We start from the raw sequence: 60,948 nt of genomic DNA on the forward strand, positions 1-60,948 counted from the left end.
CTTAAATGTACTTTAATTTGCAATGCAGAATACAGATTTTCATGTTTTGGAGCATCTTTGCAAAGAGAGTCCTGTCAGAGCTTCAATGCATAAAATCACTACTTTAGAGGCTCTAATGCTGTTTTTAGTGCAACTAAGCATATAAAGAGGCCACAGATGCTAAAAAGCTTCTTTCTCAGTGAGAGAAAGTTGTTTTATGCAATTTTAAAATTAAGGCTTAAATGCATTAAAGATGTCTCTTTCTCCTTAAATGTACTTTTATTTGCAATGCAGAATACAGATTTTCATGTTTTGGAGCATCTTTGCAAAGAGAGTCCTGTCAGAGCTTCAATGCATAAAATCACTACTTTAGAGGCTCTAATGCTGTTTTTAGTGCAACTAAGCATATAAAGAGGCCACAGATGCTGAAAAGCTTCTTTCTCAGTGAGAGAAAGTTGTTTTATGCAATTTTAAAATTAAGGCTTAAATGCATTAAAGATGTCTCTTTCTCCTTAAATTTACTTTTATTTGCAATGCAGAAGACAGATTTTCATGTTTTGGAGCATCTTTGCAAAGAGAGTCCTGTCAGAGCTTCAATGCATAAAATAACTACTTTAGAGGCTCTAGTGCTGTTTTTAGTGCAACTAAGCATATAAAGAGGCCACAGATGCTGAAAAGCTTCTTTCTCAGTGAGAGAAAGTTGTTTTATGCAATTTTAAAATTAAGGCTTAAATGCATTAAAGATGTCTCTTTCTCATGAAATGTAATGTTATTTGCAATGCAGAATACAGATTTTCATGTTTTGGAGCATCTTTGCAATGAGAGTCCTGTCAGAGCTTCAATGCATAAAATCACTACTTTAGAGGCTCTAATGCTGTTTTTAGTGCAACTAAGCATATAAAGAGATAGAACTTTCTCAGTGAGAGAAAGTTGTTTTATGCAATTTTAAAATTAAGGCTTAAATGCATTAAAGATGTCTCTTTCTCATGAAATGTAATGTTATTTGCAATGCAGAATACAGATTTTCATGTTTTGGAGCATCTTTGCAAAGAGAGTCATGTCAGAGCTTCAATGCATAAAATCACTACTTTAGAGGCTCTAATGCTGTTTTTAGTGCAACTAAGCATATAAAGAGGCCACAGATGCTAAAAAGCTTCTTTCTCAGTGAGAGAAAGTTGTTTTATGCAATTTTAAAATTAAGGCTTAAATGCATTAAAGATGTCTCTTTCTCCTTAAATGTACTTTTATTTGCAATGCAGAATACAGATTTTCATGTTTTGGAGCATCTTTGCAATGAGAGTCCTGTCAGAGCTTCAATGCAAAAAATCACTACTTTGGAGGTTCTAAGAACACTAATGCTGTGTTTACTGCAACTAAGCATATAAAGAGGCCACAGATGCTAAAAAGCTTCTTTCTCAGTGAGAGGAAGTTGTTTTATGCAATTTTAAAATTAAGGCTTAAATGCATTAAAGATGTCTCTTTCTCATGAAATGTAATGTTATTTGCAATGCAGAATACAGATTTTCATGTTTTGGAGCATCTTTGCAAAGAGAGTCATGTCAGAGCTGCAATGCACAAAATCACTACTTTAGAGGTTCTAAGAACACTAATGCTGTGTTTAGTGCAACTAAGCATATAAAGAGGCCACAGATGCTAAAAAGCTTCTTTCTCAGTGAGAGAAAGTTGTTTCATGCAATTTTAAAATTAAGGCTTAAATGCATTAAAGATGTCTCTTTCTCCTTAAATGTACTTTTATTTGCAATGCAGAATACAGATTTTCATGTTTTGGAGCATCTTTGCAAAGAGAGTCCTGTCAGAGCTTCAATGCATAAAATCACTACTTTAGAGGCTCTAATGCTGTTTTTAGTGCAACTAAGCATATAAAGAGGCCACAGATGCTGAAAAGCTTCTTTCTCAGTGAGAGAAAGTTGTTTTATGCAATTTTAAAATTAAGGCTTAAATGCATTAAAGATGTCTCTTTCTCCTTAAATTTACTTTTATTTGCAATGCAGAAGACAGATTTTCATGTTTTGGAGCATCTTTGCAAAGAGAGTCCTGTCAGAGCTTCAATGCATAAAATCACTACTTTAGAGGCTCTAGTGCTGTTTTTAGTGCAACTAAGCATATAAAGAGGCCACAGATGCTGAAAAGCTTCTTTCTCAGTGAGAGAAAGTTGTTTTATGCAATTTTAAAATTAAGGCTTAAATGCATTAAAGATGTCTCTTTCTCCTTAAATGTACTTTTATTTGCAATGCAGAAGACAGATTTTCATATTTTGGAGCATCTTTGCAAAGCGAGTCATATTAAGGCTTCAATGCACCAAATCACTACTTTAGAGGTTCTAAGAACACTAATGCTGTGTTTAGTGCAACTAAGCATATAAAGAGGCCACAGATGCTAAAAAGCTTCTTTCTCAGTGAGAGAAAGTTGTTTTATGCAATTTTAAAATTAAGGCTTAAATGCATTAAAGATGTCTCTTTCTCCTTAAATGTACTTTTATTTGCAATGCAGAATACAGATTTTCATGTTTTGGAGCATCTTTGCAAAGAGAGTCCTGTCAGAGCTTCAATACATAAAATCACTACTTTAGAGGCTCTAATGCTGTTTTTAGTGCAACTAAGCATATAAAGAGGCCACAGATGCTGAAAAGCTTCTTTCTCAGTGAGAGAAAGTTGTTTTATGCAATTTTAAAATTAAGGCTTAAATGCATTAAAGATGTCTCTTTCTCATGAAATGTAATGTTATTTGCAATGCAGAATACAGATTTTCATGTTTTGGAGCATCTTTGCAATGAGAGTCCTGTCAGAGCTTCAATGCATAAAATCACTACTTTAGAGGCTCTAATGCTATTTTTAGTGCAACTAAGCATATAAAGAGGCCACAGATGCTGAAAAGCTTCTTTCTCAGTGAGAGAAAGTTGTTTTATGCAATTTTAAAATTAAGGCTTAAATGCATTAAAGATGTCTCTTTCTCATGAAATGTAATGTTATTTGCAATGCAGAATACAGATTTTCATGTTTTGGAGCATCTTTGCAATGAGAGTCCTGTCAGAGCTTCAATGCAAAAAATCACTACTTTGGAGGTTCTAAGAACACTAATGCTGTGTTTACTGCAAGTAAGCATATAAAGAGGCCACAGATGCTAAAAAGCTTCTTTCTCAGTGAGAGGAAGTTGTTTTATGCAATTTTAAAATTAAGGCTTAAATGCATTAAAGATGTCTCTTTCTCATGAAATGTAATGTTATTTGCAATGCAGAATACAGATTTTCCTGTTTTGGAGCATCTTTGCAAAGAGAGTCATGTCAGAGCTGCAATGCACAAAATCACTACTTTAGAGGTTCTAAGAACACTAATGCTGTGTTTAGTGCAACTAAGCATATAAAAAGGCCACAGATGCTGAAAAGCTTCTTTCTCAGTGAGAGAAAGTTGTTTTATCCAATATTAAGAGTAAAGCTTAAGTACATTAAAGATGCCTCTTTCTCATGAAATGTAATGTTATTTGCAATGCAGAATGCAGATTTTCATGTTTTGGCGGTTCTTTGCAAAGTGAGTCATGTTCGAGTTTCAATATATAATATCACAACTTTAGAGGTTATAAGAACACTAATGCTGTGTTTAGTCTGTGTTTAGTGCAAATAAACAAATGAAGAGTTGGCCACAGGCCACAGACCACAGATGCTAAAAAGCTTCTTTCTCAGTGAGAGAAAGTTGTTTTATCCAATATTAAGAGTAAAGCTTAAGTACAGTAAAGATGTCTTTTTCTCATGAAATGTAATGTTATTTGCAATGCAGAAGACAGATTTTCATGTTTTGGAGCATCTTTGCAAAGAGAGTCCTGTCAGAGCTTCAATGCATAAAATCACTACTTTAGAGGCTCTAATGCTGTTTTTAGTGCAACTAAGTATATAAAGAGGCCACAGATGCTGAAAAGCTTCTTTCTCAGTGAGAGAAAGTTGTTTTATGCAATTTTAAAATTAAGGCTTAAATGCATTAAAGATGTCTCTTTCTCCTTAAATGTACTTTTATTTGCAATGCAGAAGACAGATTTTCATATTTTGGAGCATCTTTGCAAAGCGAGTCATGTTCGAGTTTCAATATATAATATCACAACTTTAGAGGTTATAAGAACACTAATGCTGTGTTTAGTCTGTGTTTAGTGCAAATAAACAAATGAAGAGTTGGCCACAGGCCACAGACCACAGATGCTAAAAAGCTTCTTTCTCAGTGAGAGAAAGTTGTTTTATCCAATATTAAGAGTAAAGCTTAAGTACAGTAAAGATGTCTTTTTCTCATGAAATGTAATGTTATTTGCAATGCAGAATACAGATTTTCATGTTTTGGAGCATCTTTGCAAAGAGAGTCATGTCAGAGCTTCAATGCATAAAATCACTACTTTAGAGGCTCTAATGCTGTTTTTAGTGCAACTAAGCATATAAAGAGGCCACAGATGCTAAAAAGCTTCTTTCTCAGTGAGAGAAAGTTGTTTTATGCAATTTTAAAATTAAGGCTTAAATGCATTAAAGATGTCTCTTTCTCCTTAAATGTACTTTTATTTGCAATGCAGAAGACAGATTTTCATATTTTGGAGCATCTTTGCAAAGCGAGTCATATTAAGGCTTCAATGCACCAAATCACTACTTTAGAGGTTCTAAGAACACTAATGCTGTGTTTAGTGCAACTAAGCATATAAAGAGGCCACAGATGCTAAAAAGCTTCTTTCTCAGTGAGAGAAAGTTGTTTTATGCAATTTTAAAATTAAGGCTTAAATGCATTAAAGATGTCTCTTTCTCCTTAAATGTACTTTTATTTGCAATGCAGAATACAGATTTTCATGTTTTGGAGCATCTTTGCAAAGAGAGTCTTGTCAGAGCTTCAATGCATAAAATCACTACTTTAGAGGCTCTAATGCTGTTTTTAGTGCAACTAAGCATATAAAGAGGCCACAGATGCTGAAAAGCTTCTTTCTCAGTGAGAGAAAGTTGTTTTATGCAATTTTAAAATTAAGGCTTAAATGCATTAAAGATGTCTCTTTCTCCTTAAATTTACTTTTATTTGCAATGCAGAAGACAGATTTTCATGTTTTGGAGCATCTTTGCAAAGAGAGTCCTGTCAGAGCTTCAATGCATAAAATCACTACTTTAGAGGCTCTAGTGCTGTTTTTAGTGCAACTAAGCATATAAAGAGGCCACAGATGCTGAAAAGCTTCTTTCTCAGTGAGAGAAAGTTGTTTTATGCAATTTTAAAATTAAGGCTTAAATGCATTAAAGATGTCTCTTTCTCCTTAAATGTACTTTTATTTGCAATGCAGAAGACAGATTTTCATATTTTGGAGCATCTTTGCAAAGCGAGTCATATTAAGGCTTCAATGCACCAAATCACTACTTTAGAGGTTCTAAGAACACTAATGCTGTGTTTAGTGCAACTAAGCATATAAAGAGGCCACAGATGCTAAAAAGCTTCTTTCTCAGTGAGAGAAAGTTGTTTTATGCAATTTTAAAATTAAGGCTTAAATGCATTAAAGATGTCTCTTTCTCCTTAAATGTACTTTAATTTGCAATGCAGAATACAGATTTTCATGTTTTGGAGCATCTTTGCAAAGAGAGTCCTGTCAGAGCTTCAATGCATAAAATCACTACTTTAGAGGCTCTAATGCTGTTTTTAGTGCAACTAAGCATATAAAGAGGCCACAGATGCTAAAAAGCTTCTTTCTCAGTGAGAGAAAGTTGTTTTATGCAATTTTAAAATTAAGGCTTAAATGCATTAAAGATGTCTCTTTCTCCTTAAATGTACTTTTATTTGCAATGCAGAATACAGATTTTCATGTTTTGGAGCATCTTTGCAAAGAGAGTCCTGTCAGAGCTTCAATGCATAAAATCACTACTTTAGAGGCTCTAATGCTGTTTTTAGTGCAACTAAGCATATAAAGAGGCCACAGATGCTGAAAAGCTTCTTTCTCAGTGAGAGAAAGTTGTTTTATGCAATTTTAAAATTAAGGCTTAAATGCATTAAAGATGTCTCTTTCTCCTTAAATTTACTTTTATTTGCAATGCAGAAGACAGATTTTCATGTTTTGGAGCATCTTTGCAAAGAGAGTCCTGTCAGAGCTTCAATGCATAAAATAACTACTTTAGAGGCTCTAGTGCTGTTTTTAGTGCAACTAAGCATATAAAGAGGCCACAGATGCTGAAAAGCTTCTTTCTCAGTGAGAGAAAGTTGTTTTATGCAATTTTAAAATTAAGGCTTAAATGCATTAAAGATGTCTCTTTCTCATGAAATGTAATGTTATTTGCAATGCAGAATACAGATTTTCATGTTTTGGAGCATCTTTGCAATGAGAGTCCTGTCAGAGCTTCAATGCATAAAATCACTACTTTAGAGGCTCTAATGCTGTTTTTAGTGCAACTAAGCATATAAAGAGGCCACAGATGCTAAAAAGCTTCTTTCTCAGTGAGAGAAAGTTGTTTTATGCAATTTTAAAATTAAGGCTTAAATGCATTAAAGATGTCTCTTTCTCCTTAAATGTACTTTTATTTGCAATGCAGAATACAGATTTTCATGTTTTGGAGCATCTTTGCAATGAGAGTCCTGTCAGAGCTTCAATGCAAAAAATCACTACTTTGGAGGTTCTAAGAACACTAATGCTGTGTTTACTGCAACTAAGCATATAAAGAGGCCACAGATGCTAAAAAGCTTCTTTCTCAGTGAGAGGAAGTTGTTTTATGCAATTTTAAAATTAAGGCTTAAATGCATTAAAGATGTCTCTTTCTCATGAAATGTAATGTTATTTGCAATGCAGAATACAGATTTTCATGTTTTGGAGCATCTTTGCAAAGAGAGTCATGTCAGAGCTGCAATGCACAAAATCACTACTTTAGAGGTTCTAAGAACACTAATGCTGTGTTTAGTGCAACTAAGCATATAAAGAGGCCACAGATGCTAAAAAGCTTCTTTCTCAGTGAGAGAAAGTTGTTTCATGCAATTTTAAAATTAAGGCTTAAATGCATTAAAGATGTCTCTTTCTCCTTAAATGTACTTTTATTTGCAATGCAGAATACAGATTTTCATGTTTTGGAGCATCTTTGCAAAGAGAGTCCTGTCAGAGCTTCAATGCATAAAATCACTACTTTAGAGGCTCTAATGCTGTTTTTAGTGCAACTAAGCATATAAAGAGGCCACAGATGCTGAAAAGCTTCTTTCTCAGTGAGAGAAAGTTGTTTTATGCAATTTTAAAATTAAGGCTTAAATGCATTAAAGATGTCTCTTTCTCCTTAAATTTACTTTTATTTGCAATGCAGAAGACAGATTTTCATGTTTTGGAGCATCTTTGCAAAGAGAGTCCTGTCAGAGCTTCAATGCATAAAATCACTACTTTAGAGGCTCTAGTGCTGTTTTTAGTGCAACTAAGCATATAAAGAGGCCACAGATGCTGAAAAGCTTCTTTCTCAGTGAGAGAAAGTTGTTTTATGCAATTTTAAAATTAAGGCTTAAATGCATTAAAGATGTCTCTTTCTCCTTAAATGTACTTTTATTTGCAATGCAGAAGACAGATTTTCATATTTTGGAGCATCTTTGCAAAGCGAGTCATATTAAGGCTTCAATGCACCAAATCACTACTTTAGAGGTTCTAAGAACACTAATGCTGTGTTTAGTGCAACTAAGCATATAAAGAGGCCACAGATGCTAAAAAGCTTCTTTCTCAGTGAGAGAAAGTTGTTTTATGCAATTTTAAAATTAAGGCTTAAATGCATTAAAGATGTCTCTTTCTCCTTAAATGTACTTTTATTTGCAATGCAGAATACAGATTTTCATGTTTTGGAGCATCTTTGCAAAGAGAGTCCTGTCAGAGCTTCAATACATAAAATCACTACTTTAGAGGCTCTAATGCTGTTTTTAGTGCAACTAAGCATATAAAGAGGCCACAGATGCTGAAAAGCTTCTTTCTCAGTGAGAGAAAGTTGTTTTATGCAATTTTAAAATTAAGGCTTAAATGCATTAAAGATGTCTCTTTCTCATGAAATGTAATGTTATTTGCAATGCAGAATACAGATTTTCATGTTTTGGAGCATCTTTGCAATGAGAGTCCTGTCAGAGCTTCAATGCATAAAATCACTACTTTAGAGGCTCTAATGCTATTTTTAGTGCAACTAAGCATATAAAGAGGCCACAGATGCTGAAAAGCTTCTTTCTCAGTGAGAGAAAGTTGTTTTATGCAATTTTAAAATTAAGGCTTAAATGCATTAAAGATGTCTCTTTCTCATGAAATGTAATGTTATTTGCAATGCAGAATACAGATTTTCATGTTTTGGAGCATCTTTGCAATGAGAGTCCTGTCAGAGCTTCAATGCAAAAAATCACTACTTTGGAGGTTCTAAGAACACTAATGCTGTGTTTACTGCAAGTAAGCATATAAAGAGGCCACAGATGCTAAAAAGCTTCTTTCTCAGTGAGAGGAAGTTGTTTTATGCAATTTTAAAATTAAGGCTTAAATGCATTAAAGATGTCTCTTTCTCATGAAATGTAATGTTATTTGCAATGCAGAATACAGATTTTCCTGTTTTGGAGCATCTTTGCAAAGAGAGTCATGTCAGAGCTGCAATGCACAAAATCACTACTTTAGAGGTTCTAAGAACACTAATGCTGTGTTTAGTGCAACTAAGCATATAAAAAGGCCACAGATGCTGAAAAGCTTCTTTCTCAGTGAGAGAAAGTTGTTTTATCCAATATTAAGAGTAAAGCTTAAGTACATTAAAGATGCCTCTTTCTCATGAAATGTAATGTTATTTGCAATGCAGAATGCAGATTTTCATGTTTTGGCGGTTCTTTGCAAAGTGAGTCATGTTCGAGTTTCAATATATAATATCACAACTTTAGAGGTTATAAGAACACTAATGCTGTGTTTAGTCTGTGTTTAGTGCAAATAAACAAATGAAGAGTTGGCCACAGGCCACAGACCACAGATGCTAAAAAGCTTCTTTCTCAGTGAGAGAAAGTTGTTTTATCCAATATTAAGAGTAAAGCTTAAGTACAGTAAAGATGTCTTTTTCTCATGAAATGTAATGTTATTTGCAATGCAGAAGACAGATTTTCATGTTTTGGAGCATCTTTGCAAAGAGAGTCCTGTCAGAGCTTCAATGCATAAAATCACTACTTTAGAGGCTCTAATGCTGTTTTTAGTGCAACTAAGTATATAAAGAGGCCACAGATGCTGAAAAGCTTCTTTCTCAGTGAGAGAAAGTTGTTTTATGCAATTTTAAAATTAAGGCTTAAATGCATTAAAGATGTCTCTTTCTCCTTAAATGTACTTTTATTTGCAATGCAGAAGACAGATTTTCATATTTTGGAGCATCTTTGCAAAGCGAGTCATGTTCGAGTTTCAATATATAATATCACAACTTTAGAGGTTATAAGAACACTAATGCTGTGTTTAGTCTGTGTTTAGTGCAAATAAACAAATGAAGAGTTGGCCACAGGCCACAGACCACAGATGCTAAAAAGCTTCTTTCTCAGTGAGAGAAAGTTGTTTTATCCAATATTAAGAGCAAAGCTTAAGTACAGTAAAGATGTCTTTTTCTCATGAAATGTAATGTTATTTGCAATGCAGAATACAGATTTTCATGTTTTGGAGCATCTTTGCAAAGAGAGTCATGTCAGAGCTTCAATGCATAAAATCACTACTTTAGAGGCTCTAATGCTGTTTTTAGTGCAACTAAGCATATAAAGAGGCCACAGATGCTAAAAAGCTTCTTTCTCAGTGAGAGAAAGTTGTTTTATGCAATTTTAAAATTAAGGCTTAAATGCATTAAAGATGTCTCTTTCTCCTTAAATGTACTTTTATTTGCAATGCAGAAGACAGATTTTCATATTTTGGAGCATCTTTGCAAAGCGAGTCATATTAAGGCTTCAATGCACCAAATCACTACTTTAGAGGTTCTAAGAACACTAATGCTGTGTTTAGTGCAACTAAGCATATAAAGAGGCCACAGATGCTAAAAAGCTTCTTTCTCAGTGAGAGAAAGTTGTTTTATGCAATTTTAAAATTAAGGCTTAAATGCATTAAAGATGTCTCTTTCTCCTTAAATGTACTTTTATTTGCAATGCAGAATACAGATTTTCATGTTTTGGAGCATCTTTGCAAAGAGAGTCTTGTCAGAGCTTCAATGCATAAAATCACTACTTTAGAGGCTCTAATGCTGTTTTTAGTGCAACTAAGCATATAAAGAGGCCACAGATGCTGAAAAGCTTCTTTCTCAGTGAGAGAAAGTTGTTTTATGCAATTTTAAAATTAAGGCTTAAATGCATTAAAGATGTCTCTTTCTCCTTAAATTTAATTTTATTTGCAATGCAGAAGACAGATTTTCATGTTTTGGAGCATCTTTGCAAAGAGAGTCCTGTCAGAGCTTCAATGCATAAAATCACTACTTTAGAGGCTCTAGTGCTGTTTTTAGTGCAACTAAGCATATAAAGAGGCCACAGATGCTGAAAAGCTTCTTTCTCAGTGAGAGAAAGTTGTTTTATGCAATTTTAAAATTAAGGCTTAAATGCATTAAAGATGTCTCTTTCTCCTTAAGTGTACTTTTATTTGCAATGCAGAAGACAGATTTTCATATTTTGGAGCATCTTTGCAAAGCGAGTCATATTAAGGCTTCAATGCACCAAATCACTACTTTAGAGGTTCTAAGAACACTAATGCTGTGTTTAGTGCAACTAAGCATATAAAGAGGCCACAGATGCTAAAAAGCTTCTTTCTCAGTGAGAGAAAGTTGTTTTATGCAATTTTAAAATTAAGGCTTAAATGCATTAAAGATGTCTCTTTCTCCTTAAATGTACTTTAATTTGCAATGCAGAATACAGATTTTCATGTTTTGGAGCATCTTTGCAAAGAGAGTCCTGTCAGAGCTTCAATGCATAAAATCACTACTTTAGAGGCTCTAATGCTGTTTTTAGTGCAACTAAGCATATAAAGAGGCCACAGATGCTAAAAAGCTTCTTTCTCAGTGAGAGAAAGTTGTTTTATGCAATTTTAAAATTAAGGCTTAAATGCATTAAAGATGTCTCTTTCTCCTTAAATGTACTTTTATTTGCAATGCAGAATACAGATTTTCATGTTTTGGAGCATCTTTGCAAAGAGAGTCCTGTCAGAGCTTCAATGCATAAAATCACTACTTTAGAGGCTCTAATGCTGTTTTTAGTGCAACTAAGCATATAAAGAGGCCACAGATGCTGAAAAGCTTCTTTCTCAGTGAGAGAAAGTTGTTTTATGCAATTTTAAAATTAAGGCTTAAATGCATTAAAGATGTCTCTTTCTCCTTAAATTTACTTTTATTTGCAATGCAGAAGACAGATTTTCATGTTTTGGAGCATCTTTGCAAAGAGAGTCCTGTCAGAGCTTCAATGCATAAAATAACTACTTTAGAGGCTCTAGTGCTGTTTTTAGTGCAACTAAGCATATAAAGAGGCCACAGATGCTGAAAAGCTTCTTTCTCAGTGAGAGAAAGTTGTTTTATGCAATTTTAAAATTAAGGCTTAAATGCATTAAAGATGTCTCTTTCTCATGAAATGTAATGTTATTTGCAATGCAGAATACAGATTTTCATGTTTTGGAGCATCTTTGCAATGAGAGTCCTGTCAGAGCTTCAATGCATAAAATCACTACTTTAGAGGCTCTAATGCTGTTTTTAGTGCAACTAAGCATATAAAGAGATAGAACTTTCTCAGTGAGAGAAAGTTGTTTTATGCAATTTTAAAATTAAGGCTTAAATGCATTAAAGATGTCTCTTTCTCCTTAAATGTACTTTTATTTGCAATGCAGAAGACAGATTTTCATATTTTGGAGCATCTTTGCAAAGCGAGTCATATTAAGGCTTCAATGCACCAAATCACTACTTTAGAGGTTCTAAGAACACTAATGCTGTGTTTAGTGCAACTAAGCATATAAAGAGGCCACAGATGCTAAAAAGCTTCTTTCTCAGTGAGAGAAAGTTGTTTTATGCAATTTTAAAATTAAGGCTTAAATGCATTAAAGATGTCTCTTTCTCCTTAAATTTACTTTTATTTGCAATGCAGAAGACAGATTTTCATGTTTTGGAGCATCTTTGCAAAGAGAGTCTTGTCAGAGCTTCAATGCATAAAATCACTACTTTAGAGGCTCTAATGCTGTTTTTAGTGCAACTAAGCATATAAAGAGGCCACAGATGCTGAAAAGCTTCTTTCTCAGTGAGAGAAAGTTGTTTTATGCAATTTTAAAATTAAGGCTTAAATGCATTAAAGATGTCTCTTTCTCCTTAAATTTACTTTTATTTGCAATGCAGAAGACAGATTTTCATGTTTTGGAGCATCTTTGCAAAGAGAGTCCTGTCAGAGCTTCAATGCATAAAATCACTACTTTAGAGGCTCTAGTGCTGTTTTTAGTGCAACTAAGCATATAAAGAGGCCACAGATGCTGAAAAGCTTCTTTCTCAGTGAGAGAAAGTTGTTTTATGCAATTTTAAAATTAAGGCTTAAATGCATTAAAGATGTCTCTTTCTCCTTAAATGTACTTTTATTTGCAATGCAGAAGACAGATTTTCATATTTTGGAGCATCTTTGCAAAGCGAGTCATATTAAGGCTTCAATGCACCAAATCACTACTTTAGAGGTTCTAAGAACACTAATGCTGTGTTTAGTGCAACTAAGCATATAAAGAGGCCACAGATGCTAAAAAGCTTCTTTCTCAGTGAGAGAAAGTTGTTTTATGCAATTTTAAAATTAAGGCTTAAATGCATTAAAGATGTCTCTTTCTCCTTAAATGTACTTTAATTTGCAATGCAGAATACAGATTTTCATGTTTTGGAGCATCTTTGCAAAGAGAGTCCTGTCAGAGCTTCAATGCATAAAATCACTACTTTAGAGGCTCTAATGCTGTTTTTAGTGCAACTAAGCATATAAAGAGGCCACAGATGCTAAAAAGCTTCTTTCTCAGTGAGAGAAAGTTGTTTTATGCAATTTTAAAATTAAGGCTTAAATGCATTAAAGATGTCTCTTTCTCCTTAAATGTACTTTTATTTGCAATGCAGAATACAGATTTTCATGTTTTGGAGCATCTTTGCAAAGAGAGTCCTGTCAGAGCTTCAATGCATAAAATCACTACTTTAGAGGCTCTAATGCTGTTTTTAGTGCAACTAAGCATATAAAGAGGCCACAGATGCTGAAAAGCTTCTTTCTCAGTGAGAGAAAGTTGTTTTATGCAATTTTAAAATTAAGGCTTAAATGCATTAAAGATGTCTCTTTCTCCTTAAATTTACTTTTATTTGCAATGCAGAAGACAGATTTTCATGTTTTGGAGCATCTTTGCAAAGAGAGTCCTGTCAGAGCTTCAATGCATAAAATAACTACTTTAGAGGCTCTAGTGCTGTTTTTAGTGCAACTAAGCATATAAAGAGGCCACAGATGCTGAAAAGCTTCTTTCTCAGTGAGAGAAAGTTGTTTTATGCAATTTTAAAATTAAGGCTTAAATGCATTAAAGATGTCTCTTTCTCATGAAATGTAATGTTATTTGCAATGCAGAATACAGATTTTCATGTTTTGGAGCATCTTTGCAATGAGAGTCCTGTCAGAGCTTCAATGCATAAAATCACTACTTTAGAGGCTCTAATGCTGTTTTTAGTGCAACTAAGCATATAAAGAGATAGAACTTTCTCAGTGAGAGAAAGTTGTTTTATGCAATTTTAAAATTAAGGCTTAAATGCATTAAAGATGTCTCTTTCTCATGAAATGTAATGTTATTTGCAATGCAGAATACAGATTTTCATGTTTTGGAGCATCTTTGCAAAGAGAGTCATGTCAGAGCTTCAATGCATAAAATCACTACTTTAGAGGCTCTAATGCTGTTTTTAGTGCAACTAAGCATATAAAGAGGCCACAGATGCTAAAAAGCTTCTTTCTCAGTGAGAGAAAGTTGTTTTATGCAATTTTAAAATTAAGGCTTAAATGCATTAAAGATGTCTCTTTCTCCTTAAATGTACTTTTATTTGCAATGCAGAATACAGATTTTCATGTTTTGGAGCATCTTTGCAATGAGAGTCCTGTCAGAGCTTCAATGCAAAAAATCACTACTTTGGAGGTTCTAAGAACACTAATGCTGTGTTTACTGCAACTAAGCATATAAAGAGGCCACAGATGCTAAAAAGCTTCTTTCTCAGTGAGAGGAAGTTGTTTTATGCAATTTTAAAATTAAGGCTTAAATGCATTAAAGATGTCTCTTTCTCATGAAATGTAATGTTATTTGCAATGCAGAATACAGATTTTCATGTTTTGGAGCATCTTTGCAAAGAGAGTCATGTCAGAGCTGCAATGCACAAAATCACTACTTTAGAGGTTCTAAGAACACTAATGCTGTGTTTAGTGCAACTAAGCATATAAAGAGGCCACAGATGCTGAAAAGCTTCTTTCTCAGTGAGAGAAAGTTGTTTTATCCAATATTAAGAGTAAAGCTTAAGTACATTAAAGATGCCTCTTTCTCATGAAATGTAATGTTATTTGCAATGCAGAATACAGATTTTCATGTTTTGGCGGTTCTTTGCAAAGTGAGTCATGTTCGAGTTTCAATATATAATATCACAACTTTAGAGGTTATTAGAACACTAATGCTGTGTTTAGTCTGTGTTTAGTGCAAATAAACAAATGAAGAGTTGGCCACAGGCCACAGGCCACAGATGCTAAAAAGCTTCTTTCTCAGTGAGAGAAAGTTGTTTTATCCAATATTAAGAGTAAAGCTTAAGTACAGTAAAGATGTCTTTTTCTCATGAAATGTAATGTTATTTGCAATGCAGAATACAGATTTTCATGTTTTGGCAGTTCTTTGCAAAGAGAGTCATGTTAGAGTTTCAATGCATAAAATCACTACTTTAGAAGCTCTAAGAACACTAATGCTGTGTTTAGTGCAACTAAGCATATAAAGAGGCCACAGATGCTGAAAAGCTTCTTTCTCAGTGAGAGAAAGTTGTTTTATGCAATTTTAAAATTAAGGCTTAAATGCATTAAAGATGTCTCTTTCTCCTTAAATGTACTTTTATTTGCAATGTAGAATACAGATTTTCATGTTTTGGAGCATCTTTGCAAAGAGAGTCCTGTCAGAGCTTCAATGCACAAAATCACTACTTTGGAGGATCTAAGAACACTCATGCTGTGTTTAGTGCAAATAAGCAAATGAAGAGAAAAAAAAGACCACAGATGCTGAAAAGCTTCTTTCTCAGTGAGATAAATTTGTTTTATGCAATTTTAAAAGTAAGGCTTAAATGCATTAAAGATGTCTCTTTCTCCTTAAATGTACTTTTATTTGCAATGCAGAAGACAGATGTTCATGTTTTGGCAGTTCTTTGCAAAGAGAGTCATGTTAGAGTTTCAATGCATAAAATCACTACTTTAGAAGCTCTAAGAACACTAATGCTGTGTTTAGTGCAACTACGCATATAAAGAGGCCACAGATGCTGAAAAGCTTCTTTCTCAGTGAGAGAAAGTTGTTCTGTGCAATTTTAGGAGTAAAGCTTAATTACATTAAAGATGTCTTTTTCTCATTAAATGTAATGTTATTTGCAATGCAGAATACAGATTTTCATGTTTTGGCGGTTCTTTGCAAAGCGAGTCATGTTAGAGTTTCAATGCATAAAATCACTACTTTAGAGGCTCTAATGCTGTTTTTAGTGCAACTAAGCATATAAAGAGGCCACAGATGCTGAAAAGCTTCTTTCTCAGTGAGAGAAAGTTGTTTTATCCAATATTAAGAGTAAAGCTTAAGTACATTAAAGATGCCTCTTTCTCATGAAATGTAATGTTATTTGCAATGCAGAATACAGATTTTCATGTTTTGGAGGTTCTTTGCAAAGTGAGTCATGTTAGAGTTTCAATATATAATATCACAACTTTAGAGGTTATAAGAACACTAATGCTGTGTTTAGTGCAACTAAGCAAATGAAGAGTTGGCCACAGGCCACAAGGCCACAGATGCTGAAAAGCTTCTTTCTCAGTGAGAGAAAGTTGTTCTGTGCAATTGTAGGAGAAAAGCTTAAGTACATTAAAGATGCCTCTTTCTCATGAAATGTAATGTTATTTGCAATGCAGAATACAGATTTTCATGTTTTGGAGCATCTTTGCAAAGAGAGTCACGTCAGAGCTTCAATGCACAAAATCACTACTTTGGAGGTTCTAAGAACACTAATGCTGTGTTTAGTGCAACTAAGCAAATGAAGAGAAAGTTCACAGATGCTGAAAAGCTTCTTTCTCAGTGAGAGAAAGTTGTTTTATGCAATATTAAGAGTGAAGCTTAAGTACATTAAAGATGCCTCTTTATCATGAAAAGTAATGTCATTTGCAATGCAGAAGACTGATTTTCATGTTTTGGCAATTCTTTGCAAAGAGAGTCATGTTAGAGTTTCAATGCACAAAATCACTACTTTAGAAGCTCTAAGAACACTAATGCTGTGTTTAGTGCAACTAAGCAAATGAAGAGAAAGTAAGGCCACAGATGGTGAAAAGCTTCTTTCTCAGTGAGAGAAATTTGTTCTGTGCAATTTTAGGAGTAAAGCTTAAGTACATTAAAGATGTCTTTCTCATGAAATGTGAATGTCATGAGAAAAACATGATTCATTTATTTGCAATGCAGAAGACAGATTTTCATGTTTTGGAGCATCTTTGCAAAGAGAGTCATGTTAGAGCTTCAATGCACAAAATCACTACTTTAGAAGCTCTAAGAACACTCATGCCGTGTTTAGTGCAACTAAGCAAATGAAGAGTTGGCCACAGGCCACAGATGCTGAAAAGCTTCTTTCTCAGTGAGAGAAAGTTGTTTTATGCAATTGTAGGAGTAAAGCTTAAGTACATTAAAGATGTCTTTTTCTCGTGAAATGTAATGTTATTTGCAATGCAGAAGACAGATTTTCATGTTTTGGAGCATTTTTGCAAAGAGAGTAATGTTAGAGTTTCAATGCACAAAACCACTAATTTATAGGTTCTGGGGTAGGTTTAGGTGTAGGGTTGGTGTCGTTTGTGTCATCGTCTGAAGTGAAGCTGTGTCCAAACTGGAACTTGTGAGGATTCTAGTATCCTTGGCATGGACATCTCAAGACATAAATAGGAAAGCAAAGTAGAAGAATTAGCATAGCTGCTGTACATATTATTTCAGACCAAGATGATCAAGTGCACAGCCATAGCTGTAATACTAGGTTATGAGATGTGTTACTGTATATAACATATTGGCTAAAGAGTTGTGTGTTTATTCCATATAACTGAAAGTATGTCTGAGGCCCAAACATTTTCAGGATGGTTTTTCCAGAGTGGTAGTATAGTGTGCCATGCGTTCTACTTTGACCTGAATTTAGTTGTTTGATGTGTTCTTGCCCTCACTGGGCATTATAGTATTGCTGGAAGACAGTCTTTTTCTGCCAGACCACTTTCCTTGAGGGAAGTCACGTCAGAGGCAGGCAGATGTATTAACTGTGGCCAAGGGCTGCAGTGTTGCCATGTTAATGTTAGATGGAAGTGTAACCTGTAGTGCCGCAGACAAGCCTCTTCCAGGCAAGCTGTTTATCTAATCAATACAAGAAGGCCTGGAAGTGAGATCACAGGATTTGTTTCCACACATGAACATACTTTACCGAAAAAAAAAAAAAAAAAAAAGCAGAAATACCAGGAAGACTTTTACCCTGTTTTTTACTCTACAGAGTGACCACAGAGGAATTAAGTTTTAGAATTTAGGCAAATTTTAGTTTTATTTTCAGCTGTGTAACATTTATATTTATATTTTTTTAGACATCAATATGGTTCTTCTATTACACAAATAATTGCACACAGTAAATTCTGTCTGATGTTTTCCAGTGAAGTTTGCCTTATAATTTAAATATTTGGTAACACTTTAGTATAGGGACAAATTCTTACTATTAACTAGTTGCTTATTAACTAGTTGCTTACAAGTACTTATAAAGCACATATTCTGCATAGTCATATTCTACATCCCTAATCCTACCCAATACCTAAACTTAACAGCTACCAAACTAACTATTAATAAGCAGCAAATATTTTAATAAATGGAGCAAACACTGCAAATGGCAAACATCAACAGAAACACTTCTGTTCTGTAAAAAAAAAAAAAAAAAAAAAAAAATTATATATATATATATATATATATATATATATATATATATATATATATATATATATATATATATATATATATATATACATATATATACACACACACACATTCTTTAATACTGAGAATACTAATACTTTTAGAACTATATCTTTATTAGTTATTGTTCTTGGTGTGAACAGGCCTTAAGTCAAGTCAAGTCACCTTTATTTATATAGCGCTTTTAAGAATATAGCTTGTGTCAAAGCACTTAACAGTATCAAATTGGAGGATAGAGTGTTCGTAATGTATAATAATAAGATTGAACTAAATTTTAAGTTAAAGGCATTTCATTGTTGAATTCAGTGATGTCATTGTCTAGCTCAGTTTAGTTTAAATAGTATCTGTGAAATCAAATTGATGATAATCGCTAAAAAAATCAAGTGTCCCCAACTGAGCAAGCCAGAGTGGCAAGGAACCAAAACTCCCTCTGTGACAGAATGGAGGAAAAAAACCTTGGGAGAAACCAGGCTCAGTCAGGGGGCCAGTTCTCCTCTGGCCAGGATATTATTGTTTATTTATTGTTTAATTATTGATTTAATTAAAAATTTGAATCTATAAATGTATTATATTTCTATTTTTATATTGTTGCAATTTCTAACAATAATAGTTTTAAATAGTTAGGTATTTTATTATATTTTTAGTTATTTTTATTTTTATTTTATTTTTAGTCGAGGTCTTCACTGGGGATATGTCCCCGGGGCTAATCCAGGTGTCCGGCCTCCGCCGACGATCAAAGCCGCAGACATCATCTCCCGGCGCCGATCCACCATCTGATCCGGACACGTATTGAGATACAGAATAAGAAAGAAACAGACTAATATTAGAGTAGATGCCATTCTTCTTACAATGTAACGAGTACATTGTGTGTTATGAGGAGTGTTCCCGGGTTCCGGTTGATCTAATTAATGCAGCCTAACAGTCCTTTAACGGATTTGAATAATAGAAGTGTAGTAGTGTGTTATGTGTAAGCCAGGTTAAAGAAATGTGTCTTTAATCTCGATTTAAACTGACAGAGTGTGTCTGCCTCCCAAACAGTGTTACAGAATGTTCACACCAGACGCGACTTACGCGAATAAATCACGCTATTCGCAACAAACAGCACCCATTTGAAAATATGCTTCACCGATTTCGGAGCCGTGAGCTCCAGGCAATCACCGGGCGCTCGTGCTCATGTATCCCGAAGAGTGGAGCATAACCTCGGCTAGTCCTTCTGACATATGCCGCTGGCTCTGATGTCTCTGTAGTGGATAAACATAAGATATAATTTGTTTTGGGTAAATCTAAAAGGTAATCTTTGGTCTATGGCACAGCTCCGGGTATCCACATACAGCGACGATGATTTTGTCCTCTATTGTTGTTTCGGATTTCTGCCTCCGCTCGTAATCACTTCACTACTAGAGCAAGCTCCTGATTGGTTAATGCGGGCGCGAATATCCGCAAAAGTTCAGCTTTTTCAACTTGCGCGATTCGCGTGAATCATGCGTTACGCGCGTCAAATGCCTGAAACGCTCAATTCGCACCGTGTCATTCGCACTGCCTCATTCGTGCAAATCGCACCGCAGGATGTCTATTCGTGTCTTTGCATTGACTTAACATGTAAATCACTCGCGCTTAACACTTCATTCGCGTCTGGTGTGAACACACCATTAGGTAGATTGTTCCAGAGTTTGGGTGCTAAATAGGAAAAGGATCTGCCGCCCGCAGTCGATTTTGATATTCTAAGTATTACCAAACGGCCAGAGTTTTGAGAAAGCAGCGGACGTGGAGGACTATAATGTGAAAAGAGCTAGCTCAAGTACTGAGGAGCTAAGCCATTCAGGGCTTTAAAGTAATTAACAAGATTTTAAAATCTATCCAATGTTTGATAGGGAGCCTGTTGACAGAACCAGGCTAATATGGTCATACTTCCTGGTTCTAGTAAGGACTCTAGCTGCTGCCTTTTGGACCAACTGTAGTTTGTTGATCAAACGTGCAGAACCACCACCCAGTAAAGCATTACAATAGTCTAACCTTGAGGTCATAAATGCATGAATTAGCATTTCTGCATTTGACGTTGAGAGCATAGGTCGCAATTTAGATATGTTTTTGAGATGGAAAAACAGTTTTACAGATGCAAGAAATGTGGCTTTCAAATTAAAGATTGCTATCAAACAGCACACCATGGTTCCTAACTGATGAAGAAGAATTGACAGAGTAGCCATCAAGTGCCATCAAGTGTTACATAGTGTTCTAGATTAATACATGTGGGGTTTTTTAGGTCCGATAATTAACACCTCTGTTTTTTTAGAATTTAGCAGTAAGAAGTTACTCGTCATCCAGTTTTTTATAACGACTATGCATTACATTAGTTTCTCAATTTGGTGTGTTTCACCAGGCCGTAGGCCATGAAGAAATATAGAGCTGAGTATCATCAGCATAACAGTGAAAGCTAACACCATGTCTCCTGATAATATCTCCCAAGGGTAACATGTAAAGCGTGAAAACTAACGGCCTAGTACTGAGCTTGAGGTACTCCATACTGCACTTGTGATCGATACGATACCTCTTCATTCACTGCAATGAACTGATGGCGGTCAGATAAGTACGATTTGAACCATGCTAAGGCACTTCCACTAATGCCAACAAAGTGTTCTAGTCTATTTAAAAGAATGTTGTGGTCGATAGTGTCGAACGCAGCACTAAGATCCAGTAGAACTAATAAAGAGGTACAACCACGATCAGATGATAAGAGCCGATCATTCCTCACAGATACCATTTTTCTCTAAGAAGGAATATAATTGTGAGGATAATACCTTTTCTAGTATCTTTGACAGAAAAGGGAGATTTGAATTTACTTTTTGTAATTAACTAGATGAAGTTGTGTTTTTTTTAATGAGAGGCTTAATAACAGCCAATTTGAAGGTTTTGGGGACATATCCTAATGACAATGATGAATTAATAATAGCCAAAGGAGGATCTATGACTTCTGACTTCTGGAAGTAGCTCTTTTAGTAGTTTAGATGGAATAGGGTCTAACATGCATGTTGTTGGTTTAGATGATTTAACAAGTTTATACAATTCTTTCTCTCCTATAGTAGTGAATGAGTGGAATTGTTCCTCAGTATCTATAGTGCATCTGATGCGATACTGTAGCTGACGGCTGCATGGTTACAATTGTATCTCTGATAGTATCGATCTTGGAAGTAAAGTAGTTCATACTTCATTACTGCTGTGCTCTTGGGAAATGCCAACACCTGTTGATTATTTTTTTTGTTGTTAATTTAGAGACTGTATTGAATAAATACCGGGGGTTATATTTGTTTTCTTCTAGAAGAGATGAAAAGTAATCAGATCTAGCAGTTTTTAATGCTTTTCTGTAGGATAGGGTACTTTCCTTAATAAGACATTTTGCTTTGATGGTGTGCTTAATTTCTTTAAAGCATTGTGAGACTGTTTTCAAGAGGCCAGTTACCTTCTTCATCTTCCACAGGCCTGACCGGCGAATATGGAGAAAAAGGAGAGACGGGAAGAATAGGAAAGATGGGCCCTAGTGAAACGAGAGGTAAATAGATTCTTAGCAGTAACTGAATGCTCTTTGTTTATTATGCTATTTTTAAATATTCTGATAAATCAGCATTACCATATCTGGGAATTGTCTACAGAAAGCCACTTTCCTTTCCACCCAGTATGTTAATTGCACGGTACAGTATACTCTAATTTATCTATGCCCTTTTTAGTTTACCTATCATTTTGTTTGGAAAAGTGTACTAGTTCAGGTTCAATCATTCCTTCCAGACAGGGAATAACACACTTACAGTAAATACAATTATATGGATTCTTATATAATGGCAATGAATACTTGTGGTGGCTGTCTGGTTAGAACATGTAAAGATTCAAAATGTGTCAATTATAACCACTTTAAGTCATCATCATCAAACTAAATGATAATTTGCTGAGCACTTGTTGCCTGAAAGTTTGTCACAAAAACACAGGGTCCATTGATCAAATTAAGTAATGTGGATGTCCTAATAAGGTGAAGGTCTGTATGGCCTACATTAAAGGGTTAGTTCACCCAAAAATCTGTCATTAATTACTCATGTCGTTCCAAACCCGTATGACCTCCGTTTACCTTCAGAACACAAATTAAGATATTTTTAATGCAATCTGATCTGACCCGTCATAGACCGCAACACAACTGTAATGTTCCCATGTCCAGAAACATAGCAAGGAAATTGGTAAAATAGTCCATGTGACTTCAGGGGTTCAACCGTAATTTTACGAAGCTACAAGAATACATTTTGTGAACAAAAAAATTTATAAATAATTACTTTATTCAGCAACTCTTCTCATCCTCATCCTGTCTGCAAAGACATGCTGCCATTATGGATTGAATATCACAACGCATGTGTTTGCTTCCACATCATGTAAATGATGCATGCACATGCGTTAAGTAAGCAGCGGCACCATGCACATGTGTTGTTTACATGATGCAGAAGCAAGCGCATGCTTTGTGATACTCTCTCCATAATGGCGGCACGCTGCGGCAGGTGGGATGAGGAGAAGAATTGTTGAATAAAGTCTTTTTTTTGTGCAATAAAAGTATTTTCATAGCTTCATAAAATTATGGTTGAACCCCTAATGTCACATGGACTATTTTAAACACGAATGTTTCAAAAGAAAAATAACAGGGACTTCCGGGTATGGCGGCGCTAGAGTGAGACACGGTGAACGGAGCTCCGAAAATCATTTAATTTAAATAACCCTCCCTAAAGACATTTAATACGACGAAACTACCTTATATAAAATAATAACCTCGAACATTCTGATAAATATGCCGAATCCAAAGAAGACGGACAATAAAAAAGAAGAAACTCAGGAAACGAGACTCCCAGTATCTGACCCGCCGCCATGGTTCCACGCAGAAATGGAAAAAGGTTTCCTCAGAATTCAGGAGTTAATCGACGGACGTTTGAGTAAATTTGCAGAATCCTTGGAAAAAATGGGAAACGAATTACAGTCAATAAATTCGAGAATGGTGGATTTAGAAACAAAGCAGTTGGAGGTAGAAGAGGCGGTAACGGGCCTTCACAAAGATGTTTCGGATGTCAAATCGGCTGTTGACGACGAAATTAAACAGCTAAAAGATAAAATTGATGAACTTGAGAACCAGTCCCGTCGTCAGAATTTACGCCTGGTCGGTTTTCCAGAGGGAGTGGAAGGTAGAAATGCGGTGGCTTTTTTAAAGGAATGGCTACCTAAGATCCTGGGACAGGAGGACGAGGTCTACGAAATTGAAAGAGCTCACCGCACCTTGCAACGACGACCAGCGGAAAATGGCAAACCACGGGCCATACTGATTCGTCTACTTCGGTGTGGGGACACAATCAAGATCCTCAATGTGGCTAGAGAAAGGGGCAAGCTCACCTATGGCAACTCCACTATCATGATATTTCGGGACATGTCATCAGCCTTGTTCAGAAAACGACAAGAATTCAACACACTAAAAAGACAGCTACGCAACAACGACGTGTCATACGCGATGCTTCATCCCGCGACGCTGAGGATTCAGCTACCGTAGGGACAAAGATCCTTCAACTCCAAAGTATCGGCAGAGACTTATCTTCGACAACATCATCCACACTTGATTGCCGAATAAGTCACTAGGAAATGGCATACCAACAAACTCTGGGGTTTGTAAAATATACTAAAGCAAACACCCATAAAGTATATAAGAATACTTGTATCGAAGTAAGAATTTATTTTATTTATTTATTTTTCTCTTTCTTGGATTAACATTCTTAATTCTGTCAGGAGTTGGACTTTATACCCAAAATCTAATTTGAGAAGGATGTGATTTTCTTTTTGTTGTATTGTTAACGAAAATGTGTGAATTTTGGGTATGTTATTAGGAATGTTCGAGGTAAATTATACGTTTGTTTGAAAGTGCATAATATTAATACTGGTAGGGATTGACAGTAATTGCACGGGAGTTAGTTAGTTAGGATAAGATGGAGGAAGTCAAGTTCGACTGTATGTTGCGGTGCATAATCAGTCATGGGGGTTTAAAGTTTCACACTTCGTTTGGGGAAGTGGTGGTAATGGTCGGGAGGGTTGGACAGAACACTTGTTTAATTTATTTAATTAGCGGGCTGTTTAGAGATAAGTTCTTAAAGTGCTCTAAGATGGAAATGAAACGATTAATATATAACTAAATGTCAAGTACACTGAAATATAAGTATGTTACTTGGAATGTCAATGGATTAAATCAAAGACTTAAAAGGAAAAAAGTAATTCTATACCTCAGGAAACATAGCATTGGGATTGCTTTGTTACAAGAAACACACTTGACTGATTATGAAAATCAGAATCTTAAAAAACAGTGGCTTGGACAGGTTTTCTTTTCTTCTTTTACATCACAATCCAGAGGGGTGGCTATACTTATTGATAAAAATATACCCTTTCAAATGGAATCTGTTGATAAAGACAAATCCGGTAGATATATTATTTTAAGAGGAACGATTGCAATGCAAAGAATGACCTTAGTAAATATATACCGTCCAGAAATGGAGGGTGCTGATTTTATTCACAATATATTCTTCAAAGTTGCAGGCCCTATTACAGAACTAATAATCGGAGGAGACTTTAATGTAGTCCTAGACCCAGTATTAGATAGGTCGTCCACTAAAGTGTCACCTCTAAGTCAAGTTGCCAAAGCCTTAAAATACAAACTCTCAAGTTATAACTTAATAGATATATGGAGATTTAAGAATAAAGCAAAAAAATAATATTCTTTCTATTCACATAGGCATAATAATTACTCCAGAATTTACTATTTTTTTGTTCCAAAGGCGAAGGACTATTTGATTGAAGTATGTGATTATTTACCAAGAATACTGTCAGATCATGCTCCTTTACTTATTTCAGTGCATCAGGCTCCGGAATTGCCAAATTGTAAACTCTGGCAATTTAGTGACCATTTATTGAATAACTCTGAAGCGTTAAATTTTATAAACTTTATAAATACAAATAAAAATTCTGCTTCTTCAGGTATAATTTGGGAGGCTATGAAGGCATTCTTACGGGGTCAAATTATTGGTTATTCTTCTAGTAAGAAAAAACTATTTCTAAAACAATCACAATTACTTGAAAAAGAAATTTCAACAATGGAAAGACAACATTCCAAGACTAAGGACACTCAGCTGTTTCAACAATTGCAGTCCAAAAAACTGGAGTATAATATTTTGTCATCTAAAGAAGCAGAAAATGCACTTCTCCGATCACGGCAGAGGTATTACGAACATGCAGATAAGATTGGAAAAATGTTAGCATGGCAAATTTGAAAAGAAAAAATTAGTAAGTCTATAACTACAATACGTTCTTCAGACGATAAAAATATTACACACCCAAAATTAATTAACCAAGAATTCTTAGATTTTTATAAATTGTTGTATAAGTCTCAAGGAGTAGAGGAAGCTGAAATCCAACACTTTCTAAGCAAATTGGATATACCAGTCTTATGTGATAATGACCGAGAAGAACTTGAAAAAGAAATTTCAAAAGAAGAGATTCAGTTGTCAGTTGCTGCACTAGCGGGTGGTAAAACACCTGGGTTAGACGGTTTCTCGATGGATTTTTATAAAACTTTTTTTTCTAAATTAGCTGATCCGCTGCTTTCAATGTATATGGAGGCAATTCTTAAAAAGGAATTACCAGAGACTTTAAATCAAGCTTTAATTACAGTTCTGCTGAAACCCGGCAAAGACCCTAGTCTATGTACCTCATATCGGCCGATCTCATTACTTAATTCTGATTATAAAATTCTGACTAAAATGATTGCTTTACGTTTAGAGCGGGTTTTACCTAGTTTAAATCATATGGATCAAACTGGATTCATCAAAAATAGATCCTCCTTCGATAATATACGTGTCACAGAATGGCCTGTCTCCAGCGTCACCTATCACTTTCACCTGCACCTGATTCCACCTCCGCTAATCATTGAGCACACCTGCACATCATTGGAACCCTCATCAAGCACCCCATATATTCACACACCTCACTTCACTCCAACGTCCAGTCTCGTACCTTACGAAGAGGACTTCACTCTGTATTGTTTGATGATACTCACCGCTCTGTCTACTTACCTCCTGTGTTTGCTCCTAGCCGTCTGCTCCAGTGTTCCCCAGTCTGTCTCTCTGTGTGTAGCTTCAGAGTTCGTTGTGGAAGTGAGGTGTGCGCGCCGCTCGTCCTTCAACTCCGCTGTGGAAAAAGGAAATATCATCATCACAGATCATCTCGATTACCAGGATTCCAAGTATCATTGCTTACCTGATCACCACCCATCTGCTCATCAAAACTGTCAATAAACCTGTCACTTTTGCTAACATCCTGTTTGAGTCCTCTTCCGTTACAGAAGACTGGACCAATACCGAAGACGCGACTGACGCCCACATAATGGAGTTTGTCAACCGCCTCATCACGCTGATGCAGCAGAACCCCTCCTTTGTGTTCGCTGAGGAGTTCTGCAAACTCGCTCCGGCGGTGGACCTACATGATGCAGCTATCCTCCACCTGTTCCGGCTTGGGGCCTGTTATCTCTATCCTATGGACCTCCCAGACACTACCGGATTATGTTGGAGAATGGGGATTTTCCAGTGTCTGGGAAGTGTCCGGGCCCGAGTCGGAACTAGTCCGCCGCCCGCAATAAGCCTGCCGCCGTTCGCGGCCAACCCTAGCCCGCCATCGGCACTTATTCCAGAGCTCCTGGATCTGGCGATTTCCCCCGGAGTCCTCGGCTCCCGTTCTTTCTCCAATGTCTTCTCCTCAGTGCCTTCCATTGCCTGCTCCTCGCCAGTGCCTTCCATTGCCTGCTCCTCGTCTGCGCCCACCAATTCCTGCACCTCGCAAGTGCTCACCTGAGTTCCCGCTGGTCCCGTCCAGCCCACCTGAGTTCCCGCTGGTCCCGTCCAGCCCACCTGAGTTCCCGCTGGTCCCATCCAGCCCACCTGAGTTCCCGCTGGTCCCGTCCAGCCCTCCTTCGTATCCGCTGGTTCTGTCCAGCTCCGCGCTGCAAGAGCGCCCTCAAGAGTCCGCGCTGCAAGAGCGCCCTCAAGAGTCCGCGCTGCAAGAGCGCCCTCCTGCATCTACGCTGGTCCCGTCCAGCTCTCCTTCGTCTCTGCTGGTTCCGTCCAGCTCCGCGCCTCCCGTGCGCCCTCAAGTGCCCGCTCCTCCAATGTGGGCCCCAGAGGGGAACTTTCCCAAAGAAATTTTGGGGGGGGGGGGCATATAGTCTCAGCCTGTGTGGCCAGGCCAAGGGCCAAGGCCACGGAGCTCCCTGATCCGCCATGGCAGTCCAAGGACCCCGATCCGCCAAGGCCGCCCAAGGACCCCGATCCGCCAAGGACGCCCAAGGCCCCTGATCCACCATGGACTCCCGAGCCTCCGGATCCACCTTGGCCTCCCGTGTCTCCTGATCCGCCATGGCCTCCCGAGTCTCTAGATCCGCCATGGTCTCCCAAGCCTTCCGTTCCGCCATGGCCTCCCGAAGTCTCCGGTTCCGCCCTGGATGCCTTCCCTGTGTCTATGTCCTCCACCGACATCCAGGGCGCCCACCCCCCCCTCCCCGGTATTGTTGTTACGTCGCGGGACGCGCCGTCCGGGAGGGGGAGGTAATGTCACAGAATGGCCTGTCTCCAGCGTCACCTATCACTTTCACCTGCACCTGATTCCACCTCCGCTAATCATTGAGCACACCTGCACGTCATTGGAACCCTCATCAAGCACCCATATATTCACACACCTCACTTCACTCCAACGTCCAGTCTCGTACCTTACGAAGAGGACTTCATTTGTCCACGCTGCAAGAGCGCCCTCAAGAGTCCGCGCTGCAAGAGCGCCCTCAAGAGTCCGCGCTGCAAGAGCGCCCTCCTGCATCTACGCTGGTCCCGTCCAGCTCTCCTTCGTCTCTGCTGGTTCCGTCCAGCTCCGCGCCTCCCGTGCGCCCTCAAGTGCCCGCTCCTCCAGAGCGCCCTCAAGAACACGCTCCTCCAATGTGGGCCCCAGAGGGGAACTTTCCCAAAGAAATTTTTTGGGGGGGGGCCATATAGTCTCAGCCTGTGTGGCCAGGCCAAGGGCCAAGGCCACGGAGCTCCCTGATCCGCCATGGCAGTCCAAGGACCCCGATCCGCCAAGGCCGCCCAAGGACCCCGATCCGCCAAGGCCGCCCAAGGACCCCGATCCGCCAAGGCCGCCCAAGGACCCCGATCCGCCATGGCCTCCCATGTCTCCTGATCCGCCATGGCCTCCCGAATCTCCAGTCCTTCCAGGGCCTCCCAAGGCCCCTGGTCCACCATGGACTCCCGAGCCTCCGGATCCACCTTGGCCTCCCGTGTCTCCTGATCCGCCATGGCCTCCCGAGTCTCTAGATCCGCCATGGTCTCCCAAGCCTTCCGTTCCGCCATGGCCTCCCGAAGTCTCCGGTTCCGCCCTGGATGCCTTCCCTGTGTCTATGTCCTCCACCGACATCCAGGGCGCCCACCCCCCCTCCCCGGTATTGTTGTTACGTCGCGGGACGCGCCGTCCGGGAGGGGGAGGTAATGTCACAGAATGGCCTGTCTCCAGCGTCACCTATCACTTTCACCTGCACCTGATTCCAGCTCCGCTAATCATTGAGCACACCTGCACGTCATTGGAACCCTCATCAAGCACCCCATATATTCACACACCTCACTTCACTCCAACGTCCAGTCTCGTACCTTACGAAGAGGACTTCACTCTGTATTGTTTGATGATACTCACCGCTCTGTCTACTTACCTCCTGTGTTTGCTCCTAGCCGTCTGCTCCAGTGTTCCCCAGTCTGTCTCTCTGTGTGTAGCTTCAGAGTTCGTTGTGGAAGTGAGGTGTGTGTGCTCCGCTCGTCCTTCGACTCCGCTGTGGAAAAAGGAAACATCACAGATCATCTCGATTACCAGGATTCCAAGTATCATTGCTTACCTGATCACCACCCATCTGCTCATCAAAACTGTCAATAAACCTGTTACTTTTGCTAACATCCTGTCTGAGTCCTCTTCCGTTACAATACGGAGGTTAATGAATATTATTTACTCTGCAAAACAAATGGAGTCTCCGGTGATTGCTCTTTCTTTAGATGCAGAAAAAGCCTTCGACAGAGTAGAGTGGCCTTATTTGATAGCTGTTTTGCATAAAATGAATTTTGGTCCAAAATTTATTAATATGATTCGAATGTTGTATGGAAGTCCATCGGCAACCGTTCGTACTAACTCTGATCTATCTTCGCACTTTAAGTTGTCAAGGGGAACCAGGCAGGGATGTCCTCGGTCTCCACTACTTTTTGCGTTAGCGGTGGAACCCCTAGCCATAGCAATACGGGCAAGTGAAGCAATCTCTGGACTAGAGATAGGAGGTTATGTACACAAAATATCATTGTACGCGGATGATGTAATGTTATATTTAACTAATCCTAAATCATCTCTGCCTACTCTATCTCAACTGTTGGAAAAATTTAGAGACATATCTGGTTATAAAATTAATATTAATAAAAGTGTTATGATGCCACTGAACTTGGCGGCAGAGAAAATGCCCTTAAATAACAACCCTTTTCTATGGAATTCAGAAAAGATAGTTTACTTAGGATTAGATATTCCTTCGAAGTTGGAAGAGACATATTCTTTGAATTATTCCCATTACTCAAAAAGGTAATAAGAGATTTGGAAAGATGGATCTCTCTACCGTTATCACTAATTGGCAGGATAAATTGTATAAAAATGAACGTTCTTCCTAAATTTTTATTTATTTCAAACTCTTCCCATTTCTATTCCACAAAAGTTTTTTAATAATCTCAATAGCTCAATTAGAAAATTTATTTGGAATAATAAAACCCCAAGGGTTAAACTTAAGACATTACAAATGGCAGTTAAAAAAGGTGGATTACAACTTCCAGATTTTATGTTTTATTTTTGGGCAGCACAAATGAAAGCGGTATGGTTTTGGCAGAGGAATAGTACCTTTCCACCTGCATGGGTACAAATTGAAAGATATCACGCAGGGGAAATACCTCTAGACAAGGCCCTATTCATCCCCCTGACTTGTGTTACGAAGGCAGTTAATAACCCATTCATTAGACACACTTGCAAATTGGGGTTTGAGATTAGGAAAAAATATAATTGGCTTCTATCATTACATGACAACTCTCCATTTCACTGTAACCCATCTCTTCCTGAGGCATTAAGAGATGGGATAACACAATTCTGGTATAAAAAGGGAATACAAATGTTTGGAGATTTATATGAAGAAGACATACTAATGACATTTGAACAATTGAGAACAAAGTTTTCTCTTCCTGTTAAACATTTCTTCAAATATTTTCAGGTGAGAAATTATATTAATACAATACAAGGAGGTAACTTAAGAGATAATACTATTAGAGAGAAAAAAGGATCTAAAGGGTTTGTGTCTTACATGTATGTTCATTTCGTTGAAATGTATGGTGAGGACGCATCATCTTCAAGACTTAAATGGGAAAAAGATCTGGAATGTAACTTTGAACAAGATACTTGGGAACTTATATGTGAAAGTGCTTAATCGTTCTCATTTAACAGTAGACATAGATTAATGCAGTTCAATATTATACATAGGGTATATTATACACCTGAAAGATTGCATAAGATCAGTAGTTCATATTCAGAATGTTGCCCTAGGTGTAAAATAGAGGTTGGTACATTATTGCATATGTTTTGGAGTTGTTCTGAACTTGAAACTTATTGGAGAAATATAATACAAACTATTGACAAAATAGTTAATGTTAGGCTTCCATCTGACCCAAGATTTATGTTATTGGGGGATGAATCAATTCTCCAACTTGATCAAAAGAAAAATTTACGTTTGGTTAAGATGGCTCTGATAGCAGCAAAGAAATGTATAGCTATACAATGGAAATCAGAAGAACCACCAAGTCATATTTCATGGAAATCAGAAGAACCACCAAGTCATATTTTATGGCTTAGAGAACTTTCGTCCTATGTGCCTGTTGAAAAAATGTTTAATCTGAAAAAAAAGTCATCAATGTTTGAAAAAATTTGGGGCAGATTTATTGCATACATGAATAATTTAGATGTTACATTGGCTGATAATGTGGATGTGATAATGTAACCCTTCTTGACTTGACAAATATATATATATATATATATATATATATATATATATATATATATATATATATATATATATATATATATATATATATATTTTTTTTTTTTTTTTTTTTTTTTTTTTTTTTTGATTACTACTACTGGTATTTATTTTTATTATTTATAATCTTTATTATTTATTTATTTCTTCCCTTTTCTTTTTTCTTTTCTCTTATTTTATCAGCTCAGTGCCTGGCAATAATGTCCAATGAGGTGTTTTGTCTAATGGGGATGGGATAGGGGAGGAAGGGTGGTTAGAAAAGAATGTTTACTTGTAAACTGTACTCAATCTGTAAATTGTTGATGTGAAAATAATAAATATATTGCTAAAAAAAAAAAGAGAAAAATAACAGATAGTTGGAGACTGAGCTAATTTGCTCTGAAGAAGAGGGCGAAATTCTATACATACAGTGAATTATGTGCACTGCTGCCATCTAGTGGTTATTTATAATTCGGAATGTTATTACCGAATTCTATACAATCATGGATATGTGCTTGTAATATTAATATGTGGCTAATGCTTATTTAAATGACACTGTATCATCTACTGGTTATTAAATGTTATTACGGAATTCTATAAAATCATTGATATGTGCTTGTAATATCAATATGTGGCTAATGCTTTGTTAAAAGACACTATGTTTTACAATATGTTGTTTATATTGTAACTGTTACTGAAATCAGGTGACAAGGGACAAGAAGGAATTAATGGTCTCCCAGGATTAAAAGGAAAACCTGGTAAATGCCAAAGCATATGTGCGTTTTCTGTTTTGTCAGAATGCAGTAAGCATTAGATTGTTTTTATGTTTTTTATTATTATTGATGATCTATCATAGCCTAAATCCTGCAAAATATGTGTAACAGGTACTACCTGTGACTGTGGGAGGTACAGAAAGATTGTCGGACAGATGGACATCAATATAAGCAAACTGAAAAATGCTGTCAAGTTTCTTAAGAAAGGTGAGACTTGCGTGTTTAGTTAATCAAATTTGCTTGTTTGACCCTGATATTGCTTTAATATTGTCCATTGTGATAAACGTCATTTTCATGATTAGCAAAAAAATTGACTTTTATAGTAAGTGTCACGATGCACACAGCAGGGAGGACACAGGAAACGAGGATGTAACTCAAATAACATACTTTACTGGACATCAGGCAGGGCAAGACACAGACAGGAACACCGGGGAGTAACGAGTAGACCAGACGAAATGGCACAACACAGACAGGACTATAAATACACAGGTAAATTAACAGACACGGCTGGACAAGGATAAACTACTAATGACATGAAACGAGAACAGGAAACAAACTAAATATGGGCACAAGAGGCAGGAACACATGACACACACACAACAGTTCCCTTACATTACTGGGTGGGCGCTCTGGAAGCCTCTCAGGACAGACACGGACCGGAACACAGGACAGGGACCTCCAGAGCGGAACAGACAGACGGAGAGCTGGACGAGACCAGTGGAGACACCGGAGAGCTGGACGAGACCAGCGGAGACACAGCGGAGCTGGACGAGACCCAGGAGAGCTGGACGAGACCAGCGGAGACCCAGGAGAGCCCAGGAGGCCATGGTGGAGCCAGGGGCTCAGGAGACCATGGCGGTGCAGGGAGCACAGAAGAAGGCCAAGGCAGAATGTCTACACAGCCTTGGCCTCGGACCCCTCTCGGCCCGGCCCCTACAGCCGGAACCCTACTACCCCCCCCCAAAAATGTCCCTGGGGACGTTGGGGGTATCAGGAGCCCTCCGGGGCTAGACACAAGTTAAAAAGACCTCGGTCACTGGTCAATACGCCGGCTGGCTGACCATCCCAACGGCAGGGACCGGTGGGCTGGAGGCAGCCCCAACCGGTGTCGGGCCGAGTGACCTCGGACGGCGGGTTGGCCTTCCCCGCGAAACAGCGGGCTAGGTGAGCCGTGAACGGCGGCGTGATCTCCCGCGAACGGCGGGCTGGGGTCATCGGCGATCCGGCGGGCATGGATTCCTCCATCTTTACTGTTAACAATCCACTTGATTTAATCATTTTGTCATCAAATGTAATGACTTTTATGCACTTTAGGTGGGTTACACATTTGTTTTGCAGCCGCTGTATGATTTGTATGGGTATCTTTTGCTCCCATTCAAAATTAAAACTACAAAATCAATACTAGATGAGAATAGCCCCATTCCATACTGCATGTATTGCAGTACATTGTACTGCATACAATTATTTCCATTGAAAACACAGGCAAGTGTTGACAAGACACAGACAAATGTTTACAAGACATTAACCAGTACTATGTTTTGTCAATTTTATTAAAGTGGTTCTAGGTATCAGGGAAACCGAGAACATGTTTTACCTGCTGGTGACAGAGGCACGGAGGTATCAAGAGTCACAGTAAATACCACAGTCTGGTCTCTGCAGAGCCCACACAGTGGTAAAGGTGACTGTGTGCAGCTTCGTAGTACTGGAGCTTGGAGCCAGGTAGATTGTGGAGCCACACAGTACTACATATGTGAGTTTGTCAAAAACAAAAGTACTTCAGCAATTTCAGTCTTGTGATGGTTTAATGGCCACAGAGAAAAAGTTTTTTTATTTTTAAATAATCTTAATAGGCTAAGCTGATATACGAGAAAATGTCATATAACTTTACTGCATTTAGAATTTTTGTAAAGCAAAAGTTTTAATGTTTTTGATTTTATGATTTATCCACCATTTTATGAATTATCCACCACTATTTTAAATCAATTAAACATGCTTTAAATAATGGTGAGGGAACTTTTCACTGTAATTTATTATTTTATATCTTCCCATGCTTTTTCTGACAACACTACTACCTGCAACAAACAAACAAACAAACAAACAAACAAATCAGATTACAATGAGGTACTGCAACTGCTGAATAATTATTTTCTGATTGCAGTACATTTCTGTATAGCCTATGTATAGATATGACTTATTTTTCCAGCAGATAACATTTAGACTTGCATGCTTGCTATCTGTTAATCATGGCTTTGTCATGTGAAGTCAAAGCACTTTTTATAATAAGTAGTTATGATAAATGGTACAACCTAATGGATGGCAGTGTTCAGTATATCCTTCAGTATTGTACAAGAAGTCACTAAAGCAGTGGTCTTTTCCACAAAACTAGGTAATAATTAATGAAAAGGCATGTGCACTTCATCTTCCATTTATGGATGGTAAATTTGGTTCATTGTTGACAATCACCTTTTCAGAAAGCCTCTTACCCCTTTCAGTTTACTTTTACTTCATGTGTTACATAGTAAATGGACTTCATTCAGTACCTAGAATCAAATCAAAGAGTTGTTTCTTCTTTGAGATTTTATTTATTATCAATTTGGGGGGTGTAAAATAATGTTTACTTAGATATGTTGAACCTAAGCATGTGTGTTAATTATTAACCAAAGTTATTAAACTGTTCAGTTATTTTTGTGCATTGCCAAACAGAATAAAATAAAATAAATCGTATTGTGGACAAAGGAAAACTAAACTTAAAACAGTGACACATTTTAAATAATAAAGGCTGTCAAATTCAGAGTAAATGAGAGTGCATGCCCTCAGACAGTTGTTTGGCACAATTGTGGGAGTGGAAAATGACATAAGATGGGAGTGGCCACACACTTGTCAGACCTGTTCCTGATACATGACTCCAGCAGGATTCTCACATGCATTAGTTCTTTGTTCAACCTGTATTTGTCAAGCTGAATGAGGATGGCGGAAACACCGAACCCGGCCACTACCTCCTTTCCAGCACCGACTATTTCTCTACCGCTTGGAATGGCAATATTGAGGACATATTCAGGGGCCCTAATTTGTTTGGAAATTGTAAGTGTTATTGTTTATAACTTTTCCTAGGCTTACTGGATTAAACTTCTATAATTCACAAAGATGTATCCTTTGTTGGATTATGGCAGTAAAGCATACACCTTGGTTTCATGTGCAAGTCATAATAATAATAAGGCTATAGGTATATGATTCATACTTGATACTCTGAAAGAATATAGTAATATTATGTTTATTATGCCCGTACGCACAAATCATAACAAATTTTGAGGTCTTTGAATTCAGAAAGCCTGTCTTACCTGTTAGCAAACTATGGTGTTTTTAGTGGGTTGTAGGTTGCATTAGGCCAAGTAAATAAACAATGACTTTATCCCATGATAATGCTGAAAATATCTAGTAAGTGTGAATTGAGTATTACTTATTTTCTAATATGCTATATAAAATGTAGTGGCTTCATATATATATACTTCTTTTCAATCAGGTGTTTGGAGGGTTGGTGTGGATATTAGTAGCGTCGACGAATGTGTCTGTGCCATTGTTGCAGGGATGGGTGATGTTTGTGTCAGTAACCATGTTCATCTGTTCATCTTTATACCTTGCCCTGTTTCTGCTGGGCCTGGCTGACAAGATTAACACTGACTGGAATTTCATGGTGAGTGTGTATGACTTTACAAATGCACAGTGCTAAGATTAATTTTAACACATTCAAGTGGACACTTTAGTGTATATTATTGGACACTAATAGCCAGGACAGTCATCCAAGTACAGTTTAGGGTTAAGCACCTGGTTCAAGGTCACAGGGTTGGTAAAACAAGAAATACCAGTGCTTGCAATACAGTTCTAAAACAAGAAATACCAGTGCTTGCAATACAGTTCTTAAAGTTCAATTGTTAGATAGATTGAAAGATTTGCATTTGTTCAAGATCATTATACCAGGAGTTCATTATTATTAAAATTAACAGGTATTTATTTTTGTAATATGAAGGTCACTTTCAACCATATTCAAAACTATACCTTTTACTATGTCTGTATTGTTTCTTTTTTTCTTTTTCTAATTGCATTTATGTACATAGTGTTTTTTATAGATCCTGATTTTGTTCAAGATCAAGAAAATATGAAAATCCATTTTAAATCCATTACTGTCAGGGTTGTGGGGAGAGAGGATGAGGCGAGGACTCAGTACTGCAGAGAATGGGCTTTTATTAATAATAAAAATAAACAAAACCAACCAAAACTACCCCGTAGGGGAAAACCAGGACAGCTGGCAGGCTTGGCAAGGCGGGACAGGGGTGTATTCCAGAAAGCAGGTTATGTGACATACCCGGCTAAGTTTGAGGATAAGCGAGCGGATAAACTCTGCTTTCGGTTCCAAAATCGGTGGTTACTTTAGGGTATGTAAGTAACCATAGTAACTTGCTCTCTGAAGATAACCTGCTCTGGAGCAGGTTATGTTTAGGGTTAGTTCACTTCAGTGCTATCAGTGCACGCGTGACACACTGACCAGCCTTCAGTGGGCCTGACAGATAGCGCATAACATTATATAATATTAGATTATATAATATAGCCTTGTGTGTGTATATATATATATATATATATATATATATATATATATATATATATATATATATAGCGCTAATATAAGTAATAAATAAGGTAATATATTATTCTAATATGGTTATTTTATTGGCATATATAACAGTTATCTGTATAAATTATAAAACACTATGACAAGGTAATGTTTAATTTATTATATTATATATACTTATTACATTTTATATTATCATCTCACATCTCACACATGGATTGGCATTTTCTATAATGTATTTCTATAATAAAAATACATATCTGATATGACTTAATATATAATTAGCATCAAACTAAAAAATATAAGTCATATTCTCAAGGATTGAAGATTAAACGGGAAAAAATGATTACACAACCATCAATTAGGTGGCGATATGCACTAAGCATGTAAAGTAGAAGAAAGAAACAGCATGGTGCGCTTTTTCTTAGCGTCCGTTTCCATAGTGACTCGTCGATTCGTCGCTCTGTTGAGATTGTCTTGAGCCTTAACCAGGAACGTACTCAGAGTTTAATGAACTTACTCCCAGACGCGTTTTTGGAACCACATACCTCGAGTAAGCAAGGTTTGGGGTTAATCAACCCAAAGTTCAGGGTTTAGCTGAAGGTAAATTAACCGTGCTTTCTGGAATACACCCCAGGGCACGACAAAGCAAGGCAGGATCAGCACACGACGACGAACTGGCCCATGACTGAAAACACAAGGATATTATAAAGGGAGCAAATGAGGGTAATGAGGTAACAGGGGCCCGTTTCAGAAAGGAGGTTAAGTGAAAACTGAGTATGTTAACCCTGAAATGAGGGAAACTCTGGGTTTTCGGTTTCAGAATGGGAGGTATGTTAAACCTGAGAAAGCAGAGTAAGTCAAGCCCGTTTCTGAAAGAGAGGTAACTTATACTCAGAGTCAGTTACCATGGCAACTTACTCTGTGAACCTAACCTGGTCGGGAGCAGGTTTTCTTCGGGAAACCCAGAGTTTCTTTCAGTCTCCTCCCCCTTTTTAAAGTGTAAGCGATGTTTTAATACCTCATTCATTCATTCACGCCGCAAAATTGCTTTTCTTACTGAGTATTTTTGTCTTATTTCAAGTACAAACATTTAAAATTTAAGTTAAGATGCATTTTCTATACATGAAAATAATTTTTTTAGATATTTAGTCTTGTTAAAATATAAAATTATTCTACAGAGTGTAAGAAAAATAATCTTAATGCAAACGGAAACAAGAATAGGCTAATTTTAATTTCTTACCCCATTGCCAGATAATTTGGAAAATAAAATAATATTTTAATTTTCTTTTCCTTCATGGAAACAAGACTAAATACCTTATAGCCTATTATTTATGTTATTATATTTTTTTTTACACCGTATTCATGTGCATATTTATTTGAGCGGTACCATTTCAAATGGTAGTTTTCTTTTAAACATCAGAGATGCAGAGCACATTATAAGATATGCAGATTTTAAGTAAAGTGTGCATCGCTCTCACGCTCTTTCTGGGAATTTTTTCCTGGGCACAAATCCGTCAAAGAGGAGTATCACAGGACTGTAGGTCAATGGTGTAGCAATGGGTTTAAATGAGGCTAATCTGATAAATGATGTTCACTTGATAACATCTTTCTGTGACCTGTGGAAGTAACCTGAAATAATCAGAATTTCCTTCAGGATTTCCAGTGTGGTTGGATGCATTGATGACAAGCATGATTACTGTATGAAATGGAAGGATGCCAGATGGAGGGGTAGTACGAGCCATAACCACCACTACAGCTGTTAAATAAGCAAATTATTACAATTTTTTGGTCATCTTTATTTCCTAATACAAAAGCAAAAGTTATTATTTTTACTTTTGGATTTTAGAAATCTTCCAATACTTGACCATCTCCTCTTCATCTGTCAGTGGTGCTGGCCTTCTTGTCAGTAGTTAATTTTATTACTCTAATTAAGAAATGTAACAGGTTGGATTAGAGAATATTTAATTATGTGAAAAGAGTGCTAGACTATGTGGAAAAAGCTGCAGCGCATTGAAATAGACACTGAATGATATTTAATGTCAAATGTCTGTAAAGTCATTTAGCCCACACCCATGAACCTTTCATGTTTAAAGCTTTACCTTGATTCAATTGTGTTTTTATACTTCATTTTTAGCTGCTGCCACGTTCTTGTTTCTTTTTCTGTCTTTTTCTTTTTTTTCTTTTTTTCGTGGCCATTAAAATGAATATTAGTTCAATAATTTACAGTTTTCACCTCAGATATTATAACAGTTATTAAGTTATAGACAGTTATTAAGAATTAATGTTACGCATTGACGGAGGTACGCGCGCTGACGTCTTTTTGGCGGGAGCTGTTGCCATGGTGAATCGTAATTTCGGCGCTCCGCTGATCATGACTTTTCATAGTCGTGGTGCACGTGCTTAACTCAGAGTCAGTCAACTCAGAGTTGATTGAACTAACTCATTTCAGCTGTTCTGTAACCGAAAACTCAGAGTTTCCCATCTCAGGGTAAGTCAACTCAGAGTTCAAGTTTTAACTCAGAGTTGGTTGAACCTCCTTATTGAAACAGGCCCCAGGTGGGGCAAATTAACCAATAATCAGGAAACAAGGTGGGTAGGGTCAAGACAATTGACGAGAGCACATGGCACATAGAACTAAACAAGACCAGCCATGTGCTCAACCAAAACAAAAACACAAGCACATGGCCAGCAAAACAAATCACTAGCCATGTGCAAAACAGGACACGAACATGTTGCAAAACAGGACATGAACATGAACGTGTTCACAAAAAAACAAACATGAAAGCACGCAGCCAGTGAAAAAACACCAGCTGCGTGCAACACGGACCAAAACAAAACGAGAAAGCACGCAGCCGAAACCGAACCGCGTGCCGAACAAAACACACACATAGGAGCGTCACAAAACCATGAATAAACTAGACCGAAGTGACAGAACCCTGACAATTACATGAATTGCAATGTTAGTGTTTAACATTATTAGCCTAAATTATTAGAACACTAGTATTTTCACCATCTAAAAAAATGGTTTTAAGTCAGTTATTTCTATCTTTTGCTGTGTCAGTAGGAAATATCAGTTTACATTTCCAAACATTCATTTTGCCATTAATTGTAATAATCCAGATTTTTAAAGATTTTTGTTTATACAAGGAGCCTGACAACAGCCAGTGCTCCACACAGAAATCTGATCTCATCATCATCCAGTCTGCCTGGAATAACATGAAGAAACGGAACAAACTGAGACTGTGGCAACATCTCCAAGATGCTTCAAGAAACCTACCAGCAACGCTACCTGAAAACTATGCGCAAGTGCACCAAGGGCAAAAGCTGCTTGCTGTCACAAGCAGGATGGTCACACCAAATGTTGATTTAATTTAATTAACAGAAGTTAATTGATAAAGAAAATATGACATTATTTTTGACAGCGTCCTCATTTTATATAATTTTTTACACAAATGCCTAAATCTTTTAACAGTACTGTAGCTTTGCAGGTTGGAAGCATCTTGGAGACGTTGCCACAGTTTTTCTGGATTTAGTCTCAGTTTCTGTTTCTTCATGTAATTCCAGAGAGACTGGATGATGATGAGATCAGATATCTGTGTGGAGAACTGGCTGTATATTACAATTAATGGCAAAATTTATGTTTGGTAATGTATACTGATATTTCCTACTGAGACACTAAAGCAAAAGATAAATAAAATAATAAAAAATAACTGACTTAAAACCATTTTTAGCTGGTGAAAATACTAGTGTTCTAATAATGTTGGCCACCACTGACACACATATACATACATACAGTACATGCATATATATACACACACACACAGGTGCTGGTCATAAAATTAGAATATCATGAAAAAGTTGATTTATTTCAGTAATACCATTCAAAAAGTGAAACTTGTATATTAGATTCATTCATTACACACAGACTGATATATTTCAAATGTTTATTTCCTTTAATTTTGATGATTATAACTGACAACTAATGAAAACCCCAAATTCAGTATCTCAGAAAATTAGAATATCAATTAAGACCAATGCAAAAAAAAATATTTTTAGAAATGTTGGCCAACTGAGTATGAACATGAAAAGTATGAGCATGTACAGCACTCAATATTTAGTTGGGGCTCCTGTGGCCTGGATTACTGCAGCAATGCGGCGTGGCATGGAGTCGATCAGTCTGTGGCACTGGTCAGGTGTTATGAGAGCCCATGTTGCTCTGATAGTGGCCTTCAGCTCTTCTGAATTGTTGGGTCTGGCGTATTGCATCTTCCTCTTCATAATACCCCATAGGTTTTCTATGGGGTTAAGGTCAGGCGAGTTTGCTGGCCAGTCAAGGTCCTTAAGGTGGTCCTTAAAGGACCTTACCATGGTCCTTAAACCAGGCACTGGTAGCTTTGGCAGTGTGTGCAGGTGCCAAGTCCTGTTGGAAAATGAAATCTGCATCTCCATAAATTTGGTCAGCAGCAGGAAGCATGAAGTGCTCTAAAACTTCCTGGTAGGCGGCTGCATTGACCTTGGACCTCAGAAAACACAATGGACCAACACCAGCAGATGACATGGCACCCCAAACCATCAATGATTGTGGAAACTTTACACTGGACCTCAAGCAACGTGGATTATGTGCCTCTCCTCTCTTCCTCCAGACTCTGGGACCTTGATTTCCAAAGGAAATGCAAAATTTACTTTCATCAGAGAGCATAACTTTGGACCACTCAGCAGCAGTCCAGTCAAGACGCTTCTGACGCTGTCTCTTGTTCAAGAGTGGCTTGACACAAGGAATGCGACAGCTGAAACCCATGTCTTGCATACGTCTGTGCGTGGTGGTTCTTGAAGCACTGACTTCAGCTGCAGTCCACTCTTTGTGAATCTCCCCCACATTTTTGGATGTTTTTTTTTTTTTTCACAATCCTCTCCAGGGTGCGGTTATCCTTATTGCTTGTACACTTTTTTCTACCACATCTTGTCCTTCCCTTCGCCCCTCTATTAATATGCTTGGACACAGAGCTCTGTGAACAGCCAGCCTCTTTAGCGATGACCTTTTGTGTCTTGCCCTCCTTGTGCAAGGTGTCAATGGTCGTCTTTTGGACAACTGTCAAGTCAGCAGTCTTCCCCATGATTGTGTAGCTTACAAAACTAGACTGAGAGACCATTTAAAGGCTTTTGCAGGTGTTTTGAGTTAATTGGCTGATTAGAGTGTGGCACCAGGGGTCTTCAATATTGAACATTTTCACAATATTCTAATTTTCTGAGATACTGAATTTGGGACTTTCATTAGTTGTCAGTTATAATCATAAACATTTGAAATATATCAGTCTGTGTGTAATGAATGAATCTAATATACAAGTTTCACTTTTTGATATTACGGAAATAAATCAACTTTTTCATGATATTCTAATTTTATGACCAGCACATACATACATGTATGTATGTATGTATGTATGTATGTATGTATGTATGTATGTATGTATGTATATATATATATATTAGGGCCGGGACTTTAACGCGTTAATTTAGATTAATTAATTACACAAAAATAACGCGTTAATTTTTTTTAACGCATTTTAATCGCACTTATTTTTGCACCGCGGAACGTTTCTCACTGGATGAGTTTCGGCGGACCGATTATACTGGAGCACCAACTAGCGTTCAGAATTCCAAGAACGCAAAGAACGGACTTGCGTTCTCGTGGAGACCGGTCTTGCCAAGCTTCCTTGGAAGAACGAAATCGGAAGGACGCGAGAACACAGCACACTTATGAGAACTGAGATGTACTGCGTTCTTGCTTAACTGACCGCATAGTCTCAGCATAAGAAACGGCCAATGAACAATCAATATTACAAAATGTCATAACTTATTAAAACATTTCATACTATTATAGATATTACTTTCATATAATTGTATTGTTTTATTTTAGAGCGTTATATGTTTTACTGTTAAGATTCATTTTAATATGCCAATAAAAATGCAGACTTTCTCCGGGTCTTATAACTTTATTAAAATTAACCAAAACAAAACGATAAATGTTTACTTTCAACTTGAAGAGCCGTTAAGTATTTGTGAGAGCGACTTTAAAGCTTACAGGCTTCCGTACACCGGCCACCCACAGCGTCTTCTGGGATTTCTAACGGCTCGACCATAACCTTGGCTAGTCCTTCTGACATTTTCTGCTGGCTCTGATGTCTCTGTAGTGGTTAAACATGAGATATAAATGTTCATCTTTCAAAAAATAACTGATAACCAGTTATGCCAGTACTTTCTGAATTGTACCTGTTCTGTATGTGTGTGTATATATATATATCATCAGAGCCAGCAGAAAATGTCAGAAGGACTAGCCAAGGTTATGGTCTTCTCAGCGGGATAAATGAGTACTGAGTGCCCGGTGATCGCGTAAATCTCACATCTCTGAAATCAGTAAAGCACATTTTTAATTTTTTGAAATATGTTACAAAAAAAAAAAAAAAAAAAAAAAAAAAACTTTCACGATATTCTAATTTTTTTTTTAGAGGCACCCATACAGTATACATGTATGTGTGTGTGTGTGTGTGTGTATGTATATATGTACGTATGTATGTATGTATGTATATACATACATACCTTTTGAGGTGCATCTCAAAAAAATTAATATCGTGAAAAAGTTTTTGATTTTGTAACATTTCAAAAAGTGAAACTTTCATATATTCTAGATTCATTACATGTAAAGTAAAACATTTCAAAAGTTTTTTATTTTTATTTTGATGATTAGAGCTTACAGCTCATGAAAGTCAAAAATCCAGTACCTCAAAATATTAGAATACTTACATTTGAGTACATTAAATGACCATCCCTACAGTATAAATTCCGGGTATCTTTTGTTTTTTGAAACCACAATAATGGGGAAGACTGCTGATTTGGCAATGGTCCAGAAGACAATCATTAGCCCTGTTTCCACCGCAGGAACTTTCCCAAGGAACTAGAGACTTTGGGCCATTACTCGGTGTGTTTCCACTGCAGGAACCAGGATCTAAATAAAGGACCGGGTAAAATTTTGCCCCTCAGAAAGTCCCTGCTCACGAGGAAGTTATTCAAAGGTCCGGAACTTGGGGGGACGGGACTTGCTGATTGGTTGAGTTTGACACCCTCCACAAAGAGGGTAAGTCACAGAAGGTCATTAATGAAAGGGGTTGCTGTTCACAGTGTGCTACATCAAAGCATATTAAATGCAAAGTTGACTGGAAGAAAGAAACTTGTAGGAAAAGGTGCACAAGCAACAGGGATGTTTGCAAGCTTGAGAATAATGTAAGGCAAAGCTGATTCAAACACTTGGGAGAGCTTCACAAGCAGTGGATTGAAGCAGGAGTCAGTGCATGAAGAGTCACCACGCTCAGACATCTTCAGGAAAAGTAATGATTTGGGGTGCCGTGACGTCTGCTGGTGTTGGTCCATTGTGTTTTATAAAGTCCAAAGTCAGTGCAGCCATCTACCAGGCAATTTTTGAGCACTTTATGCTTCCATCTGCTGATTTCCTTTTCCAGCAGGACTCTAGCACCTGCTCACAGTGCCAAAACCACTTCCAAGTGGTTTGCTGACCATGATATTACTGTGCTTGATTGGCCAGCCAACATGCCTGACCTGAACCCCATATGGAATCTATGATTATTGATATATCAAGAGAAAGATGAGAAACAGTCTATCCAACAATACAGATGAGCTGAAGGCTCAATAGTACATAGTAACATACTTTAGATAAACATACTTGGTAACACTCTATGGTAAGAGTACATGAATTACCATGAATTAATGCAGAAATGTATATGTGAATCATGCATTACTTCATGCATTAATATCTCATGAATTATCAGGAACTAACATGAGTTCAAAATCTTTCATTTATGACTTCATGGATGAACAACACCTTAAGACATTAACTAAGGTGAGTACATCATCATGATTTATGATTTATTACGCATGATCATGATGTTTTCTTTGTTCACAAAAAACAAGGTCTTTACTCTCCATTGTGGATAAAGCTATGCTTATGGTACATGATTCAAAAAAGCATTATTTTGTGCATGTAAGATTACTTGAATTATTAAAGGAATGTAGAATGTTCACACATTAATCTATGCATGAATTCATGTTTTCCTTTTTTTTGATTGATCTTAGGAAATAATATTTTGAGATACTGGATTTTTGACTTTTATGTGTAAGCTCTAATCATCAAAATAAAAATAAACAAGCTTTTGAAATGTTTTACTTTACATGTAATGAATGTATAATATGAAAGTTTCACTTTTTGAAATAAGTAAAAAAAAAAAAAAAAAACTTTCACTATATTCAAACTTTTTGTATATAAAGGCACAATTCAAAAAGTACTGGCATAAGTGGTTATCAGTTATTTTTTGAAAGATGAACACTTATATCTCATGTTTAACCACTAAAGAGACACAGAGCCAGCGGAAAATGTCAGAAGGACTAGCCAAGGTTATGGTCCTCTCAGCGTGATACATGAGCACTGAGCGCCCGGTGATCGTGTGGACCTCACGTCTCCAAAATCAGCGAAGCACATTTTCAAATAGGCGCTGTCTTTTTAAATAGACAGCAGATATCAGTTTTAACCAAATATTCACCTGAAATATTTTTAAAACTACATTTCATGACACAATAACAATAATATTTAAAAAATAATAATAATAATTTCTGAGGGGAACTTTATTCAGATCCTGGTTCCTGCAGTGAAAACACACCGAGTACCTCGCCCAAAGTCCCTAGTTCCTGCAATGTAAACAGGCTTTTAGTGGGGGTATTTTCACACTCTTATGTTACTTTAATATTTTCAAGCTCAAAAAAACAAAGAAAAGAATTAGGCCCTTGGCTCAGATCACTCTAACAGCAAGATTTGGTGTTATAGAATAAGCACTGTGCCAATTTTCAATACTGGATAAACAGTTTACTAAACAATTTAAAAGGGTCAACACACAAACATATACGGTACTGGGCAAAAAAAATAAATAAAAAAAAAATAGCCTTTTTAAAGCCTTATTTATCTGCAACGGTTCAGTAAGAAATAACACTTTACATTTCCAAAAATGCCTTTTCTCATAAATTGTAATAATCCAGTGAGATTTTTGTATGCATAAGTAATCTGACAACAGCCAGTATGCTCCACACAGAGATCTCGTCTCACTATCATTGAGTCTGTCAGGAATGACATGAAGAAATAGAACAATAAATAAATATTTGGTGTGACCATTTTGCATTTAAAACAGGTTTTGTCCTTGGTTCACTTGCACATATTTGTTCAGGTATAGATTTTCAGTATAGGTTTCTTTAAGCGTCTTGGAGATGTTGACACAGTCCTTCTGAAAATTGAGTGAATGAATTTATTTATTTAGAAATATAATCTGACAGGATTATCTGAAATCTAGCCTTTGATCCATTGATCTGTACACATCATAAACTCAAATTGTCTCCCATTGTTTACAGGACATGTTCTACCATTTCATCGCTTTGCTGTTTTATTTTGGTGCATTTTTGCTGGAAGCTACAGTTTCATCTGCGGGTACATATGCAAACAGCACCTGCATACGCAGACCCCGTGGCAATATAATAACATTTCTGGACTACAGAGAATATAACATTAATGTCGCTGCTGCGGTGAGTTGTTAACACTACCTTTCTTTTCCCTTGATTTTCATTGATTGTAATTTTCAGATTCAACAATTGGATATTTTGTTATATACAAAGAACACACTGAACACACAATTAGTAAAAAAAAAAAAACTAAAAAAAACAAAGGACATATTACGGAAGTTCTAAGCAGCCATGCATTATTATAATTTTTCTGTCTTGTTTTCTCGTGATCTCGACATAACGAAAGTTTTTTTGTCGTTATCACGATTTAATTTTCTCTGTGTACTCGGCATGACAAAATGCTATAGAAGCAGCATCATCGCAGCATCATGGATGATCGTATTCGCTTTTACTTTGATCAGGGACTCACTCAAACTGAAATAATAAAAATAAAAATATGGTATAAGTACCATCCCAAATATTGAAGGTGTTGTGTGTGTGTGACCGACTACATTGATCCATGATAGAATACTTTTCATGCATATTCATACTCGGCCATTTTAGCTCTGTGTCTGTCAGTGATTGACGACTTACACAAGTGTTCGACACTTGAGAAGGAGGCTGTCGGGTCTGCAACTTTATCGTCGAAGACAATATAGTGACCCTGATTTTCTCACGATAGCTACAATTACGTCGTGAGAAAACGGTTTTTACGTTGAGATCAACAACTTTCGTTATGTCCAGATAACCACAAAACAACTTTCGTTATGTTGTGATCACGAGAAAACAAGACAGAAAAATTATAATAATGCATGGCCGCTTAGAACTTCCGTAACATAAAATAATGCAAATAATTTCAAATATGCAGCTGAACATCCAGAACACAATCATAGTCTATATTTTCCACTCTGATAAGAATATGTAATTATTTCAGAATATTTTATCATGAAGACTGAAGAATAGTCAATTGTCTTACCCTCATGTCATTCCAAACCACTGTGCTGGTCTGTACAACAACAGTTGTTCATAATGATTGGTCCGTCTAGCTCCCAAAATGTGAAAATAAATAAAACACCAAAGCACCATAAAATGTATCATTAAAGTGGTCCATAGGACTTGTGCAATATATTAAAAGTCCAGTGCACAAGTTGAATGACTTTGTGACTCTCAGTCAGGGGTATAAAAAGTACTCAAAATTATACTCAAGTTAAAGTACAGATACTCTGTGAAAATTTTACTCAATTAAAAGTACAAATATCTGGCCAAAAACACACTTGAGTAAAAGTAAAAAAAAGTTTAAAAAGTGACCCTGAAAAAGGAAGAAAAAAAACATTAAAAGAAAGGATATTCTTGTTTCATCATATTGAACAATATTCTCAATACAAAGTAAATTTGCTTAAAAATAAATAGCTTTTTTTTGTCAGAAATACAAAAGTTTGATTAAAGGGAGAAGACAAAACGGAATGGCACATTAACAATGGAAAACACATCTATGCTGAACAAAACTTAACGCAACACTTTTGTTTCATGAGCTGAACTCAAAGATCTACGACTTTTTCTATGTACACAAAAGGCCTATTTCTCTCAAATATTGTACACAAATCTGTCTAAATCTGTGTTAGTGAGCACTTCTCCTTTAACGAGATAATCCATCCACCTCACAGGTGTGGCATATCAAGATGCTGATTAGACAGCATCTTGATTATTGCACAAGTGTGCCTTAGGCTGGCCACAAATGTGCAGTTTTACTATATTGGGGGGGTCTACAAACCAGTCAGTATCCGGTGTGACCACCATTTGCCTCACGCAGTGCAACACATATCCTTCGCATAGAGTTGATCAGGTTGTCCACTCCTCTTCAATGGCTGTGCGAAGTTGCTGGATATTGATAGGAACTGGAACACGCTGTCGTATACGCCGATCCAGAGCATCCCAAACATGCTCAATGGGTGACATATCCGGAGAGTATGCTGGCCATGCAAGAACTGGGATGTTTTCAGCTTCCAGGAATTGTGTACAGATCCTTGCAACATGGGGCTGTGCATTGTCATGCTGCAACATGAGGTGATGGTCGTGGATGAATGGCTCAACAATGGGCCTCAGGATCTCGTCACAGTATCTCTGTGCATTCAAAATGCCATCAATAAAATGCCCCTGTGTTCATTGTCTATAACATACGCCTGCCCATACCATAATCCCACCGCCACCATGGGCCACTCGATCCACAACGTTGACATCAGCAAACCGCTCACCCACACAACGCCATACACGCTGTCTGCCATCTGCCCTGTACAGTGAAAACTGGGATTCAACCGTGAAGAGAACACGTCTCCAAAAAGTGCCAGATGCCATTGAATGTGAGCATTTGCCCACTTAAGTCGGTTATGACGATGAACTGCAATCAGGTCGAGACCCCGATGAGGACGACAAGCATGCAGATGAGCTTCCCTGAGATGGTTTCTGACAGTTTGTGCAGAAATTTTTTATGCAAACCGATTGTTGCAGCAGCTGGTCTCAGACGATCTTGGAGGTGAATATGCTGGATGTGGAGGTCCTGGGCTGGTGTGGTTACACGTGGTCTGCGGTTGTGAGGCCGGTTGGATGTACTGCCAAATTCTCTGAAACGACTTTGGAGATGACTTATGGTAGAGAAACGAACATTCAATTCACGGGCAACAGCTCTGGTGGACATTCCTGCAGTCAGCTTGCCAATTGCACGCTCCCTCAAAACTTGTCCCATCTGTGGCATTGTGGTCTGTGATAAAACTGCACATTTTAGAGTGGCCTTTTATTGTGGCCAGCCTAAGGCACACCTGTGCAATAATCAGGCTGTCTAATCAGCATTTTGTTATGCCACACCTGTAGAGGTGAATGGATTATCTTGGCAAAGGAGAAGTGCTCACTAACACAGATTTAGACAGATTTGTGAACAATATTTGAGAGAAATAGGCCTTTTGTGTACATAGAAAAAGTCTTACATTTACATTTAGTCATTTGGCTTTTATCCAAAGCGACTTACAATTGGGGAATACAAAAAGCGATTCACCTTGAAGAGGCAATCAGACAGAGGAAGTGCTCGTAACACCAAGTTTCAGTCATTGCTCAAATAAGTACAAGCTAGTAAGGGAGGGAGAGAAAGACAGAGGGAAAGTGAGGTTTTTTTTTGAGTTTAGGATGAAGTCAAGTACTGCCGAAAGAGATGAGTTTTCGGTTGTTGCTTGAAGATTGACAGGGATCCAGCATTCCGGATAGGGGTGGGAAGATTATTCCACCAGCCAGGAATGGTGAACGAGAATGTTCTGGAGAGTGATTTTGAGCCTCTCTGTGATGGTACCACAAGGCGTCGCTCACTAGCAGATCTCAGACTTCTGGAGGGGATGTAGGTTCGTAATAGTGAGTGGAAGTAGGAGGGTGCTGAGCCTGTGGTAGTTCTGTATGCAAGCTTCAGTGTCTTGAACTTGAACTACCAGCTGCCACTGGTAGCCAGTGCAAGGAGATGAAGAGAGGTGTAACATGGGCTCTTTTGGGCACGTTGAATATCAGTCGTGCCGCTGCATTCTGAATCATTTGTAGAGGTTTGATTGTGTTTGATGGCAGACCAGCCAGAAGAGCATTGCAGTAGTCCAGTCTAGAAACGACAAGGGCCTGGACAAGAAAGTAGTAGTGCAGTCCCTGTTGAATGGCCACTCCTGAAACCTGACTGTTTAGCATCCAGTTTGGTGTACTGTGAAAGAAACCGTGAGAGCTGGTTGAAGACAACTCATTTGAGTGTTTTCCCTACGAATGGAAGGAGAGAGACAGGTCTGTAGTTTTCTAAAAGAGAAGTGTTTAATATAGGTTTTTTGATCAGTTTTGTCTGTAAAAAAGTGGCAAAGTCGTAGATCTTTGAGTTCAGCTCCTGAAAAATGGGGGCAAAACAAAAGTATTCCGTTTATAATAAAAGTATTCCGTTTATAATTTTGGTCAGTGTATTTAATGCAGCAACAACAATTAAAATGCAGTACAGTGGAACATAAAAAAATCCATCCTTTACACCTTAATGCCATCCCATGTGTATACATAAATAATACATCTTTCTGCATATAAATGCAAGTGTATGGCATGTCCAAAGATTATGCTTCAAAACGTACACAAAGAGAAGACGACAGTAACCCATATAACCCGTGCTGATGCCTTCTTAAGTGGAACAATAAGCATGTGTATGAAAAAAACAATGATTATTATATATATTTTTTTTACTTTACTGTTGTGTTCACCTTTTTGGAATTATATGCACTAAAAATCTTTGTGTTCATCTGAAGTAATGAGTAAATGATGGGAGAATTGTAATTTTTGGGTGGAGTACCCCTCTAACGAGCCAGATGCAGAGGCTAGAAATATATTCCAGACAGAATATAAGAGCCTGTTTTGAATTAATGATGAGTGACATCAATTAAAACAAACAATATTAACTTTTTGAAAATGCCACCTTTTTTGTGTTGTCTACTCAACGCCCCTGTCTGTAGCAATAATTTCTCTTTTAATTGTTTATTTGGAGCATTTAGTAATGATTTATAATTATTTATGACTAATTAGATTAATTAATGAGCAAATCATGTAATTATTTAGATTAAATAATAACTAATTGACAGTCCTAATTGTTGCACAATATATCATTATAGTTCAAATTATCGATTCCCAGGTAAGAACATCACTAAACATGATTTACATTTAATTTAACAGAGATTTGGAACATTTAATTTAAAAAGTAATCATGGCCACTAAAACATGAATTGTATTTTAATTGTATCACTGATTTTATTTGCACTCAGTTTTGTGCATTCAGCCAATATAGTACACAGACAGCTAATGGCTGTATCAAAATGGACATAAATAATGAATAAACTTAGTCACCTTATGCTTCCTCACATTTGATGGCAAAGAAATTTTAAAGCCAGAAATTTACCTGATGACATTTATAACCAAAGCTGAAATGGATGTGCTTGATGCATGAAAACAAACTTTATTGGCGTGCAGCTTCCATGTACCATATTTAATGTTTGTAAGATAAAATTAAATTGCAAAAATGTAACAAGTACTTTTCAAGTTGAAATAAGATTGTAAGGAGTAAAAAGTAGTTTATTCTTCAGAAATGTAATAAAGTAAAAGTACAAGTAGTCACTTTACATTATATTTGAATAAAGTACAAATACCCCAAAATAATACTCAAGTACAGTAATGAAGTCAAATTACTCAAATATTTTACACCCCTGCTCACAGTCCCATCAACTTATACATTTTTCTAGCATGCATGCTGAACTGCAGGAACACTTTTATAAGCAGAAAAAGCTCATGGCATCAGTTGAGCTACTGTTGCTATCTTTGCGAACACAATTTGTGCAACTTTCTGAAGCTACTCATAGCTATCTCTGCATATTAAGCAGGGTAGGACAAAACAAGTATTTTATAGTTTATGTATTGAAAGAAATCACACTAAGCTGATTTTTAGGAGTCTAAGCACCAAAGTTGCCAGAACCCTATTGTTTTCATACAGAGTTATTAGGGGCCAAGCACCAAAGGTGTGAAGGAACCCATTGTATCCATTGCCATTTTTATTCTTCTTCCCTTTCTTCTTCTTCCACTCTAGATTCTATGGCAGCCCATAGAACTGCTTGCAGGAAAGTTACGAAATTTGGCACACTGATAGAGAACAGTCTGAACTGTCACTATTGCAAATTTGGAGTCTCTAACTCAATCCTCTAGCGCCACCAACTGTTCCAAGTTGCACTTATGTTTATGCTAATAACTTTTGAACCGTAAGGTTCAGATGGTGTTCAAAGTGTCTTTTTTCGCTCTGATTCCTTGTCTCATGCCGAGTCAAATGAACACCAAAATGTAAAATTCTTAAGGTAAATTTTTCACTAATTTTAATAGTTCGAAAAAACTTTTTCTTTTCGAACCCGTCCTGGATGGTTTGTCTGATTTTCACCAAAATTGGCTCAGATCATCTTCAGACCATACTGGCAAAAAGTTATCAAAAGATTCCCCATCCTTTCTCGACGGATTCAGATTCGACAAAAAGCTCACCAAATCAGACTTGAGGCTATATCTATCCAGGCTACCTGCAAGGTTTTGTTACAGTGGCACCTAGTGGTCAAAATATATGAAAAGTTACTATTTTCGCTTATAACTTCTGAATGGTTTGGCCAAAAATCTAACTTGGTTTAGATTCAGTATAGCATGCCAAGTCGAATGATAACCAATTTTCCCTTATGTCAGCCATTTTGGACATCGGCCATTTTGAATTTTGTTATCCAATGCTATATTTTACAAACAAATTAATGTATCATTATGAAACTTAGTATGTTTCTTTGGCATCATGCTCTGATGGTACTCAAAAAGTTTCAGGGCAGCGCCACCTTGTGCTCAACAGTTGTAATGAAATTTGCAAAAATGCTAATAACTTTTGAGTATATTAGATTATTGTAATTAAACTGGTCTCAAAATATTCTTTGGGTCATGCCGAGAACACAGATACCATTTTTTGTTGCCATATTCAGCTGAACTTTCTGCCTGCCATTTTGATTTATTTTGAAAACCTACTTTTTCGAACTCCTCCTAGACCGGTTGTCTGAATTTCACCAAATTTGACTGGGATCATCTTCAGAACGTACCGACCAAAATATATCAAAAGCTTTTTGATAGACAAACCGTTTGATAGACCAAACCGAATAACGCATCAATGAATTTCTAGGATTCAAAACTGCATTTGAGACTGTATCTCTGCAAAGCTTTGACATACTGACACCAAACTTTGTATGTGCCATTGTCACCTCCCACTGAACACGCCACATCAGTTTGGTAACAGCGCCACCTATTGGACAAAAGTGATAAACCATTCATATTAAGCCATTAACCATTAATAATGAGATTTCCATAAAATGCTAATAACAAATAAGTAATACAAATGGTCTCAAAATATTCCTGGAGTCATGCAGAAAAAAATAGATATTGCCATCGCAGATTAACGTAATGGCTGCCATTTTGATTTATGTTTAAAACCTATTTTTCTAAATCCTCCTAGATTATTTATCTGATTTTCACCAAACTTGAGTCAGATCATCTTCAGACAATGCTGACAAAAAGTTATGAATTTCGTGTTGATAGATAAAACTGTTATTGTATAGCACAGCAACAAACTTAAGGCATAATGCTAAAATGACTCTGAGGATGTATGTCTGCAAAGCTTTGACATACTGACACTTTGTGTGTACCATTTTCACCTCACACAGAACACGCCACATCGATTTGATAACAGCGCCACCTATTGGTCAAAAGTGATGACCCATTAAATCTTATTACTAGTGGTTGTACAGTATTTATGATTTTCAAGTACAGTCATCCTAAAATGGTGTTAATTACTCATTGTTGCAGTTGGTCTGATGCTTCATGCCATGCTTAGCTCCTCATTTGCCTCGGTTCTGCTTGGCCCCTTAATTGCTGCTTGCAGCTATTATTATTATTATTATTATTCTGCCCTAAAAGTGTCTGGCCAGCCAAAACTGTAAGTTGTAGAAATACCAAATTTGCCAGGATGGTCCCAATTATAAAATTAAGAATTTAGTAAAAATAATTTAGATAATTAAAGTAATTTGCCCAAACTACAGGTCCTTTTAAAAAAATTAGCATATGTGATAAAGTTCATTATTTTCTGCAATGTACTGATAAACATTAGACTTTCATATATTTTAGATTCATTACAACACAACTGAAGTAGTTCAAGCCTTTTATTGTTTTAATATTGATGATTTTGGCATACAGCTCATGAAAACCCAAAATTCCTATCTCAAAAAATTAGTGTGTCAATGATGTTGTACTAACGTTGTCCACTAGAGGGAACCACAGGATAAGAAATCTATTGAGACTTCAATTGAGAGATGAAGTAATAATATTGTCCAAAAGAGGGAGGCACAAGACAACAAATTATTTTAGAACAGGTTTAAAATGTGTAAATGGTTCAACTGATTAACTTTGCATAACATTTAATGTAGTTTCATAATGTTTAATAAAGGCTAAAACAATCTAAGTTTAATAAGTTGCCTAATGGTTAGAGAGTCGGCCTAATGGTTAGAGAGTCGGACTCGTAATCCAAAGGTTGCGGGTTCGAGTCTCGGGCCGGCTGGGATTGTAGGTGGGGGGGGAGCGAATGTCCAGTGCTCTCTCCACCCTCAATACCATGACTGAGGTGCCCTTGAGCAAGGCACCGAACCCTCAACTGCTCCCCGGGCGCCGCAGCATAAATGGCTGCCCACAGCTCTGGGTGTGTGTTCACTGTGTGTGTGTGTTCACTGCTGTGTGTGTGCACGTTGGATGGGTTAAATGCAGAGCACGAATTCCGAGTATGGGTCACCATACTTGGCAGTATGTCACTTCAATAAGTTTCCAAAGTAATCTGTGATCTTAGATAATATCTGTGATTTTAAAATGTAAAATATTCATATCTATTTATAATGATTTATGTGATTTCTGAATACATTTGTCAAGTTGTCAGACATGACTGCATACACATTGCGTTCCAGTTAAAATATTATAATATTGTTAAAATAGACAATATTATTTGTCTATTGAGATATGGTACACAAAATAATACTTCCATAGTATTATTTTGGCATTTAAAGGCATTTAGACATTTAAATAGGCCTACTCGTATTACATTTGAAAAGTGACCTGGCCATTGTAAAATAACTTTAGCCTATCCTCTACATGAGGCGATTCCCAGCGGGCATATTTTAAATTCAGTTTGGATAGCAATTTCTTCCAGTGATAACTGGGTGAAAATAAAAAGTTAAGCCAATTCAATTTACATAAATTCTATGCCATTCCAAGTTCTTGACATCAGTTGGATTTGTATATTTAACCTGTTCTATTTTGATGTTTTCAACATAAATTGCCTACTGCGCCGTGCTTGGACCCCGATGATTCCCACTTGCAGCTATATTTTTTTTTATCAGTGTTGGAAACAGTTGTGCAGCTTCATTCATTCATTCGTTCATTCATTCATTCGAAAATGTTACACTTTCTTCTTTATTTTAAATAAATGCTGTTCTTTTTAACTTTCTATTTATCAAAGAATCCTGAAAAAGTATCACAGGTCCCAAAATATATTAGGCAGCACAACTGTTTCCAACATTGATAATAAATTAGCATATGAGAATTATTTCTAAAGGGTCATGTTAACACTGAAGACTGGAGTAATGTTTGATGAAATTGCAGCTTTGCGTCACTGAAATAAATTATATTTTAAAGTATAATAAAATGGAAAACCAATAGTAGAAATCGAAATAATATTTCGCAGTATTACTGTTTTTCTGTATATTTTTATTGATTGACTGATTGGGAACAGTTCAGTATTTCCATACTACCCTACCTTTACCATTAACAGTAAAGCAGAAACAAAATTTGAGTTTTTATGTGAGCCATGATTGGAGAAATTATAAATAAGTAAATAAATAAAGTTTAAAAAAAAATTATCTTGCACACACAGTATGTAAACAATATTGTTATTAATAAAAAAAAAGTGTTATTATAATAGTGTTGTTTTCTTTCTCCACAGATATTTTCATTTATAGTGACTTTGTGTTATGGCTGTAGCATGTTCATGGGCTTCAGGAGATGGAGAAAATAGCACACAAAAATGAAGCATGTGTAACCGATTCATAACACAATATCAAATGTAAACTGTACTGTTATGGACATTACACAGGGTGATAATGGTTTACCAAAATGTATCTATGGACTTTATTCACATTAAATAAAGATTAATTTTAATTATTTTTTCAAATTAAATAAATTGAATTTGTATTTTCTTATTTGTATTTTATTTATTTTTTAATATAAATAAATATGCATATAAAATGTATATGTGGACCAAAAAAGGTCTTAGGTGTCAATTTTTGAAATTGAGATTTATACATAATCTGAAAGCTGATAAATAAGCTTTCCATTGATGTATGGTTTGTTAGGATAAGCCAATATTTGGCCGAGATACAACTATTTGAATATCTGGAATCTGACTGTGCAAAAAAATAAAAATCTAAATATTGAGAAAATCTCCTTTAAAGTTGTCCAAATGAAATCCTTAGCAATGCATATTACTAATCACAAATGAAGTTTTGATATATTTATGGTAGGAAATTTACAAAATATCTTCATGGAACATGATCTTTACTTAATATTGGAATGATTTTTGGCATCAAATAAAAATCTATAATTTTGACCCATACGATGTATTTTTGGCTATAGCTACAAATATACCTGTGCTACTTAAGACTGGTTTTGTGGTCCAGGGTCTCTCACACTCACACATTCTCTCTCTCTCTCTCACTCACTCATTATGCATTTTATTATATTACTGCATCCTGTTTCTACTGATTATCCTTGAGATGTTTCAACTTGATTGGAGACCATCTGTGGTAAATTCAGTTGACTGGACATGATTTGGAAAGCTACACTCCTGTCTGTATTAGGTCCCACAGTTACAGTTTTTCTTGATTGCTAAGACATTTCTTGAAAGCTGCTATCCTTTTATCTAAACTGTGCACACAAAACCCAATTTTCAAGCTACATTCACAAAACTCTTCTTGCAAAACCAAACTTTCACCTCAAAACAGTTCAATCTGTGCTCAAAACTGAACTATGTTGTCAAATCGTGCCCCGAGTCAATCAAAATTAAAAACACTACTGAACTAAACACTACGTAGAAAAATAGAAAACACAATGCTCAGGACATGAAGCTGGAGAAATAAGTGAAGTGAAGTGAAGTGAAGTGACATTCAGCCAAGTATGGTGACCCATACTCGGAATTCGTGCTCTGCATTTAACCCATCACGCGTGCACACACACAGCAGTGAACACACATACACCGTGAACATACACCCGGAGCAGTGGGCAGCCATTTTATGCTGCAGCGCCCGGGGAGCAGTTGGGGGTTCGGTGCCTTGCTCAAGGGCACCTCAGTCGTGGTATTGAGGGTGGAGAGAGCGCTGGACATTCACTCCCCCCACCTACAATTCCTGCCGGCCGGAGACTCGAACCCGCAACCTTTGGATCACGAGTCCAACTCTCTAACCATTAGGCCACGACTTCCACGACTTTATTAATAAAAATAAAATGTTTATTGTTAACTGTAGGCTAAATGCGTTTTCTCACATTCACTTGCATTGACGGTTTTTCAATCTAGAGGTCCAATGGGGTTTTACGGATGGGCGAGACTTACCAGCTCTATAGTATGTCATACAGTAATTGCTGTCAACATTTACATACTGTATTATAATGTCAAAAAAAGGTAATTACCTGTTCTCTTCTCTAAATCTTCGGATTATGGTGGACACAGTGAATCTACTGATGTTTGGTTGTACCCTTTGTCTAGCCTCCCTCATGCTCATACCATGGACAAGAACATGGTCATTCACAGTAGCTCTGATTTCATCAGATATTACTGTTCTCTGTCTTCGCTGACCACCACGACCTCCTCTCACACAAACTCTTCCTCTCAGATTTCTATCCATTGTAGGGCCTCACAAACCAGTGCTCTCTGAACTGGCTTACTGTATATGTTCCCTCACATCATTAGCCACAAGTGTGATCAATTTTGAGTTGTTGTGTTCAAGTGGTGACACCTGTGCTTTAATTGTGTTTGACTTTTGTCACCTGTGCTCACCATTATGCAGCACGGGTGGATCACAATGAAAATGTGTTGGCAAGTTGTGTCTAAACAGGTGAAAAGTGCTTATGGTTTTGCCAAAAGAGTGATTGATTCAATTAGTGGGTTCAGGCAACTGAGCATTTCGTTCAGACAATAGGGTTTAGTGTTTTAGCAATTGAGAAAAACTGTAATACTGTTTTGTGTATTCATCGGTTACTGTATACATGTACGAGAGAAATGCATACACACAATTGTTTTATAAAGCTTTTAGTCTGTCATTACAAATATCTTAAAGAGAAAAGCCTTTCACACATTCTATTTTCATTTGTCTCAGGATTCTGTTACACAAAAACCACTTGAGCGTGGACACAAATCCTACGTGAAAGCTAAAAAGATGACTTTTTAAACTATTTTACAGACACTTAACACCTTAACACATCTGTATCAGTAAGATATCATCATAAACCATCAGACACGTCAGGTTGTGGTGTGATAAGATGGACTTATCAAATATTTGCATGTTTCTTATATCAGTTATTTGATCAAATCTTAGTCAAATAAACCTATATAGACCAGTTGTTTTTATTTTAATAGAACATTATACTGTGAACAAATGCTACATTTAAACTCTGCGGTTAATAATACCATTTTTAAAGTAAGAAAGAAAGTCTAATCTGTTGTAAAGATTCTGAGAAGCATTTGTGGGACCTTATACTTTTGTTGCAGACAACCTTAAGTAATTTTCAGTCTAATATAGGTCAAATTCATAAAGAAAAATCTCTGTAAGAGTCTTGCGTTAATCAGAGGATTATTTGACTGCTTCTAATCCTTGCTTTAGAACATTGTGGTTTTAGGTTTGAAAGATCTAAAAACTTATTTGTTAAAACAAAAGTTATATCATTGTTTAATCATGCTGCTTTTCATCATCTTGTAGAGATATCATAAATAGTACACATCATAATAGTCTAAATGTTTAACTGTATAGGGTTTGTTTTAGTGTGTGTGTGTATGTGTTTTTGTTTTTATGTGAGTGTTTGTGTTTTATTATACTATTTTTAACAGTAATATTGAACTTTGCATATGTTTTGCACGCTAAAGTTTAATTTAAAGACAATAGACATCATGACTTACTTTAGGGACACACAAAGTGTTTAAAACTTTTTAAACATGTTAAAACTGTAGGTGTAATTATTTACGAAGTTTTAAGTGAAATGTATATTTGTTCTTTTACAGTACACATACTATCTACAGTCTAGATTAAAATGAAAACATTTCTTAAATAACAACAAAAAGTAAAAACAACATATACGATTTTGCTCGTATTTAAAATTTAGCATACTCAGATTTGTGTGTGTGTGTTTTCTTTATCTATCTAATTCCAACCTTCTTTATCTATCTAATTTAGGTCCAATTCCTAAAGAAAAATCTCTGTAAGTGTCTTGCGTTAGTCAGAGGATCATTTGACTGCTTCTAATCCTTGCTCTAGTCTAAAGGATCATGATTTTAGGTTTGAAAGATCTAAAAACTTATTTGTTAAAACAAAAGTTATATCATTGTTTAATCATGCTGCTTTTCATCACCTTGTAAAGATACCCAGCGTGATTCTAAACATTCTTTAAAAAAGGTTTGTATGAGACATCATAAAAGTTTAAATATTTAACTGTATGGTTGTTTATGTGGATGTTTACGTGTAGATGTGTTGAGTGTTTGTGTGTGTGTGTGTGTGTTTGTGTTGACGGTTGAAAAATATGAGTGAAAAAAAGAAATAAAACTAGGTAAAATGAATTAAATTAAAGAATGTTTTCCTACAGCATAGACTGTCTTATGAAAACCATCATCTTTGGGGACCTGTATTTATTTAAGTTTGTGGTTATCGCCTTCTTCTTTTTCTATCTCATCACATCCTGAACGTTAGTTTAAACCCCACCATTCGAATAGGTTATAAATACATTATAAATACTCAATTCTCAACTATACCTAACTTCACCAGATATGTGTCATGAAAAGGTTCAATAGGTCACTTCCTTTGACCGGTCGGCGAACTTTTGCCTAAACCTTCGACAGAGGTGCACAGACACACACGCAGGTGCGCATCGTAAAATAGATGCCATAGAGATGCTTTGATCGCTGAACATGTTAGAAAGACGATCTGTTTTAATCAATGAACCACGTTCTAACAAAGTTTACGACGCCAGATGCCCTCAAAAACTCATTAGATTGCAAATGAGTTGAATCCCCAGAAACTTTAGATGTTTTACGACGAGTCTGTTGATCAGATAAGACTGTTTCAGTGATCATGCGGCCAGACGTGCAGCACGCTTTCTCATTTCACACCACTGCGTGAGACGAAACATTTAGTACATTTCGTAAGATGTTGTAGAAAGTTTAGTCGTCTAATTATGACTGAAATCCAAAGACCGCCGCCAAAACATTCGCTTTCATTCCAGTTTACGTGCGCATGTGTAATTTAACCGACATAGCACCCTAGAAGTTTTAAGATTGACAAATCAAAGAGTAAATAAAAGGAATTAAGTGTGAATAACTAAAATAAATAAAACAACATTTTCCTGTAGGTTAGAGGAAGAAAACTTGTGTAACCTAATTTTTAAAGTGAAAAAAGCCTGGGTTATACCACGGCAGAAGCTTGACAGAAATCAAAGGCCTATTATAGGAATTAAGTGTGAATAGCTAAAGACAAAACAAACAACTTTTTTATTTTCCTGCGGGCGTTTGTTTAGAAGAAAACTTGTGTAACCTAATTTTAAAGTGAAAAGCTTTAGGATGAATGCTGAACGGTTTCCTTCATTAAGAAAATGCTAAAAGATTTATTAAAACAACTTTCGTTCTAATGTTAAAACATTATATCCTCTCTTATTTCACCACTTTTCATCCTGATATTTGCTCTTACAACCGATAGGTTAGCCTATAGCACAGAGTCACGGATTCTGCACATCTTCAAACCTTCTCTCGTTTCATTGTGGTGCGTGAGCTGCGATATTTTGTTGTAAAAGTT

At 36.9% G+C, this 60,948-nt stretch overlaps 1 protein-coding gene across 1 annotated transcript; it reads left to right on the forward strand.

The window, feature by feature from the left end:
* Nucleotides 1–35,043: 35,043 nt before the first annotated feature.
* On the forward strand, nt 35,044–56,096 carry LOC306887878 (protein MAL2-like; the record flags this gene model as incomplete). The annotated part of the gene is made up of 4 exons (XM_079445882.1): nt 35,044–35,157; nt 35,597–35,767; nt 46,166–46,336; nt 55,845–56,096. The coding sequence occupies 4 exons, from the start codon at nt 35,044–35,046 to the stop codon at nt 55,914–55,916; spliced, it is 528 nt and encodes a 175-aa protein (XP_079302008.1). The 3' UTR covers nt 55,917–56,096.
* Between the last annotated feature and the right edge of the window lie 4,852 nt (nt 56,097–60,948).

The sequence above is a fragment of the Barbus barbus genome (assembly GCF_936440315.1).
Source record: "Barbus barbus genome assembly, chromosome: 21".
In the NCBI taxonomy this organism is placed as follows: Eukaryota; Metazoa; Chordata; class Actinopteri; order Cypriniformes; family Cyprinidae; genus Barbus; species Barbus barbus.